Below are 67,921 nucleotides of genomic sequence, written 5' to 3' on the forward strand. Positions count from 1 at the left end.
GTGTCTAGCTGTGTCCCAGCTGTGTCCCGCTGTGTTCCCCACTGTGTCCCCCGCTATGTCCCCTGCTGTGTCCCCCGCTGTGTCTCCGCTGTGTCCCGCTGTGTCCTTCTGTGTCCCCTCTGTGTCCCCACTGTTCCCGCTGTGTCCCCGCTGTCCCATGCTTTGTCCCGCTGTGTGCCGCTGTGTTCTTCGCTGTGTCCGGCTGTATCCATGCTGTGTCCCGTTGTGTCCCCCCGCTGTGACCCCGCTGTGTCCCACTGTGTCCCCCACTGTGTCAAACTGTGTCCCGCTGTGTCCCCCTTGTGTCGCGCTATGTCCCGCAGTGTCCCGCTCTGTCCCCTCTGTGTCCCCTGCTGTGTCCCATTTTGTCCCCGCCGTGTCCCACTGTGTCCCCTGCTGTGTCCGGCTTTGTCCCCCGCTCTGTCCCGCTGTGTCCCACTGTGTCCTCGCTGTGTCCCCGCTGTGTCCCAGAGGTGTGCCCTCTGTGTCCTACTGTGTCCCCCGCTGTGTCCCGCTGTGTCCCCCGCTCTGTCCCCGCTCTGTCCCGCTGTGTCCCGCTCTTTCCCCGCTGTGTCCCCGCTGTGTCCCCCGCTATGTCCCCCGCTGTGTCCCGCGCTGTGTCACGCTGTGTCCCACTGTGTCCCCGCTGTGTCCCGCTGTGTCCCCGCTGTGTCCCGCTGGGTCCCGCTGGGTCCTTGCTGTGTCGCTGCTGTGTCCCTGCTGTGTCCCGCTGTGTCCTGCTATGTCCTCGCTGTGTCCCCGCAGTGACCCTCTGTGGCCCGCGCTGTGTCCCGCTGTGTCCCGCTGTGTCCTCGCTGTGTTCCCCGCTGTGTCACCGCTGTATCCCGCTCTTCCCTCTCTGTGTCTCCCCCTGTGTCCCGCTGTGTCCCCCGCTGTGTCCTGCTGTGTCCCCGTTGTATCCCCTCTGTGTCCCCCGTTGTGTCCTGCTGTGTCCCCGCTGTGTCCCGCTGTGTCCTCACTGTGTCCCTGCTGTGTCCCCGCTGTGTCCCGCTGTGTCCCCGCTGTGTCCCGCTGTGTCCCCCGCTGTGTCCCTCTGTGTCCTCGCTGTGCCCCACTGTGTCCCTTCTGTGTCCCCTGCTGTGTCCCGCTGTTTCCCCGCTGTGTCCCGCTGTGTCCCCCCGCTGTGTCCCTCTGTGTCCTCGCTGTGTCCCACAGTGTCCCGTCTGTGTCCCCCGATGTGTCCTGCTGTGTCCCCCGCTGTGTCCCTCTGTGTCCCTCTGTGTCCCGCTGTGTCCCCCATGTGTCCCCGCTGTGTCCCCCGCTTTGTCCCGCTTTGTACCCCTGTGTCCACGCTGTGTCCCCCACTGTGTCCCCGCTTTGTCCTGTTGTGTCCCGATGTGTCCCCGTTGTGTCCCCGCTGTGTCCCCGTGTGTCCCGGCTGTATCCCCCACTGTGTCGTCCACTGTGTCCCGCTGTGTCCCGCGCTGTGTCCCGCACTGTGTCCCCCGTTGTGTCCCGCAGTGTCCCCCGCTGTGTCCCCCGCTGTGTCTCCCCGTTTCCCCGCTGTGTCCTGCTGTGTCCCGCTGTGAACCGCTGTGTTCTTGCTGTGTCCCCCGCTGTGTCCCGGCTGTGTCGCCGCTGTGTCCTGCTGTGTCACCCACTGTGTCCCCGCTGTGTCCCCGCTGTGTCCCTACTGTGTCCCCCACTGTGTCCACCGCTGTGTCCCCCGCTGTGTCCCCCGTTGTGTCCCCCGCTGTGTCCCCCGCTGTGACCCGCAGTGTCCCCCGCTGTGTCCCCCGCTGTCTCCCCTGCTGTTTCCCTGCTGTTTCCCCACTGTGTCCCAGCTGTGTCCCTCTGTGTCCCCCGCTGTGTCCCCCGCTGTGTCCCCGCTGTGTCCCCGCTGTTTCCCCGCTGTGTCCCGCTGTGTCCCGCTGTGTCGCATGTGTCCTTGCCGTGTCCCCCGCTGTGTCCTCTCTGTCCCCCCCGTGTCACCGGCTGTGTCCCCGCTGTGTCCCCCGCTGTATCCCGCTGTGTCCCTGCTGTGTCACCGCTGTGTCCTGCTGTGTCCCGTGGTGTCCCACTTTGTCCCCCGCTGGGTCCCCCGCTGAGTTACCGCTGTGTCCCCGCAGTGTCCCCCACTGTTTCCTGCTGTCTCCCCCGCTGTGTCCCGCTGTGTCCCGCTGTGTCCCCGCTGTGTTCCCCGCTGTGTCCCCGCTGTGTACTGCTGTGTCCCGCTGTGTCCCCCTGTGTCCTCGCTGTGTCCCCTGATGTGTCGCTGCTGTGTACCCACTGTGTCCCGCTGTGTCCCAGATGTGTCCCCGCTGTGTCACCGCTGTGTCCCCCGCTGTATCCCGCTGTGTCCCCCGCTGTCTCCCCGCTGTGTCCCGGCTGTGTCAAGCTGTGTCCTTGCTGTGTACCGCTGTGTCACACGCTGTGTCCCGCTGTGTCACACGCTGTGTCCCGCTGTGTCCCGCTGTGTCCCCTGCTCTGTCCCCCGCTTTGTCCCGCTGTGCCCCGCTGTGCCCCGGTGTGTTCCCGCTGTGTCCCGCTGTGTCCCGCTGTGTCCTTGCTGTGTCCCGCTGTGTCCCCCGCTGTGTCCTGCTGTGTCCCCCGCTGTGTCCCTCTGTGTCCCGCTGTGTCCCGCTGTGTCCCCGATGTGTCCACGCTTTGTCCCTCTGTGTCCCATGCTGTGCCCCCGCTGTGTCCCGCTGTGTCCCGCTGTGTCCCCGCTGTGTTCCCGCTGTGTCCCCGCTGTGTCCCCACTGTGTCTCGGCTGTGTCCTCAGCTGTGTCGCCCGCTGTGTCCCGCTGTGTCCCCGTTGTGTTCCCGCTGTGTCCCACTGTGTCCCCGCTGTGTCCCCGCTGTGTCCCCGCTGTGTCCCTGCTGTGTCCCCCGCTGTCTCGCCCGCTGTGTCCCGCTGTGGCCCCCGCTGTGTCCCCCGCTGTGTCCCCCGCTGTGACCCACAGTGTCGCCTGCTGTGTCGCCCGCTGTCTCCCCACTGTTTCCCCGCTGTGTCCCGCTGTGTCCCGCTGTGTCCCGCATTTTCCTCGCTGTGTCCCCCTCTGTGTCCCGCTGTGTCCCCCACTGTGTCCCCCGCTGTGTCTCACTGTGTCCCCCGCTGTGTCCCGCTGTGTGCTGCTGTGTCCCTCTGTGTCCCCCGCTGTGTCCCCCGCTGTGTCCCTCTGTGTCCCCCGCTGTGTCCCGCCATGTCCCGCTGTGTCCCGCTGTGTCCCCCTTGTGTCGGGCTATGTCCCGCTGTGTCCCACTCTGTCCCCTCTGTGTCCCCTGCTGTGTCACGTTGTGTCCCCGCTGTGTCCCGGTGTGTCCCCCGCTGTGTCCTGCTTTGTCCCCCGCTCTGTCCCGCTGTGTCCCACTGTGTCCTCGCTGTGTCCCCGCTGTCCCAGATGTGTCCCCCCTGTGTCCCGCTGTATCCCCCGCTGTGTCCCGCTGTGTCCCCCGCTGTGTCCCCGCTCTGTCCCGCTGTGTCCCGCTCTTTCCCCGCTGTGTCCCCGCTGTGTCCCCCGCTATGTCCCCCGCTGTGTCCCGCGCTGTGTCACGCTGTGTCCCACTGTGTCCCCGCTGTGTCCCACTGTGTCCCCCCTGGGTCCCGCTGTGTCCCGCTGTGTCCCCGCTGGGTCCTGCTGGGTCCCGCTGGGTCCTTGCTGTGTCACTGCTGTGTCGCTGCTGTGTCCCGCTGTGTCCCGCTGTGTCCTCGCTGTGTCGCCGCAATGACCTCTGTGTCCCGCGCTGTGTCCCGCTGTGTCCTCGCTGTGTTCCCCGCTGTGTCACCGCTGTATCCCGCTCTGCCCTCTCTGTGTCTCCCCCTGTGTCCAGCTGTGTCCTCCGCTGTGTCCTGCTGTGTCCCTGTTGTATCCCCTCTGTGTCCCCCGTTGTGTACTGCTGTGTCCCCGCTGTGTCCCGCTGTGTCCCTGCTGTGTCCCGCTGTGTCCCCCGATGTGTCCTGCTGTGTCCCTCTGTGTCCCTCTCTGTCCCGCTGTGTCCCCACTGTGTCCCCGCTGTTTCCCCGCTGTGTCCCTCTGTGTCCCGCTGTGTCGCATGTGTCCTTGTCGTGTCCCCCGCTGTGTCCTCTCTGTCCCCGCTGTGTCACCGGCTGTGTCCCGCTGTGTCCCACGCTGTGTCCCGCTGTGTGCCACTGTGTCCCGCTGTGTCCCCCGCTGTGTACCTCTGTGTCCCCCGCTGTGTCCCGCTGTGTCCCCGTTGTATCCCCGCTGTGTCCCCCGTTGTGTCACACTGTGTCCCCGCTGTGTCCCGCTGTGTCCCCCGCTGTGTCCCGCTGTGTCCTCGCTGTGTCCCACAGTGTCCCGTCTGTGTCCCCCACTGTGTCCAGCTGTGTCCCCGCTGTGTCCCGCTGTGTCCCCCGATGTGTCCTGCTGTGTCCCCCGCTGTGTCCCTCTGTGTCCCTCTGTGTCCCGCTGTGTCCCCCATGTGTCCCCGCTGTGTCCCCCGCTTTGTCCCGCTTTGTACCCCTGTGTCCACGCTGTGTCCCCCACTGTGTCCCCGCTTTGTCCTGTTGTGTCCCGATGTGTCCCCGTTGTGTCCCCGCTGTGTCCCCGTGTGTCCCGGCTGTGTCCCCCACTGTGTCGTCCACTGTGTCCCGCTGTGTCCCGCGCTGTGTCCCGCACTGTGTCCCCCGTTGTGTCCCGCAGTGTCCCCCACTGTGTCCCCCGCTGTGTCTCCCCGTTTCCCCGCTGTGTCCCGCTGTGTCCCGCTGTGTCGCATGTGTCCTTGCCGTGTCCCCCGCTGTGTCCTCTCTGTCCCCCCCGTGTCACCGGCTGTGTCCCCGCTGTGTCCCCCGCTGTATCCCGCTGTGTCCCCTGCTGTGTCCCTGCTGTGTCACCACTGTGTCCTGCTGTGTCCCGTGGTGTCCCACTTTGTCCCCCGCTGGGTCCCCCGCTGAGTTACCGCTGTGTCCCCGCAGTGTCCCCCACTGTTTCCTGCTGTCTCCCCCGCTGTGTCCCGCTGTGTCCCGCTGTGTCCCCGCTGTGTTCCCCGCTGTGTCCCCGCTGTGTACCGCTGTGTCCCGCTGTGTCCCCCTGTGTCCTCGCTGTGTCCCCTGATGTGTCGCTGCTGTGTACCCACTGTGTCCCGCTGTGTCCCAGATGTGTCCCCGCTGTGTCACCGCTGTGTCCCCCGCTGTATCCCGCTGTGTCCCCCGCTGTCTCCCCGCTGTGTCCTGCTGTGAACCGCTGTGTTCTTGCTGTGTACCGCTGTGTCACACGCTGTGTCCCGCTGTGTCCCACTGTGTCCCCTGCTCTGTCCCCCACTTTGTCCCGCTGTGCCCTGCTGTGCCCCGGTGTGTTCCCGCTGTGTCCCGCTGTGTCCTTGCTGTGTCCCGCTGTGTCCCCCGCTGTATCCTGCTGTGTCCCCCCTGTGTCCCCCTCTGTGTCCCCCGCTGTGACCCACAGTGTCCCCCGCTGTTTCCCCCGCTGTCTCCCCCCTGTTTCCCCGCTGTGTCCCCGCTGTGTCCCAGCTGTGTCCCACTGTGTCCCCCGCTGTGTCCCCCGCTGTGTCCCCGCTGTGTCCCCGCTGTTTCCCCGCTGTGTTCCGCTGTGTCCCGCTGTGTCGCATGTGTCCTTGCTGTGTCCCCCGCTGTGTCCGCTCTGTCCTCCACTATGTCACCGGCTGTGTCCCGCTGTGTGCCACTGTGTCCCGCTGTGTGCCACTGTGTCCCGCTGTGTCCCCCGCTGTGTACCTCTGTGTCCCCCGCTGTGTCCCGCTGTGTCCCCGTTGTATCCCCGCTGTGTCCCCCGTTGTGTCACACTGTGTCCCCGCTGTGTCCCGCTGTGTCCCCCGCTGTGTCCCGCTGTGTCCCGCAGTGTCCCGCTGTGTCCCCCGCTGTGTCCCCCACTGTGTCCCTCTGCTTCCCCCTGTATCCCCGCTGTGTCCTGCTGTGTCCCCGTCTGTGTCCCGCTGTGTCCCCCGCTGTGTCCTGCTGTGTCCCCCGCTTGTCCCTCTGTGTCCCTCTGTGTCTCGCTGTGCCCCGATGTGTCCCCGCTGTGTCCCCCGCTTTGTCCCGCTTTGTACACCTGTGTCCTCGCTGTGTCCCCCATTGTGTCCCCGCTTTGTCCTGCTGTGTCCCGCTGTTTCCCCGCTGTGTTCCCGCTGTGTCCCACTGTGTCCCCGCTGTGTCCCGCTGTGTCCCCGCTGTGTTCTGGCTGTGTCCCCCTCTGTGTCGCCCGCTGTGTCCCCCGCTGTGTCGCCCCCTGTGTCCTCCGCTGTGACCCGCAGTGTCCCCCGCTGTGTCCCCCACTTTCTCACCCGCTGTTTCCCCGCTGTGTCCCGCTGTGTCCCCGCTGTGTCCCGCTATGTCCCCGCTGTGTCCCGCTGTTTCCCCGCTGTCCCCTGCTGTGTCCCGCTGTGTCCCGCTTTGTTCCCCGCTGTGTCCCGCTGTGTCCATGCTGTGTACCGCTGTGTCACCCGCTGTGGCTGTGTCCTCCGCTGTGTTCCGCTCTGTCCCTGCTGTGTCCCGCTGTGTCCCGCTGTGTCCCCGTTGTATCCCCGCTGTGTCCCCCATTTTGTCCTGCTGTGGCCCCGCTGTGTCCAGCTTGTCCCCGCTGTGTCCCCCGCTGTGTCCACGCTTTGTCCCGCAGTGTCCCCGCTGTGTCCCTCTGTCTCCCGCTGTGTCCCTCGCTGTGATCCACTGTGTCCCCGCTGTGTCCCCCCTATGTCCCCTCTGTGTCCCGCTGTGTCCTCGCTGTGTCCCCCCCGTGTCCCGTTGTGTCCCTCTGTGTCCCGATGTGTCCCTCTTTGTCCCTGCTGTGTCCCCCGCTGTTTCTGCGCTGTGTCCCGCTGTCCCCTGCTGTGTCCTCCTGGGTCTCGCTGTGTTCTTCGCTCTGTCCGGCTGTGTCCATGCTGTGTCCCCTTGTGTCTCCCGCTGTGACCCGCTATGTCCCGCTGTGTTCTGCTGTGTCCCCTCTGTGTCCCCCGCTGTGTCCCATTGTGTCCCCGCCGTGTCCCGCTGTGTCCCCCGCTGTGTCCCCCGCTGTGTCCCGCTATGTCCCCGCTGTGTCCCGCTGTGTCCCGCTGTTTCCCCGGTGTCCCCCACTGTGTCCCGCTGTGTCCACGCTGTGTCAACGCTGTATCCCGCTGTGTCCTCGCTATGTCCCCACCTGTGTCCCGCTGTGTCTCCCGCTGTGTCCCCCGCTGTGTCCTTCTGTGTCCCCCGGTGTGTCCCGCTGTGTCTCGTGTGTCCCCGTTGTATCCCCACTGTGACCCCCGTTGTGTCCAGCTGTGTCCCCGTAGTGTCCCGCTGTGTCCCGCTGTGTTCCCCGGTCTGTCCCCACTGTGTCCCGCTGTGTCCCCGCTGTGTCCCTCTGTGTCCCGCTGTGTCCCTCGCTGTGTCCCGCTGTGTCCCGCTGTGTCCCTCGCTGTGTCCCGCTGTGTCCCCTCTGTGTCCCCCCATATGTCCCTTCTGTGTCCCGCTGTGTCCTTGCTGTGTTCCCCCCTGTGTCCCGTTGTGTCCCGCTGTGTCCCGATTTGTCCCACTGTGTCCCCGCTGTGTCTCCCGCTGTTTCCCCGCTGTGTCCCGCAGTGTCCCGCTGTGTCGTTGCTGTGTCCCCCACTGTGTCACCGCTGTGTCCCACTGTGTCCTTGCTGTGTCCCCTGTGTCCTGCTGTGTCCCCTGCTGTGTCCCCCGCTGTGTCCCGCTGTGTCCCCAACTGTGTCCAGCTGTCTCCATGCTGTGTCCCCTGCTGTGTCCCCGCTGTGTCCCCCTGTGTCCCTTGCTGTGTCCCCGCTGTGTCCTGCCGTGTCCCCCGCTGTGTCCCGCTGTGTCCCCCGCTGTGTCCCGCTGTGTCCTGCTGTGTTCCCGCTGTGTCCCCCGTTCTGTCCCCGCTGTATCCCGCTGTGTCCAGTTGTGTCCTCCTGTGTCCTCGCTCTGTCCCCTGCTGTGTCCCCGCTGTGTACCCCGCTGTGTCCCGCTGTGTCCTGCTGGGTTCCCCGCTGGGTCCCGCTGTGTCCCCGCTATGTTCCCCGCTGTGTCCCGGTTGTGTCCCGCTGTGTTCCGCTGTGTCCCCCGCTGTGTCCACCGCTGTGTCCCCCGCTGTGTCCTGCTGTGTCCCCGGCTTTGTCCAGCTTTGTCCCCGCTGTGTCCCCGCTGTTTTCCCGCTGTATATCCTGTTGTATCCCGCTGTTTCCCCCGCTGTGTCCCCCGCTGTGACCCGCTCTGTCCCCGCTGTGTCCCCTGCTGTGTCCCCGCTATGTCCCGCTGTGTCCTCGCTATGTCCCCCGCTGTGTCCCGCTGTGTCCCCTGCTGTGTCCCCCTCTGCGTCCCACTGTGTCCCCCGGTGTGTCCTGCTGTGTCCCCTGCTGTGTCCCGCTGTGTCACCGCTGTGTCCCCCTCTGTGTCCTGCTGTGTACCCGCTGTCCCCCGCTGTGTCCTGCTGTGTCCCCCGCTGTGTCCCCCGCTGTGTCCCGCTGTGTCGCCCGATGTGTCCTGCTCTGTCCCACTGTGTCCTGGTTGTTTCCCTCACTGTCCCGCTGTTTATCGCTGTGTCCCGCTGTCTCCTCGCTGTGTTCCCGCTTTGTCCCTGCTGTGTCCCCCCTGTTTCCCGTTGTGTTTCGCACTGTGTCCCCCACTGTGTCCACTCTGTGTCCCGCTGTGTCCACCGCTGTGTCCCGCTGTATCCCCGCTGTGTCCCACTGTGTCCCCGCTCTGTCCCGCTGTGTCCCCCGCGGTGTCCCGCTGTGTCCCCACTGTGTCCCGCTGTGTCCCGCTGTGTCCCGCTGTGTCCACACTGTGTCCCCCGCTGTGTCCTCGCTGTGTCCCTGCTGTGACCCGCTGTGTCCCGCTGTGTCCTCGCTGTGTCCCCTGCTGTGTCCCGCTGTGTCCCCCTCTGCAACCCGCTGTGTCCCACTGTGTCCCCCGCTGTATCCGGTTCTGTCCAGCTGTGTCCACTTCTGTGTCCCCCGATGTGTCCCGATGTGTCCCCGCTGTGTCCAGCTGTGTCCCTCTGTGTCCCCCGATGTGTCCCCGCTGTGTCACGCTGTGTCCCTGCTGTGTCCCCCGCTGTGTCCCGCTGTGTCCCCACTGTGTCCCGCTCTGTCCCCGCTGTGTCCCGATGTGTCCCACGCAGTGTGCCGCTGTGTCCCCCTCTGTGTCCCACTGTGTCCCTGCTGTCCCCCGATGTGTCCCGCTGTGTCCCTCGCTGTGTACCCCAATGTGTCCCCCGCTGTGTCCCCCGCTGTGTAGCGCTGTGTCCCCGTTGTCCCCTGCTGTGTCCTGCTGTGTCCCCGCTGTGTCCCGCTGTGTCCCTCGCTGTGTCCCACTGTGTCCCCCACTGTGTCCCACTGTGTCCCTCTGTGTCCCGCTGTGTCCCTGATGTGTCCCCTATGTGTCCCTCGCTGTGTCCCACTTTGTCCCTCTGTGTCCTCGCTGTGTCCCGCTGTGTCCCGCTGTGTCCCCACTGTGTCCCCGCTGTGTCCCGCTTTGTCCCGCTGTGTCCTCGCTTTGTCCTGCTGTGTCCAACAGTGTCCCCGCTGTGTCCCCGCTGTGTTCCGCTGTTTGTCCCGCTGTGTCCCCGCTGTCCCCGCTTTGTCCACCTGTGTCCTGCTGTGTCCTCACTGTGTCCCCGCTGTGTACCCTGCTGTGTCCCCGCTGTGTCCCCGCTGTGTCCCGCTGTGTCCCCAATTTGTCCCCACTGTGTCCCCCACTGTGTCCCCGCTGTGTCCCATGCTGTGTCCCCCGCTGTGTCCGCTGTGTCCCCTCTCTGTCCCCCGCTGTTTCCTGCTGTGTCCCCCGCTGTGTCCCTCTGTGTTCTCCGCTGTGTCCCGCTGTGTTCCTCTGTGTCCCCCTGTGTTCCCGATATGTCCCCTGTTTCCCCCGCTGTGTCTCGCTTTGTCCCGCTGTGTCCTCGCTGTGTCCCGCTGTGTCCCCGCTGTGTCCCCGCTGTCTCCCGCTGTTTCTCCCGCTGTGTCCCCGCAGTGTCCCCGCTGTGTCCCGCTGTGTCCCCCGCTGTATACTCGCTGTTTCCCCCACTGTGTCCCTCTGTGTCCCCCGCAGTGTCACCCACTGTGTCCCGTTGTGTCCCGCTGTGTCCCCTGCTGTGTCCCCACTGTGTCCCCGCTGTGTCCACCTGTGTCCTGCTGTGTCCTCGCTGTGGCCCCGTTGTGTCCCGCTGTGTATCCCGCTGTGTCCAGCTGTGTCCCCGCTGTGCCCCGCTGTGTCCCCGCTTTGTCCCGCTGTGTCCTGCTGTTTCCCGCTGTGTCCCTCTGTGTCTCCCACTGTGTAACCCGCTGTGTCCTGCTGTGTCCCCGCTGTGTCCCTCTGTGTCCCCCGCTGTGTCCCCACTATGTCCCGCCGTGTCCTGCTGTGTCCTGCTGTGTCCTCCGCTGTGTCCCGCTATGTCACGCTGTGTCCCCGCTGTGTCCCCCGCTGTATCCCACTGTGTCCCCCGCTGTGTCCCTGCTGTGTCACCGCTGTGTCCTGCTGTGTCCCGTGGTGTCCCACTTTGTCCCCCGCTGTGTCCCCCGCTGAGTTACCGCTGTGTCCCCGCAGTGTCCCCCACTGTTTCCTGATGTGTCCCCTGCTATGTCCCGCTGTCTCCCCCGTTGTGTCCCGCTGTGTCCTGCTGTGTCCCCGCTGTGTCCCCTGCTGTGTCCCCGCTGTGTTCCGCTGTGTCCCGCTGTGTCCCCCTGTGTCCTCGCTGTGTCCCCTGATGTGTCGCCGCTCTGTACCCCGCTGTGTCCCGCGGTGTCCCCGATGTGTCCCCGCTATGTCACCGCTGTGTCCCCCGCTGTATCCCGCTGTGTCCCCCGCTGTCTCCCCGCTGTGTCCCCGCTGTGTCAAGCTGTGTCCCCCGCTGTGTACCGCTGTGTCACACGCTGTGTCCCGCTGTGTCCCGCTGTGTCCCCTACTCTGTCCCCCGCTTTGTCCCGCTGTGCCCCGCTGTTCCCCGGTGTGCTCCCGCTGTGTCCCGCTGTGTCCCGCTGTGTCCCCCTCTGTGTCCTGCTGTGTCCCCCGCTGTGTCCTGCTGTGTCCCCCGCTGTGTCCCTCTGTGTCCCTATGTGTCCCACTGTGTCCCCGATGTGTCCCGCTTTGTCCCTCTGTGTCCCATGCTGTGCCCCCACTGTGTTCCCGCTGTGTCCCACTGTGTCGCCCGCTGTGTCCCCGCTGTGTCCCCGCTGGGTCCCCCGCTGTGACCCGCAGTGTCCCCCGCTCTGTCCCCTGCTTTCTCACCCGCTGTTTCCCCGCGGTGTCCCGCTGTTTCCGCGCTGTCCCCTGCTGTGTCCCGCTGTGTCCCGCTTTGTTCCCCGTTGTGTCCCGCTGTGTCCATGCTGTGTACCGCTGTGTCACCCGCTGTGTCCTCCGCTGTGTTCTGCTGTGTCCCTGCTATGTCCCGCTGTGTCCCCGTTGTATCCCCGCTGTGTCCCTCATTGTGTCCTGCTGTGGCCCCGCTGTGTCCTGCTTGTCCCCGCTGTGTCCCGCTCTGTCCCTCTGTGTCCCCCCTGTGTCCCCGCTGTGTCCCGCTGTGTCCCCGCTGTGTCCATCTGTGTCCCGATGTGTCCCAATGTGTCCCCGCTGTGTCTCGCTGTGTCCCCGCTGTGTCCCACTGTGTCCCCCGCTGTGTCTCTGTTTCCTCGCTGTGTCCCACTGTGTCCCGTCTGTGTCCCCCGCTGTGTCCCGCTGTTTCCCCGCTGTGTCCCTCTGTGTACCCCGCTGTGTCCCTCTGTGTCCTCGCTGTGTCCCACTGTGTCCCGTCTGTGTCCCCCACTGTGTCCCGCTGTGTCCCCCACTGTGTCCTGCTTTGTCCGCCGCTGTGTCCCTCTGTGTCCCGCTGTGTCCCCGATGTGTCCCCGCTGTGTCCCCCGCTTTGTCCCGCTTTGTACTCCTGTGTCCTCGCTGTGTCCCCCACTGTGTCCCCGCTTTGTCCTGCTGTGTCCCGATGTGTCCCCGTTGTGTCCCCGCTGTGTCCCCTGTGTCCACGCTGTGTCCCCCACTGTGTCATCCGCTGTGTCGTCCGCTGTGTCCCCCGCTGTGTCCCCTGCTGTGTCCCCCCGTTTCCCCGCTGTGTCCCGCTGTGTCCTGCTGTGAACCGCTGTGTTCTTGCTGTGTCCCCCGCTGTGTCCCGGCTGTGTCGCCACTGTGTCCCGCTGTGTCGCGCTGTGTCCTCGCTGTGTCCCCCGCTGTGTCCCGCTGTGTCCCCGCTGTGTCACCCACTGTGTCCCCGCTGTGTCCCCGCTGTGTCCCTGCTGTGTGCCCCGCTGTGTCCCCCGCTGTGTCGCCCGCTGTGTCCCCCCTGTGTCCCCCTCTGTGTCCCCCGCTGTGACCCACAGTGTCCCCCGCTGTTTCCCCCGCTGTCTCCCCCCTGTTTCCCCGCTGTGTCCCCGCTGTGTCCCAGCTGTGTCCCACTGTGTCCCCCGCTGTGTCCCCCGCTGTGTCCCCGCTGTGTCCCCGCTGTTTCCCCGCTGTGTTCCGCTGTGTCCCGCTGTGTCGCATGTGTCCTTGCTGTGTCCCCCGCTGTGTCCGCTCTGTCCTCCACTGTGTCACCGGCTGTGTCCCGCTGTGTGCCACTGTGTCCCGCTGTGTGCCACTGTGTCCCGCTGTGTCCCCCGCTGTGTCCCTCTGTGTCCCCCGCTGTGTCCCGCTGTGTCCCGCTGTGTCCCCGTTGTATCCCCGCTGTGTCCCCCGTTGTGTAACACTGTGTCCCCGCTGTGTCCCGCTGTGTCCCCCGCTGTGTCCCGCTGTGTCCCGCTGTGTCCCCTGCTGTGTCCCCTGCTGTGTCCCTCTGTTTCCCCCTGTATCCCCGCTGTGTCCCGCTGTGTCCCCCTCTGTGTCCCGCTGTGTCCCCCGCTGTGTTCTGCTGTGTTCCCCGCTGTGTCCCTCTGTGTCCCTCTGTGTCCCGCTGTGTCCCCGATGTGTCCCCGCTGTGTCCCCCGCTTTGTCCCGCTTAGTACACCTGTGTCCTCGCTGTGTCCCCCATTGTGTCCCCGCTTTGTCCTGCTGTGTCCCACTGTGTCCCCGCTGTGTTCCCGCTGTGTCCCACTGTGTCCCCGCTGTGTCCCCGCTGTGTCCCCGCTGTGTCCCGGCTGTGTCCCCTTCTGTGTCGCCCGCTGTGTCCCCCGCTGTGTCCCCGCTGTGTCCCGCTATGTCCCCGCTGTGTCCCGCTGTGTCCCGCTGTTTCCCCGGTGTCCCCCACTGTGTCCTGTTGTGTCCACGCTGTGTCACCGCTGTATCCCGCTGTGTCCTCGCTATGTCCCCACCTGTGTCCCGCTGTGTCCCCCGCTGTATCCCCCACTGTGTCCTTCTGTGTCCCCCGCTGAGTCCCGCTGTGTCTCGTGTGTCCCCGTTGTATCCCCACTGTGACCCCCGTTGTGTCCAGTTGTCTCCTCATAGTGTCCTGCTGTGTCCCCCGCTCTGTCCCCGCTGTGTCCCGCTGTGTCCCCGCTGTGTCCTTGTATGTCCCGCTGTGTCCCTCACTGTGTCCCGCTGTCTCCCTGCTGTGTCCCCCCCTATGTCCCTTCTGTGTCCCGCTGTGTCCTCACTGTTTTTCCCCCTTGTGTCCCGTTGTGTCCCGCTGTGTCCCGATTTGTCCCACTGTGTCCCCGCTGTGTCCCCCGCTGTTTCCCCACTGTGTCCCGCTGTGTCCCGCTGTGTCGTCGCTGTGTCCCCCGCTGTGTCACCGCTCTGTCCCCCGCTGTGTCCCCCGCTGTGTCCCGCTGAGTCCCCCGCTGTGACCCGCAGTATCCCCCGCTGTGTCCCCTGCTTTCTCACCCGCTGTTTCCCCGCTGTGGCCCGCTGTGGCCCCGCTGTTTCCCACTATGTCCCCGCTGTGTCCCGCTGTGTCCCGCTGTTTCCGGGCTGTCCCCTGCTGTGTCCCGCTGTGTCCCGCTTTGTTCCCCGCTGTGTCCTGCTGTGTCCATGCTGTGTACCGCTGTGTCACCCGCTGTGTCCTCCGCTGTGTTCCGCTCTGTCCCTGCTGTGTCCCGCTGTGTCCCGCTGTGTCCCCGTTGTATCCCCGCTGTGTCCCCCATTGTGTCCTGCTGTGGCCCCGCTGTGTCTAGCTTGTCCCCGCTGTGACCCGCTATGTTCCGCTGTGTTCCACTGTGTCCCCTCTGTGTCCCCCGCTGTGTCCCGTTGTGTCCCCGCCGTGTCCCGCTGTGTCCCCCACTGTGTCCTGCTGTGTCCCGTTTTGTCCTCGCTGTGTCCCCCGCTGTGTCCCCGCTGTGTCCCGCTATGTCCCCGCTGTGTCCCGCTGTGTCCCGCTGTTTCCCCGGTGTCCCCCACTGTGTCCCGCTGTGTCCACGCTGTGTCACCGCTGTATCCCGCTGTGTCCTCGCTATGTCCCCACCTGTGTCCCGCTGTGTCTCCCGCTGTATCCCCCGCTGTGTCCTTCTGTGTCCCCCGCTGAGTCCCGCTGTGTCTCCTGTGTCCTCATTGTATCCCCACTGTGACCCCCGTTGTGTCCAGCTGTGTCCCCGTAGTGTCCCACTGTGTCCCGCTGTGTCCCCCGCTCTGTCCCCGCTGTGTCCCGCTGTGTCCCCGCTGTGTCCCTCTATGTCCCGCTGTGTCCCCCACTGTGTCCTGCTGAGTCCCCCGCTGTGACCCGCAGTGTCCCCCGCTGTGTCCCCTGCTTTCTCACCCGCTGTTTCCCCGCTGTGTCCCGCTGTGTCCCCGCTGTGTCCCACTATGTCCCCGCTGTGTCCCGCTGTGTCCCCCGCTGTTTCCCCGCTGTGTCCCGCTGTGTCCCGCTGTGTCGTCACTGTGTTCCCCGCTGTGTCACCGCTGTGTCCCACTGTGTCCTTGCTGTGTCCCCTGTGTCCCGCTGTGTCCCCCGCTGTGTCCCCCGCTGTGTCCTGCTGTGTCCCCCGTTGTGTCCCGCTGTGTTCTCCGCTGTGTCACGCTGTGTTCCTCTGTGCCCGCTGTGTCCCCGATATGTCCCCTGTCTCCCCCGCTGTGTCTCGCTTTGTCCCGCTGTGTCCTCGCTGTGTCCCGCTGTGTCTCCGCTGTGTCCCGCTGTGTCCCCCGCTGTTTCCTCACTGTTTCCCCCGCTGTGTCGCTCTGTGTCCCCCCCAGTGTCACCCACTGGGTCCTGCTGTGTCCTGCTGTGTCCCCTGCTGTGTCCCTGCTGTGTCCCCGCTGTGTCCACCTGTGTCCTGCTGTGTCCTCGCTGTGGCCCTTTTGTGTCCCGCTGTGTATCCCGCTGCGTCCAGCTGTGTCACCTGCTTTGTCCCCTGCTGTGGCCCCGCTGTGTCCCGCTGTGTCCCCGCTTTGTCCCGCTGTGTCCTGCTGTTTCCCGCTGTGTCCCTCTGTGTCTCCCACTGTGTAACCCGCTGTGTCCTGCTGTGTCCCCGCTGTGTCCCTCTGTGTCCCCCACTGTGTCCCCGCTATGTCCCGCCTTGTCCTGCTGTGTCCTGCTGTGTCCTCCGCTGTATCCCGCTATGTCACGCTGTGTCCCCGCTGTGTCCCCAGCTGTATCCAGCTGTGTCCCCCGCTGTGTCCCCCGCTGTGTCACTACTGTGTCCTGCTGTGTCCCGTGGTGTCCCGCTTTGTCCCCCGCTGTGTCCCCCACTGAGTTACCGCTGTGTCTCCGCAGTGTCCCCCACTGTTACCTGCTCTGTCCCCCGCTGTGTCCTGCTGTGTCCCCTGCTATGTCCCGCTGTGTCCCCCGCTGTGTCCCGCTGTGTCCTGCTGTGTCCCCGCTGTGTCCGCCGCTGTGTCCCCACTGTGTACCGCTGTGTCCTGCTGTGTCCCCCTGTGTCCTCGCTGTGTTCCCTGCTGTGTCGCCGCTGTGTACCACGCTGTGTCCCGCTGTGTCCCTCTTGGTCCTGCGCTGTGTCCCGCTGTGTCCCCCTGTGTCCCCCGCTGTGTCCCGCTGTGTCCCCTCTGTGTCCCCGCTGTTTCCCGCTGTTTCCCACTGTGTCCCCTGTTGTGTCCCTACTGTGTCCCCCGCTGTGTCCCGCTGTGTCCCGCTCTATCCCCCGCTGTGTTGCCCGCTGTGTCCCGCTGTGTCCCCTGCTGTGTCCCACTGTGTCCCCGATGTGTCCCCGCTGTGTCACCGCTGTGTCCCCCGCTGTATCCCGCTGTGTCCCCCCTCGTGTCCCTTCTGTGTCACCGCTATGTCAAGCTGTGTCTCCTGCTGTGTACCGCTGTGTCACACGCTGTGTCCCGCTGTGTCCCGCTGTGTCCCCTGCTCTGTCCCCCGCTTTGTCCTGCTGTGCCCCGCTGTTCCCCGGTGTGTCCCGCTGTGTCCCCCCTGTGTCCCCGCTGTGTCCTGCTATGTCCCCGCTGTGTCCCCTCTGTGTCCCCCTGTGTTCCGTGCTGTGTCCTTCTGTGTCCCCCGCAGTGTCCCGCTGTGTTCCCGCTGTGTCCCCCGCTTTGTCCCGCTCTGTCCCAGCTGTGTCCCCGCTGTGTACACGCGGTGTCCCACGCTGTGTCCCGCTGTGTCCCCCGCTGTCTCCCCGTATGCCAAACAACTGAGTTCTGGTTCTACAAACTTTCACAGACTGCCATAAGTAGAGGTTCAACTTAGTCCTTAGGTTGAGTAGAGTGTAGCCGTTAAAGCTGGAATTAGTAGCACTCAGGTGAGAAGTTCGGGAAGCAGAAAAACCCAGTCAGCTGGCAGTGTCTTACAGGGACAAGCATATCTAGCTGTCATGTCTAAATGTTTGCAACTATGGCAGAATTCTGCAGGCGCAATTGTGCAGCAATGCAAATTGCGTACCCTTGTCAAACTTCTAGGGAGTAGAAAAACGACGTAGGGTTTACAAGGATATGTTCACCCGGAACACCCGCAGGCCTGCCGGCAGCAAGATTCTAGAATTCTTCCTAAGAAGCCTTGAAAGCAGTGAAACGCTCGTATGTTGCAATGACTCAGAACCTCATTCTGAGTGTTCCCGGCAGAGGTCATTCGGCTGAACAAAACCGTGGACTAATTAGAGCCAGATATAGCCTGTGCCTTCCATAGTGCTGGAAGGACAGTGGTCGCATGCCAAACAACTGAGGTCTGGTTCTCCAAACTTTCACAGACTGCCATAAGCTGGAATCAGAATCACTCAGGTGAGAAGAACGGGAAGCAGATATACCCATTCAGCTGGCAGTGTCCTATGGGGACAAGCATATCTGGCTGCCACGTCTGAATGTTTGCACCAACGGCAGAGTCCTGCAGGCGCAATTGTGCAGCATTACAAAGTGTGTACCCATGCCAAACTTCACGGATGTAGATGGAACCACGGAGGATTTAAAAGGAGATGTTCACCCGGAACACCCGGAGGCCTGCCGGCAGCAAGATTCTGGAATTCCTCTTAAGAAGCCTTGAAAGCAGTGAAACGCTCCTGTATTGCAATGACTCAGAACCTCATTCTGAGTGGTCCCGGGAGAGGTCATTCGGTTGAATACAATTGTAGACTAATTAGAGCCAGATATAGGCAGTGCCGTCCATATTGCTTTATGGACACAGGTCGCCTGCCAAACAACTGAGGTCTGGTTCTAAACTTTCACAGAGTGCCATAGGTACAGGTTAAACTTACTTCTCAGGTTGAGTAGAGTGTACCCGTGAAAGCTGGAATCAGTAGCACTGAGGAGAGAAGATTGGGAAGCAGATATACCCAGTCGGCTGACAGTGTCCTATGGGGGCAAGCATATCTGGCAGTCCGGTCTGAATGTTTGGAACTATGGCAGAATTCTGCAGGCGCAATTTTGCAGCAATGCAAATTGCGTAGCCTGGGCAAACTTCGAGGGAGTAGAAAAACCACGAAGGATTTACAAGGAGATGTTCACCGGGAACACACTGAGGCCTGCTGGCAGCAAGATTCTAGAATTCTTCCTAAGAAGCCTTGAAAGCAGTGAAACGCTCCTATGTTGCAATGACTAAGAACCTTATTCTGAGTGTTCCCGGCAGAGGTCATTCAGCTGAAAACAACCATGGACTAATTAGAGCCAGAAATAGGCAGTGCCATCCATAGTGCTGGATCGACAGTGGTCGCAGGCAAAACAACTGATGTCTGGTTCTCCAAACTATGACCGACTGCCATATGTAGAGGTTCAACTTACTCCTCAGGTTGAGTAGAGTGTAGCCGTGAAAACTGGAATCAGTAGCACTCAGGTGAAAAGAACGGGAAGCAGATATACCTAGTCATCTGGCAGTGTCTTATGGGAGCAAGCATAACTGGCTGCCCCGTCTGAATATTTGCAAATATGGCAAAACTCTGCAGGCGCAATTGTGCAGCAACGCAAACTGCGTACCCTTGCCAAACTTCACGGGTGTAGAAGAAACCACGGAGGATTTACAAGGAGATGTTCACTCGGAATACCTGGAGGCCTGCCGGCAGCAAGATTCTGGAATTCTTCCTAAGAAGCCTTGAAAGCAGTGAAACACTCCTTTGTTGCAATGACTCAGAACCTCAATCTGAGTGTTCCCGGCAAAGGTGATTCGGCTGAACACCACCTTGTACTAATTAGAGCCAGATATAGGCAGTGCCGTCAACATTACTGGAAGGACAGTGGTCGCGTGCCAAACAACTGAAGTCTGGTTCTCCAAACTTTCACAGAGTGCCATAAGGAGAGGTCGAACTTACTCCTCAGGTTGAGTAGAGTATAGCCGTGAAACCTGGAATCATTAGCACTCAATTGGGAAGAACGTGAAGCAGATATACCCAGTCATCTGGCACTGTCCTACGGGGACAAGCATATCTGGCTGCCACGTCTGAATATTTGCAAATATGGCAGAATTTGACAGGCGCAATTATGCAGAAATGCAAATTGCGTACCCTGGTCAAACTTCACGGGATTAGAAGAAACCACGAAGGATTTACAAGGAGATGTTCACACGGAACACACGGAGGCCTGTCAGCAGCAAGATACTGGAATTCTTCTTAAGAAGCCTTGAAAGCAGTGAAACGCTCCTATGTTGCAATGACGCAGAACCTCATTCTGAGTGTTCCTGGCAGAGGTCATTCGGCTGAACACAACCGTGGACTAATTAGAGCCAGATATAGCCAGTGCCGTCAACAATGTTGGATAGACAGTGGTCAAATGCCAAACAACTGAGGTCTGGTTCTCCAAACTTTCACAGATTGCCATAAGTTGTGGTTCAACTTACTCCTCAGGTTGAGTAAAGTGTAGCCTCGAAAGCTGGAATCACTATCAGTCAGGTGAGAAGAACGGGAAGCAAATATACCCAGTCAGCTTCCAGTGTCCTATGGGGACAAGCTTATCTGGCTGCCAGGGATGAATGTTTGCAACTGGGGCAGAGCTCTATAGGCGCAATTGTACTGCAATTCAAACTGTGTACCCTTGCCAAACTTCACGGGTGTAGAAGAAGCCTCGGAGGATTTACAAGGTGACGTTCAACCGGAACACCCGGAAGCCTGCCCGCAGCAAGATTCTTGAATTCTTCCTAAGAAGCCTTGAAAGCAGTGAAACGATCCTATGTTGCAATGACTCAGAACCTCATTCTGAATGTTCCTCTAAGAGGTCATTCGGCTGAACACCACCGTGTACTAATTAGAGCTAGATATATCCAGTTCCGTCCACACTGCTGGATGGGCAGTGGTTGCGTGTGAAATAACTGAGGTCTGGTTCTCCAAACTTTCACAGACTGCCATAAGTAGAGGTTCAACTTACTACCCAGGTTGAGTAGAGTATAGCAGTGAAAGCTGGAAGAAGTATCACTGAGGTGAGAAGAACGTGAAGCAGATATACCCAGTCAGCTGGCAGTGTCTTACGGGGGCAAGCATAACTGGCTGGCCCGTCTGAATATTTGCAACTATGGCAGAACTCTGCAGGCGCAATTGTGCAGCAATGCCAACTGCGTAGCCTGGGCAAAAGTTACTGGTGTAGAAGAAACCAAGGAGGATTTACAAGGAGATCTTAACCTGGAACACACGGTGGATTGCAGGCAGTAAGAGTCTGGAATTCTCCCTAAGAAGCCTTGAAAGCAGTGAAACGCTTCTATGTTGCAATGACTCAGAACCTCATTCTGAGTGTTCCCGGCAGAGGTCATTGGTCTCAACACAACCGTGGACTAATTAGAGCCAGATATAGCCAGTTCTGTCCATAGTGCTGGATGGACAGTGGTCGCATATCAAACAACTGAGGTCTGGTTCTCCAAACTTTCACAGACTGCCATAAGTAGAGGTTCAACTTACTCCTCAGGTTGAGTAGAGTGTAGCCATGAAAGCTGGAATCACTATCACTCAGGTGAGAAGAACGGGAAACAGATATACCCAGGCAGCTTGCAGTCTCCTTCGGGGACCAGCATATCTGGCAGCAACGTCTGAATGTTTGCAACCGTGGCAGAGGTGTATAAGCGCAATTGTGCAGCATTGCAAACTGCGTGCACTTGCCAAACTTCACGGGTGTAGAAGAAACCATGGAGGATTTACAATGAGATGATCACCCGGAATACCCGGAGGTCTGCATGCAGCAAGATTCTGGAATTCTTCCTAAGAAGCCTTGAAAGCAGTGAAACACTCCTATGTTGCAATGACTCAGAACCTCAATCTGAGTGTTCCCGGCAAAGGTGGTGACGCTGAACACCACCCTGGACTAATTAGAGCCAGATATACGCAGTGCCGTCAACACTGCTGGATGGACAGTGGTCGCGTGCCAAACAACTGAGGTCTGGTTCTCCAAACTTTCACAGAGTGCATAACAAGAGATTGAACTTACTCCTCAGGTTGAGTAAAGTATAGCCGTGAAACCTGGAATCATTAGCACTCAAGTGAGAAGAACGTGAAGCAGTTATACCCAGTCCGCTGGCACTGTCCTACGGGGACAAGCATATCTGGCTGCCAAATCTGAATATTTGCAACTATGGCAGAATTTGACAGTCGCAATTGTGCAGCAATGCAAATTGCTTACCCTGGCCAAACTTCATGGGAGTAGAAGAAACCAAAGAGGATTTACAAGGAGATGTTCACCGGAACACCCGGAAGCCTGCCCGCAGCAAGATTCTGGAATTCTTCCTAAGAAGCCTTGAAAGCAGTGAAACACTCCTATGTTGCAATGACTTAGAACCTCAACCTGATTGTTCTCGGCAAAGGTGATTCGGCTGAACACTACCATTGACTAATTAGAGCCAGATATAGGCATTGCCGTCAGCATTGCTGGATGGACAGTGGTCGCGTGCCAAACCACTGAGTCTGGTTCTCCAAACTTTCACAGACTGCCGTAAGTAGAGGTTGAACTTACTACTCAGGTTGAGTAGAGTATAGCTGTGAAATCTGGAATCAGAATCACTCAGGTGAGAAGAACATGAAGCAGATATACCCAGTCATCTGGCAGTGTTCTACAGGGGCAAGAATATCAGGCTGCCCCATCTGAATATTTGCAACTATGGCAGAATTCTGCAGGCACAATTGTGCAGCAATGCAAACTGCGTACCCTTGCCAAACTTCACGGTTGGAGAAAGAAACACGAAGGATTTACAAGGAGATGTTCACCAGGAACACCCGGAAGCCTGCCCACAGCAAGATTCTGGAATTCTTCCTAAGAAGCCTTGAAAGCAGTGAAACGCTCCTCTGTTGCAATAATTCAAAACCTCATTCTGAGTGTTCCCGGCAGAGGTCATTCGGATGAACACAACCGTGGACTAATAAGTGGCAGATATATGCAGTGCTGTCCATAGTGCTGGATGGAACGTGGTCGCATGCGAAACAATTGAGGTCTGGTTCTCCAAAATTTCACAGACTGCCAAAAGTAGAGGTTCAACTTACTCCTCAGGTTGAGTAGTTTGTAGCCCTGAAAGATGGAATCAGTATCACTCAGGGGATAAGAAAGGGACTCAGATATACATAGTCAGCTAGCAGTCTCCTACACGGACAAGCATATCTGGCTGCCACGTCTGAATGTTAGTAACCGCGGCAGAGCTCTATGGGCGCAATTGTGCAGTAATGCAAACTGCGTACCCTGGGCAAACTTCACGGGTGTAGAAAAAACCACGGAGGATTTACAAGGAGATATTCACCCGGAACACCCGGAGGCCTGCCAGCAGCAAGATTCTCGAATTCGTCCTAAGCAGCCTTGTAAGCAGTGAAACGCTCCTATGTTGCAATAACTCAAAACCTCATTCTGAGTGTTCCCGGCAGAGGTCATTTGGCTGAACACAACCGTGGACTAATTAGAGCCAGATATAGACAATGATCCCCATAGTGCTGGATGGACAGTGGTCGCATGCCAAACAACTGAGGTCTGGTTCTCCAAACTTTCACAGAGTGCCATAAGTAAAGGTTCAACTTACTCCCCAGGTTGAGTAGAGTGTAGCCTTGAAAGCTGGAATCAGTAGCACTCAGGTGAGAAAAATGGGAAGCAGATATACCCAGTCAGCTGGCACTGTCCTACAGGGAGAAGCATATCTGGCTGCCAAGTCTGAAAATTTGCAAATATGGCAGAATTTGACAGGCGCAATTGTGCAGCAATGCAAATTGCTTACCATGGCCAAACTTCACGGGTATAGAAGAAACCACGGAGGATTTACAAGGAGATGTTCACCCGGAACACCCGGAAGCCTGCCCGCAGCAAGATTCTGGAATTCTTCCTAAGAAGCCTTGAAAGCAGTGAAACGCTCCTATGTTGCAATGACTCAGAACCTCATTCTGAGTGTTCCCGGCAGAGGTCATTCGGCTGAACACAACCGTGGAATAATTAGAGCCAGATATAAGCAGTGCCATCTATAGTGCTGGAAGGACAGTGGTCTCATGCCAAACAACTGAGGTCTGGTTCTCCAAACTTTCACATACTGCCATAAGTAGAGGTTCAACTTACTCCTCAGGTTGAGTAGAGTGTACCGTGAAAGCTGGAATCAGTATCACTCAGGTGATAAGAACAGGAAGCAGATATACATACTCAACTGGCAGTCTCCTACAGGGACAAGCATATCTGGCGGCCACGTCTGAATGTTTGCAACCGAGGCAGAGTTATATAGGCGCAATTGTGCAGCAATGCAAACTGCTTACCCTGGCCAAATTTCATGGATGTAGAAGAAACCTCGGAGGATTTACATTAGATGTTCACCCGGAACACCCGGAGGCCTGCCTGCAGCAAGATTATGGAATTCGTCCTAAGAAGCCTTGTAAGTAGTGAAACGCTCCTATGTTGCAATAACTCAGAACCTCATTCTGAGTGTTCCCGGCAGAGGTCATTCGGCTTAACACAACCGTGGACTAATTAGAGCCAGATATAGCCAGTGCCGTCCATAGTGCTGGATGGACAGTGGTCGCATGCCAAACAACTGAGGTCTGGTTTTCCAAACTTTCACAGACAGTCATAAGTAGAGGTTCAACTTACTCCTCAGGTTGAGTAGAGTGTAGCCGTGAAAGCTGGAATCAGTTTCACTCAGGTGAGAAGAACGGGAAGCAGATATACCCGTTCAGCTGGCAGTGTCCTAAGGGGACAAGCATATCTGGCTGCCATGTCTGAATGTTTGCACCCGCTGCAGAGTTCTGCAGGCGCAATTGTGCAGCATTGCAAAGTGCGTACCCTTGCCAGACTTCACGGATTTAGATGGAACCACGGAGGATTTAAAAGGAGATGTTCACCCGGAACACCCAGAGGCCTGCCGGCAGCAAGATTCTGGAGTTCTTCTTAAGAAGCCTTGAAAGCAGTGAAACGCTCCTATGTTGCAATGACTCAGAACCTCATTCTGAGTGGTCCCGGCAGAGGTCATTCGGCTGAATAAAAACGTGGACTAATTAGAGCCAGATATAGGCAGTGTCGTCCATAGCGCTTTATGGATAGAGGTCACCTGCCAAAAAACTGAGGTCTGGTTCTCCAAACTTTCACAGAGTGCCATAGGTAGAGGTTCTACTTACTCCTCAGGTTGAGTAGAGTGTAGCCGTGAAAGCTGGAATCCCTATCACTCAGGTGAGAAGAACGGGAAGCAGATATACCCAGTCAGCTTGCAGTCTTTTTCGTTGACCAGCATATCTGGTACTCACGTCTGAATATTTGCAACCGTGGCAGAGTTGTATAAGCGCAATTGTGCAGCAATGCAAACTTCGTACCCTTGCCAAACTTCATGGGTGTAGAAGAAACCACGGAGGATTTACAAGGAGATGTTCACCCGGAACAACCAGAGGCCTGCCGGCAGCAAGATTCTGGAATTCTTCCTAAGAAACCTTGAAAGCAGTGAAACACTCCTATGTTGCAATGACTCAGAAACTCAATCTGAGTGTTCCCGGCAAAGGTGATTCCGCTGAACTACTCGCTGGACTAATTAGAGCCAGATATATGCAGTGCCGTCAACAATGCTGGATGGAGAGTGGTCCCGTGACAAACAACTGAGGTCTGGTTCTCCAAACTTTCACAGAGTGCCATAAGGAGAGGTTGAACTTACTCCTCAGATTGAGTAGAGTATAGCCGTGAAACCTGGAATCAGTAGCACTCAAGTGAGAAGAATGGGAAGCAGATATACCCAGTCAGCTGGCACTGTCCTACGTGGACAAGCATATCTGGCTGCCACGTCTGAATATTTGCAAATATGGCAGAATTTGACAGGCGCAATTGTGCAGCAATGCAAATTGCTTACCATGGCCAAACTTCACGGATGTAGAAGGAAGCATGGAGGACTTACAAGGAGATGTTCACCCGGAACACCGGGAGTCCTGCCCCCAGCAAGATTCTGGAAATTTTAAGAAACCTTGAAAGCAGTGAAACGCTCCTATGTTGCAATGACTCAGAACCTCAATCTGAGTGTTCCCGGCAAAGGTGGTGACGCTGAACACCACCGTGGACAAATTAGAGCCAGATATAGGCAGTGCCGTCCATAGTGCTGGAAGAACAATGGTCGCCTGCCAAACAACTGAGGTCTGGTTCGCCAGACTTTCACAGACTGCCATAAGTAGAGGTTCAACTTACTCCTCAGGTTGAGTAGAGTGTACCCATGAAAGCTGTAATCAGTAGCACTCAGGTGAGAAAAACGGGAAGCAGATATGCCCATTCAGCGGGCAGTGTCCTACGGGGACAAGCATATCTGGCTCCCACGTCTGAATGTTTGCAACTGCGGCAGAGCTCTATAGGCACAATTGTGAAGCAATGCAAACTGCTTATCCTGGCCAAACTTCACGGGTGTAGAAGAAGCCTAGGAGGATTTACAAGGAGGTGTTCACTAGGAACCCCAGGTGGCCTGCCGGCAGCAAGATTCTGGAATTCTTCCTAAGAAGACTTGAAAGCAGTGAAACGGACCTATGTTGCAATAACTCAGAACCTCATTCTGAGTGTTCCAGGCAGAGGTCATTCGGCTGAACACAACCGTGGACTAATTAGAGCCAGATATAGGCAGTGCCGTCAATAGTGCTGGAAGGACAGTGGTCGCATGCCAAAGAACTGAGGTCTGGTTCTCCAAACTTTGACCCACTACCATAAGTAGAGGTCATTTTACTCCTCAGGTTGAGTAGAGTGTCGACATGAAAGCTGGAATCAGTTTCACTCAGGTGAGAAGAAGGGGAAGAAGATATACTTAGTCAGCTGGCAGTGTCCTACTGGGACAAGCATATCTGGCTGCCACGTCTGAATGTTTGCAACCGCGGCAGAACTCTATAGGGGCAATTGTGCAGCAATGCAAACTGCTTACCCTTGCGAAACTTCACGGGTGTAGAAACCTCATAGAATTTTCAAGGAGATGTTCACCCGGATGACCCAGAGGGCTGCCGGCAGCAAGATTCTGGAATACTTCCTAAGAAGCCTTGAAAGCAGTGAAATGCTCCTATGTTGAAATGACTCAGAACCTCATTCTGAGGGTTTCCGGCAAAGCTCATATGGCTGAACACAACCGTGGATTAATTAGAGCCAGATATAGGCAGTGCCGTCCACACTGCTGGATGGACAGAGTTCGCGTGCCAGAAAACTGAGATCTGGTTCTCCAAACTTTCACAGAGTGCCATAAATAGAGGTTCAACTTACTCCTCAGGTTGAGTAGAGTGTACCCGTGAAAGCTGGAATCAGTATCACTCAGGTGATAAGAACGGGAAGCAGATATACATAGTTAGCTGGCAGTGTCCTACGGGGACAAGCATATCTGGCTGCCACGGATGAATGTTTGCAACCATGGCAGAGCTCTGCAGGCGCAACTGTGCAGACATGCAAACTGCCTAGCCTTGCCAAACTTCACGGATGTAGAAGGAAGCACGGAGGATTTACAAGGAGATGTTCACACCGAACACCCAGAGGCCTGCCGGCAGCAAATTCTAGAATTCTTCCTAAGAAGCCTTGAATGCAGTGAAACGCTCCTATGTTGCAATGACTCAGAACCTCATTCTGAGTGTTCCTGGCAGAGGTCATTCGGCTGAACACAACCATGGACTAATTAGAGCCAGATATAGGCATTGACATCCATAGTGCTGGATCGACAGTGGTCGCATGACAAACAACTGACGTCTGGTTCTCCAAACTTTGAACGACTGCCATAAGTAGAGGTTCAACTTACTCCTCAGGTTGAGTAGAGTGTAGCCGTAAAAGCTGGAATCACTATCACTCAGGTGAGAAGAACGGGAAGCAGATATACCCAGTCAGCTTGCAGTCTCCTTCGGAGACCAGCAGCTCTGGCAGCCACGTCTGAATGTTTGCAACCGTGGCAGAGGTGTATAAGCGCAATTGTGCAGCATTGCAATCTGCGTACCCTTGCCAAACTTCATGGGTGTAGAAGAAACCACGGAGGATTTACAAGATGTTCACCCGGAATACTCGGAGGCCTGCCGGCAGCAAGATTCTGGAATTCTTCCTAAGAAGCCTTGAAAGCAGTGAAACACTCCTTTGTTGCAATGACTCAGAACCTCAATCTGAGTGTTCCCGGCAAAGGTGATTCGGCTGAACACCACCTTGTACTAATTAGAGCCAGATATAGGCATTGCCGTCAACACTGCTGGATGGACAGTGGTCGCGTGCCAAACAACTGAGGTCTGGTTCTCCAAACTTTCACAGAGTGCCATAAGGAGAGGTCGAACTTACTCCTCAGGTTGAGTAGAGTATAGCCGTGAAACCTGGAATCATTAGCATTCAAGTGAGAAGAACGTGAAGCAGATATACCCAGTCAGCTGGCACTGTCCTACGGGGACAATCATATCTGTCTGCCACGTCTGAATATTTGCAAATATGGCAGAATTTGACAGGCGCAATTATGCAGCAAAGCAAATTGTGCACCCTGGCCAAACTTCACGGGATTAGAAGAAACCACGAAGGATTTACAAGGAGATGTTCACCCGGAACACACGGAGGCCTGCCAGCAGCAAGATACTGGAATTCTTCCTAAGAAGCCTTGAAAGCAGTGAAACGCTCCTATGTTGCAATGACTCAGAACCTCATTCTGAGTGTTCCCGGCAGAGGTCATTCGGCTGAACACAACCGTGGACTAATTAGAGCCAGATATAGGCAGTGCCATCCATAGTGCTGGAAGGACAGTGGTCGCATGCCAAACAACTGAGGTCTGGTTCTCCAAACTTTCACATACTGCCATAAGTAGAGGTTCAACTTACTCTTCAGGTTGAGTAGAGTGTACCCGTGAAAGCTGGAATCAGTGTCACTCAGGTGAAAAGAACGGTAAACAGATATACCCAGTCAGTTGGCAGTGTCTTACGGGGGCAAGCATAACTTTCTGCCCCGTCTGAATATTTGCAACTATGGCAGTACTCCGCAGGTGCAATTGTCCAGCAATGCAAACTGCGTACCCTGGCCAAAGGTCACGGGTATAGAAGAAACCACGGAGGATTTACAAGGACATCTTCACATGGAACACACGGAGGCCTGCCGGAAGTAAGATTCGGGAATACTCCCTAAGAAGCCTTGAAAACAGTGAAACGCTCCTATGTTGAAATGACTCAGAACCTCATTATGAATGTTCCCGGCAGAGGTCATTCGGCTGAACACAACCTTGGACTAATTAGAGCCAGATATAGCCAGTGCCGTCAACAATGTTGGATAGACAGTGGTCAAATGCCAAACAACTGAGGTCTGGTTCTCCAAACTTTCACAGACTGCCATAAGTAGTGGTTCAACTTACTCCTCAGGTTGAGTAGAGTGTAGCCGCGAAAGCTGGAATCACTATCAGTCAGGTGAGAAGAACGGGAAGCAGATATACCCAGTCAGCTGCCAGTGTCCTACGGGGACAAGCATATCTGGCTGCCCCATCTGAATACTTGCAACTATGGTAGAATTCTGCAGTCATAATTGTGCAGCAATGCGAACTGCCTACCCTTGCCAAACTTCACGGGTGTAGAAGAAACCTCGGAGGATTTACAAGGAGATGTTCACACGGAACACCCGCAGGGTTGCCAGCAGCATGATTCTGGAATTCTTCCCAAGAAGCCTTGAAAGCAGTGAAACGATCCTATGTTGCAATGACTCAGAACCTCATTCTGAGTGTTCCCGGCAGAGGTCATTCGGCTGAACACAACCGTCGACTAATTAGAGCCAGATATAAGCAGTACCGTCCATAGTGCTGGATCGACAGTGGTCGAATGCCAAACAACTGAGGTCTGGTTCTCCAAACTTTGACCCGCTACCATAAGTAGAGGTTGAACTTACTCCTCAGGTTGAGTAGAGAGTAGCCATGAAAACTGGAATCAGTAGCACTGAGGTGAAAAGAACGGGAAGCAGATATACCCAGTCAGCTGGCAGTGTCTTACGGGGGCAAGCATAACTGGCTGGCCCGTCTGAATATTTGCAACTATGGCAGAACTCTGCAGGCGCAATTGTGCAGCAATGCCAACTGCGTAGCCTGGGCAAAAGTTACTGGTGTAGAAGAAACCAAGGAGGATTTACAAGGAGATCTTAACCTGGAACACACGGTGGCTTGCCGGCAGTAAGAGTCTGGAATTCTCCCTAAGCCTTGAAAGCAATGAAACGCTCCTATGTTGCAATGACTCAGAACCTCATTCTGAGTGTTCCCCACAGAGGTCATTGGTCTCAACACAACCGTGGACTAATTAGAGCCAGATATTGCCAGTTCTGTCCATAGTGCTGGATGGACAGTGGTCACATGCCAAACAACTGAGGTCTGGTTCTCCAAACTTTCACAGACTGCCTTAAGTAGAGGTTCAACTTACTCCTCAGGTTGAGTAGAGTGTAGCCATGAAAGCTGGAATCACTATCACTCAGGTGAGAAGAATGGGAAGCAGATATACCCAGTCAGCTTGCAGTCTCCTTCGGGGACCAGCATATCTGGCAGCAACGTCTGAATGTCTGCAACCGTGGCAGAGGTGTATAAGAGCAATTGTGCAGCATTGTAAACTGCGTACCCTTGCCAAATATCACGGGTGTAGAAGAAACCATGGAGGATTTACAATGAGATGATCACCCGGAACACCCGGAGGTCTGCATGCAGCAAGATTCTGGAATTCTTCCTAAGAAGCCTTGAAAGCAGTGAAACACTCCTATGTTGCAATGACTCAGAACCTCAATCTGAGTGTTCCCGGCAAAGGTGGTGACGCTGAACACCACCGTGGACAAATTAGAGCCAGATATAGGCAGTGCCGTCAAGACTGCTGGATGGAAAGTGGTCAGGTGCCAAACAACTGAGGTCTGGTTCTCCAAACTTTCACAGAGTGCCATAAGAAGAGGTTGAACTTACTCCTCAGGTTGAGTAGAGTATAGCTGTGAAACCTGGAATCATTAACACTCAAGTGAGAAGAACGTGAAGCAGTTATACCCAGTCCGCTGGCACTGTCCTACGGGGACAAGCATATCTGGCTGCCAAGTCTGAATATTTGCAACTATGGCAGAATTTGACAGTCGCTATTGTTCAGCAATGCAAATTGCGTACCCTGGCCAAACTTCATGGGAGTAGAAGAAACCAAAGAGGATTTACAAGGAGATGTTCACCTGGAACACCCGGAAGCCTGCCGGCAGCAAGATTCTGGAATTCTTCCTAAGAAGCCTTGAAAGCAGTGAAACGTTCCTATGTTGCAATGACTCAGAACCTCATTCTGACTGTTCCCGGCAGAGGTCATTCGGCTGAACACAACCGTGGACTAATTAGAGCCAGATATAGGCAGTGCCGTCCATAGTGCTGGATCGACAGTGGTCACATGCCAAACAACTGAGGTGTAGTTCTCCAAATTTCACATACTGCCATAAGTAGAGGTTCAAGTTACTCTTTATGTAGAGTAGAGTGTAGCCGTAAGAGCTGGAATCAGTAGCACTCAAGTGAAAAGAACGGGAAGCAGATATACCGAGTCAGCTGGCAGTGTCCTACAGGGACAAGCATATCTGGCAGCCACGTCTGAATCTTTCCAACCGCGGCAGAGTTGTATAGGTGCAATTATGCAGCAATGCAAACTGTGTACCCTTGCCAAACATCACGGGTGTAGAAGAAACCACGGGGGATTTACAAGGAGATGTTCCCCCGGAACTCCAGGAGGCCTGCCGGCAGCAAGATTCTGGAATTCTTCCTAAGAAGCCTTGAAAGCAGTGAAACACTCCTATGTTGCAATGACTTAGAACCTCAACCTGATTGTTCTCGGCAAAGGTGATTCGGCTGAACACTACCATTGACTAATTAGAGCCAGATATAGGCATTGCCGTCAGCATTGCTGGATGGACAGTGGTCGCGTGCCAAACCACTGAGTCTGGTTCTCCAAACTTTCACAGACTGCCGTAAGTAGAGGTTGAACTTACTACTCAGGTTGAGTAGAGTATAGCTGTGAAATCTGGAATCAGAATCACTCAGGTGAGAAGAACGTGAAGCAGATATACCCAGTCATCTGGCAGGGTCCTACAGGGGCAAGAATATCAGGCTGCCCCATCTGAATATTTGCAACTATGGCAGAATTCTGCAGACACAATTGTGCAGCAATGCAAACTGCGTACCCTTGCCAAACTTCACGGTTGGAGAAAGAAACACGAAGGATTTACAAGGAGATGTTCACCCGGAACACCCGGAAGCCTGCCCACAGCAAGATTCTGGAATTCTTCCTAAGAAGCCTTGAAAGCAGTGAAACGCTCCTCTGTTGCAATAATTCAAAACCTCATTCTGAGTGTTCCCGGCAGAGGTCATTCGGATGAACACAACCGTGGACTAATAAGTGGCAGATATATGCAGTGCTGTCCATAGTGCTGGATGGAACGTGGTCGCATTCGAAACAACTGAGGTCTGGTTCTCCAAAATTTCAGACTGCCATAAGTAGAGTTTCAACTTACTCCTCAGGTTGAGTAGTTTGTAGCCTGAAAGCTGGAATCAGTATCACTCAGGTGACAAGAACGGGTCTCAGATATACATAGTCAGCTGGCAATCTCCCACGGGGACAAGCATGTCTGGCTGCCACGTCTGAATGTTTGTAACCGCGGCAGAGCTCTATAGGCGCAATTGTGCAGTAATGCAAACTGCGTACCCTGGGCAAACTTCATGGGTGTAGAAAAAACCACGGAGGATTTACAAGGAGATATTCACCCGGAACACCCGGAGGCCTGCCAGCAGCAAGATTCTGGAATTCGTCCTAAGAAGCCTTGTAAGCAGTGAAACGCGCCTATGTTGCAATAACTCAAAACCTCATTCTGAGTGTTCCCGGCAGAGGTCATTTGGCTGAACACAACCGTGGACTAATTAGAGCCAGACATAGACAATGATCTCCATAGTGCTGGATGGACAGTGGTCGCATGCCAAACAACTGAGGTCTGGTTCTCCAAACTTTCACAGAGTGCCATAAGTAAAGGTTCAACTTACTCCCCAGGTTGAGTAGAGTGTAGCCTTGAAAGCTGGAATCAGTAGCACTCAGGTGAGAAGAATGGGAAGCCGATATACCCAGTCAGCTGGCAGTGTCCTACGGTGACAAGCATATCTGGCTGCCACATATGAATGTTTGCAACCGCAGCAGAGCTATATAGGCGCAATTGTGCAGCAATGCCAACTGCGTAACCTTGCCAAACTTCACGGGTGTAAAAGAAACCTCAGAAGATTTAAAAGGAGATGTTCACCTGAAACACCCGGAGGCCTGCGGGCAGCAAGATTCTGGAATTCTTCCAAAGAAGCCTTGAACGCAGTGAAACGCTCCTATGTTGCAATGACGCAGAACCTCATTCTGAGTGTTCCCAGCAGAGGTCATTTGGCTGAACACAACCGTGGACTAATTAGGGGCAGACATAGGCAGTGCCGTCCATAATGCTTTATGGACAGTGGTCCCCTGCCAAACAGCTGAAGTCGGGTTCTCTAAACTTTCACAGAGTGCCATAAGGAGAGGTTCAACTTACTCCCCGGGTTGAGTAGAGTGTAGCCGTGAAAGCTGGAATCAGTAGCTCTCAGGTGAGAAGAATGGGAAGCAGATATACCCAGTCAGCTGGCACTGTCCTACGAGGACAAGCATATCTGGATGTCACGGATGAATGTTTGCAACCGCGGCAGAGCTATATAGGCGCAATTGTGCAGCAATGCAAACTGTGTACCCTTGCCAAACTTCACGGGTGTAGAAGGAACCACGGAACACCAGGAGGTCTGCCCGCAGCAAGATTCTGGAATTCTTCCTAAGAAGCCTTGAAAGCAGTGAAACGCTCCTGTGTTGCGATAACTCAGAACCTCATTCTGAGTGTTCCCGGCAGAGGTCATTTGGATGAACACAACCGTGGAATAATTAGAGCCAGATATAGGCAGTCTGTCCATAGCGCTGGATTAGACATGGCTCATAAGACTGTCCACACGCCGGTCCAGGTAGTGCTGGCTTAGACAGGCCTCTGTGAGTCTGGTTCAGTCTGGTTCAGTTGACGCTGGCTTGGACAGGGCTCTGTGAACATGCCCCGGACGGGTCAAGGTGCAGCTGGCTTGGAAAAGACTCTGAGGCTGGCCCGGTCCTGTCTAGAGGAGCTGGCTTGGACACGGCTCTTTGAGGGTGGCCCCCATTGGTCCAGGTCGTGATGCCTTGAACAAGCTCGAAAGGCTGTCCCCAGGCTTGTCTAGGTGGCCCTGCCTTGGACAGGACTCTGTGACCTTGGCCCACGCCAGTCCAGGAGGACCAGGCTTAGAGAGGTTTCTGTGAGTCTGTCCGGCGAAGTTCCAGGGAGCCCTGGCTTGGTCAGGGCACTGTGAGGCTGGTGCAGTCTGGTCCAGTTGACACTGTCTTGGATAGGGCTCTGTGAGCCTGGCCCAGGCCGGTCAAGGAGCAGCTGGCTTGGACAAGACTCTGTGAGGTTGGCCCGGGCTAGTCCAGTAGGAGCTGGATTAGACAGGGTTCTGTGATGCTGGCCCGGGCCCATCCAGGTGGCCCTGTCTTGCACAGGGTTCGTGCAGCTGGCCCCAGGCTGGTCCAAGAGGAGCTGGCTTCGACAGGGCTCTGTGAGCCTGGCCTTGTCAGTTCGAGGAGCAGCTGGCTTGTACAAGACTATGTGAGGCTGTCCCGGCCCAGTCTAGGAGGAGCTGGCTTGGACTGGGCTCTTTGAGGCTGGCTCCCATCGGTCCAGGTGGCGCTGGCTTGGACATGGCTCAAAAGACTGTCCCAATGCCGGTCCAGGTAGTGCTGGTAGGGCTCTGTGAGCCTGGCCCATGCAGGTCCAGGTAGTGCTGGCATAGACAGGGCTCTGAGTCTGGTGCAGTCTGGTTCAGTTCACACTGGCTTGAACAGGGTTATTTGAGGCTAGCCCTCCTCAGTCCAGGCACTGCTAACTTAGACAGGGCTGGAAAAGCTGTCCCCAGGGTGGTCCAGGTGGCGCTGGCTTGGACAGGGCTCTGTGCCTGGCCCAGGCCAGTCAAGGAACGGAACAGCTGGCTTGGACAAGACTCTGTGAGGCTGGCCCGCAACAGATCAGGCGGCGCTGGTTTGGACAGGCCTCTGTGAGACTGGCCCGGGCCTATCCAGGGGGCGCTGGCTTGGACAGGACTCTCTGAGCCTGGCCTTGGCCACTTCAGGCGGTGCTGGCTTGGACAGGGATTCTGAGAGGCTGGTCCAGTCGGGTCCAGGGCAGCTGGCTTGCACAAGACTCTGTGAGGCTGGCCCGGCCCAGTCTAGGAGGAACTGGCTTGGACAGGGATCAAGAGGTTGTCCCTGGGCTGGTTTAGGCGACCCTGTCTTGGACAAAGCTCTGTGTGCCTGGCCCGCACCGGTCCCGGCGGTTCTGTCTTGGACAGGGTTCTGTAAACCTGGCCGGTGCCGATCCAAGTGGCGCTGGATTGGACAGGGCCCTGTGAGTCTGGTGCAGGCTGGTCCAGTCCAGGTGGTGCTGGCTTGGACAAGGCTCCGTGAAGCTTGCCCAATCAGGTCGCCGTGCAGCTGGATTGGACAAGCCTCTGTGAGGCTGGCCCGGCCCAGTCTAGGAGGATCTAGCTTGGACAGGGCTCTGTGAGGCTGGCCTGGTCAGGTTGAGGAGCAGCTGGCTTGGACAAGACTCTGTGAGGCTGTGCCGGCCCAGTCTGAGGACCTGGCTTGGACTGGGCTCCTTGAGGCTGTCCCCCATTGGTCCAGGCTGTGCTGACTTGGACATGGCTCGAAAGACTGCCCCACTCCGGTTCAGGTAGTGCTTTCTTAGACAGTCCTCTGTGAGCCTGGCCTATGCGGATCCAGGTAGTGCTGGCTTCGAAAAAGCTCTGTGAGTCTGTTGCAGTCTCGTTCAGTTGACGCTGTCTTGGACAGGGCTCTGTGAACCTGGCCCGGGCCGGTCAAGGAGCAGTTGGCTTAGACAAGACTCTGTGAGGTTGGCCCGGGCCAGTCGAGGAGTAGCTGGCATGGACAGGGCTCTGTGAGGCTGGCCTGGTCAGATCAAGGAGCAGCTGGCTTGGACAAGACTCTGTGAGGCTGGCCCGGCAGAGTCTAGGAAGGGCTGGCTTGTACTGGGGTCTTTGAGACTGGGCCCCATCGGTCCAGGCGGCGCTGGCTTGGATATGGCTCGAAAGACTGGCCCCTCGCCGGTCCAGTTAGTGCTGCCTTATACAGGCCTCTGTGAGCCTGGCCCATGCCCATCCAGGTAGTGCTGGCTTGGACAGGGTTCTGTGAACCTGGCCTGGGCCTGTCAAGGGACAGCTGGCTTAGACAAGATTCTGTGAGGTTGGCCCGGCCCAGTCTAGGAGGAGCTGGCTTGGACAGGGCTCTTTGAGGCTGGCCTGCATCAATCAGGTGGCACTGGCTTGGACACGACTCAAGAGGCTGTCCCCGGGCTGGTCCAGATGACCCTGGTTTGGACAGAGCTCTGTGAGCCTGGCCTGTTCCGGTTCAGGTGGTGCTGTCTTTGACAGGGTTCTGTAAAACTGGCCCGCGCCGGTCCAAGTGGCACTGGATTAGACAGGTCGCTTTGAGTCTGGTGCAGGCTGGTCCAGGTGGTGCTTGCTAGGACAAGGCTCAATGATGCTGGCCCAGTCAAATCGAGGTGCAGCTGGCTTGGACAAGACTCTGTGAGGCTGGCCCGGCCCAGTCTAGAAGGTGGCGGCTTGGACAGGGCTCTGTGAGGCTGGCCCAGGCCGGTGCAGGCGTGGCTGGCTTGGACAGGAGTTTAAGAGCCTTTCCCACGACAGTCCAGGCATTAGTGGCATGGACAGGGCTCTGTAGGTTGGCCCGGGCAGGTCCAGGTGTCCCTGTCTCACACAGGGCTTGTGCAGCTGCCCCAGGCTAGTCCAGGAGGATCTGGCTTCGACAGGGCTCTGTGAGGCTGGCCTGGTCAGGATGAGGATCAGCTGGCTTGGACAAGACTCTGTGAGGCTGGCCTGGCCCAGTCTAGGAAGAGCTGGCTTGGACTTGTCTCTTTGTGGCTGGCCCCCATCAGTCCAGGCGGCGCTGGCTTGGACATGGCTGGAAAGACTGTCCCCACGCCGGTCCAGGTAGTGCTGGCTTAGACAGGCCTCTGTGAGCCTGGCCCATGCCGATCCAGGTAGTGCTGGCTTGGACAGGGCTCTGTGAATCTGGCCCCGGCGTGTCAAGGAGCAGCTGGCCTGGAAAAGGCTCTGTGAGGCTGGTCCGGTCGGGTGCAGGGCAGCTTGCATGGATAAGACCCTGTGAGGCTGGCCCAACCCAGTGTAGTAGGAGCTGGCTTGGACAGGGCTCTGTGAGGCTGGCCTGCATCAGTCAGGTAGCACTGGCTTGGACAGGGCTAGGTGCAGGCCGATCCTGGTGGCGCTGGCTTGTACAGGGCTCTGTGAGGCTGGGCCGTTCCGGTCCAGGAAGAGCTGTCTTGGACAGGGCTCTCTGAGGCTGGCCTGGGCCGATCCACGTGGCCCTGACTTGAACAGGATTCTGTGAGCCTGGTCTGGGCTAGTCCAGCTGGGGCTGCCTTGGACAAGGCCCTGTTAGACTGGCCGGGTCCGGTCCAGTTGGAGCTGGCTTAGACAAGTCTTTGTGAGGCAGCTCCGTTCCAGACTAGGAAGACCTGGCTTGTACAGGGCTCTGTGATCGTGGCCCAGACCAGTCAAGGAGCAGCTGGTTAGACAAGACTCTGTGAGGTTGGCCCAGGCCATTCAAGGAGGAGCTGGTGTGGACAGGGCTCTGTGAGGCTGGCCCCGTCAGGTGCAGGGCAGCTGGCTTGGACAAGACTCTGTGAGGCTGGCCTGGCCCAGTCTAGGAGGAGCTGGCTTGGACAAGGCTCTGTGAGGCTGGCACCCATCGGTCCAGCCAGCCCAGGGCTCGAAAGGCTGTCCCCCGGCTGGTCTAGGTGGCCCTGATTGGACCGGGCTCTGTGAGCCTGGCCTGCACCGGTCCAGGCAGTGCTGGCTTGCAAAGGGCTCTGTGAGGCTGGTGCAGTCTGGTGCAGTTGAAGGTGGCATTGACAGGGCTTTGTGAGGCTGGCCCAGGCCGGTCAAGGAGCAGATGGCTTGGAGAAGTCTCTGTAAGGTTGGCCCGGGGCCAGTCTAGGAGGAGCTGGCTTGGACAGGGCTCTGGGAGGCTGGACCGGGCCAGTCTTGGAGGAGCTGTCTTGGACAGGGCTCTGTGAGGCTGGCCTGGTCCGGTCCAGGAGGAGATGGCTTAGACAAGGCTCTGTAATGCTCGTGCAGACCAGACTAGAAAGAGCTGGTCCTCATCGGTCTAGGCAGCCCTGGCTTGGACAGGGCTCTGTGAGCCCAGCCCGTGCTGGTCCAGGAGGAGCTGGCTTGGACAGGGCTGTGTGAGACTGGCCCCGTCTGCTCCAGGAGCAGCTGGCTAGGACAAGACTCTGTGACGTTGGCCCGGGCCAGTTTAGGAGGAGCTGGCTTGGACAGGGCTCTGTTAGGCTACCCCAGTCCGGTCGAGGAGGAGCTGGCTTGGACAGGGTTCTGTGAGGCTGGTGCAGGCTGGTCCAGGTGGCACTGGCTTAGACAATGCTTCTGATGCTGGCCTGGTCAGGTCGAGGAGCACCTGGCTTGGACAAGACTCTCTGAGGCTGGCCTGGCCCAGTCTAGGAGGAGCTGGTTTGGGCAGGGCTTTTTGAGGTTGGCCCTCATCAGTCCAGGCAGTGCTGGCTTGGACAGGGCTCAAAAAGCTGTCCCGGGCTGGTCCTGGCGGCCCTGGTTTGGACAGGGCTCTGTGAGCCTGGCCGTGGCCAGTCCAGGCATTGCTGGCTTGGACAGGGCTTTGTGAGGCTGGTGCAGGCTGGTCCTGGTGGCGCTGGCTTGGACAGGGCTCTGTGAGACTGGTCCGGTCCGGTCCAGGAGAAATTGGCTTGGACAGGGATCTCTGAGGCTGGCCTTGGCCGGTCCAGGTGGCCCTGGCTTGTACAGGATTCTGTGAGTCTGGCCCGGGCCAGTCCAGATGGGGCTGGCTTGTACAGGGCCCTGTTAGACTGGCCCAGTCGAGTCCAGGAGGAGCTGGCTTAGACAAGTCTCTGTGAGGCAGATCCATTCCAGTCTAGGAGGAGCTGGCTTAGACAGGAATCTCTGATGGTGGCCCAGCTGATCCAGGTGGTGCTGGCTTGGACCGGACTCTGTTAGGCTGGCCCAGGCAGTGCTGTCTTGGACAGGGTTCTGTGAACCTGGCCTGTGCTGGTCCAAATGGAGCTGGCATGGACAGGGCTCTGTGAGCCAGACCCGTGCCAGTCCAGGAGGAGCTGGCTTGGACAGTGCTCTGTGAGGCAAGCTCGGGCCAGTCTAAAAGGAGCTGTCTAGGACAAGACTCTGTGAGGATGGCCCGGGCCAATCACGGTGGTCATGGCTTGGACAGGATATTGTGAGCCTCTCCCCTGCCGGTCCAGGCAGTACTGGCTTGGACAGCGCACTGTGATCCTGGCCTGCATCAGTCCAGGCGGTGTTGGCTTAGACAGGGCTCTGTGAGCTGATCCGGGCTGATCCAGGCAGCACTGGCTTGGAGAGGGCTCTGTGAGGCTGTTGAAGGCCATTCCTGGTGGCACTGGCTTGGACATGGCTCTGTTAGGCTGCCCAGTTCTGGTCCAGGTGGTGCTGGCTTGGACAGGGATTTGTGAGGCTAGCCCGGGCCTGTCCAGGTGGTGCTGGCTTGTACAGGACTCTCTGAGCCTGGCCTGGGCCACTTCAGGCAGAGCTGACATGGACAGGGCTCTGTGAGGCTGGCCTGGGCTGGTCCAGGCGGCACTAGCTTGGACAGGACTTTGTGAGCTAGCAATGGGCCTGTCCAGGGGGCGTTGACTTGGACAGGACTCTATTAGCATGGGCCTGGCTGGTCCAGATCGTGCTGGCTTGGACAAGGCTCTGTGAGGCTGGACCTGGCCAGTCTAGGAGGAAGTAGCTTCGACAGGGTTCTGTGAGGCTGCCTGGGCCAGGTGGCTCTGGCTGAAACAGGACTCTTAGCCTGGCCCGGGCTGGACCAGGCGGTGCTGTCTTGGACAAGGTTCTGTGACCCTGGCCCGCCCCTGTCCAAGTGGTGCTGGCTTGGACAGGGCTTGTGATGCTGGCCCGGTCTGCTCCAGGACAAGCTGGCTTGGACAGAGCTCTGTGAGTCTGTCCACAGCCAGACCAGGAGGAGCTGGCTTGAACAGTGTTCTGTGAGGTTGGCCTGGTCCGGTCCAGGTGGCGCTGGCTTGGACAGGGCTCTGTGAGTCTGGTGCAGGCTGGTCCAGGTGGCACTGGCTTGGACAGGGCTCTGTGAGGCTGGCCCAGTCAGGTCGAGGAGCAGCTGGCTTGGAGAAGACTCTGTGAGGCTGGCCCAGCCCAGTCTAGGAGGAGCTGGCTTAGACAGGGCTCTTTGAGGCTGGCCCCATTGGTCCAGGTGGCACTGGCTTGGACAGGGTTCCAAAGGCTGTCCCCCGGCTGGTCCAGGCGGCCCTGGCTTGGACAGGGCTCTGTGAGCCTGACCCCCGTTGTTCCAGGCAGTGCTGGCTTGGACAGGGCACTGTGAGGCTGGCCCAGGCCAGTGCAGGTGTGTCTGGCTTGGACAGGACTTTGAGAGCCTGTCTCGCGCTGGTCCAGGCAGTACTGGCATGGACAGGACTTTGAGAGAGTGTCCCACACCGGTCCAGGCAGTACTGGCTTGGACAGGGCCCTGTGACCCTATCCCGGGTCTGTCCAAGTGGTGCTGGCTTGGACAGGGCTCCATGAGGCTGGTGCAGGCTGATCCTGGTGGTGCTGGTTTCGACAGGACTCTGTTACGCTGCTCCAGTGTGGACCAGGAGGAGCTGTTTTGGACAGGGCTCTGTGAGGCTGATCCAGGCCTGTCCAGGCGGCACTGACTTGGACAGGACTCTCTGAGCCTGGCCTGGGCCACTTCAGGAAGAGCTGGCTTGGACAGGGCTCTCTGAGGCGGGTGCAGTCTGGTCCACTTGGCGCTGGCTTGGACAGGGCTCTGTGAGGCTGGCCCAGTCCGGTCCAGGAGGAGTTGGCTTGGACAAAGCCCTGTGAGGCTGGCCCGGGCTGGTCCAGGAAGCTCTGGCTTAAACAAGTCTCTGTGAGGTTGGTCTGTTCCATCTGGGAAAAGTTGGCTTGGACAGAGCACTGTGAGTCTGCTGTAGGCTGGTCCAGGTGGCACTGGATTAGACAGGGCTTGTGAGGCTGGCCTGGTCAGATCGAGGAGCAGCTGGCTTGAACAAGACTCTCTGAGGCTGGCCTGGCCCAGTCTAGGAGGAGCTGGCTTGGACAAGGATCTTTGTCTGGCCCTCATCGTTCCAGGTGGCGCTGGCTTGGACTGGGCTCAAAAAGCTGTCGGCGGGCTGGTCCAGGCGGCCCTGGCTTAGACAGGGTTCTGTGAGCCTGGCCCACGCTAGTCTAGGCAGTGCTGGCTTGGACTGGGCTCGGTGAGTCTGGCCCAGTACAGTCCAGTTGACGCTGGCTTGGACAGGGCTTGGTAGCCTGGTCCGGGCCGGTCCAGGCGGTACTGGCTTGGACAGGGCTCTGTGAGCCTGGCCATTGCCAGTCCAGGAGGAGCTGGCTTGAGCAGGGCTCTGTGAGACTGGCCCGGTCCATTCCAGGAGCAGCTGGCTTGGACAGGTTTCTGTGAGGTTGGCCCAGGCTAGTTCAGATGGGGCTGGCTTGGACAGGGCCCTGTTAGACTGGCCAGGTCCGGTCCAGGAGGAGCTGGCTTAGACAACTCTCTGTGAGGCTGGTCCATTTCAGTATAGGAGGAGCTGGCTTGGACAGGGCTCTATGATTGTGGCCCTTGCCGATCCAGATGGCGCTGGCTTGTACAGGACTCTGTTAGCCTGGCCCGGTCCTGATCAAGTGGTGCTGTCTTGGACAGGGTTCTGTGAACCTGGCCCCCACCAGTCCAAGTGGCGCTTGCTTGGACAGGGCTTGCGCAGCTGTTCCCGGGCTGGTCCAGGAGGAGCTGGCTTGGACAGGGCTCTGTGAGACTGGCCCGGCCCAGTCTAGGAGGAACTGGCTTGGACAGGGCTCTTTGAGGCTGGCCCCCATCGGTCCAGAGCTCAAGAGGCTGTCCCCAGGCTGGTCCAGGTGACCATGGCTTGGACAATGCTCTGTGAGGCTGGTCCGGTCCAGTTAAGGAACAGTTGGCTTTGACAAGACTCGGTACCATTGGCCCGTTCTACTCTAGGAGGAGCTGACTTGCACAAGGCTCTGTGAGGCTGGACCAGGCCAGTCTAGGAAGAGCTGGCTTTGATAGGGATCTGTTAGGCTGGCCCGGCCCAGTCTAGGAGGAGCTGGCTTGGACAGGACTCTGTTAGGCTGGCCTGGGCCAGTCTAGGCAGTGCTGGCTTGGACAGGGCTCTGTGAGTCTGGTGCAGGCTGGTCCAGGTGGCGCTGGCTTAGACATAGCTCTGTGAGACTGGCCCGGTATGGTCCAGGTGATACTGGCTTGTACAGGGCTGCGTGAGACTGGCCCAGGACGGTCCAGGCGGCGCTGGCTTGAACAGGACTCTGGGAGCCAGGCCCGGTCCAGTCAAGGAGCAGCTGGCTTGGACAAGACTCTGTGAGGTTGGCACGGGCCAGTCTAGGAGCAACTGGGTTGGACAGGGCTCTGTGAGGTTCTCCCAGGCCGGTCCAGGCAGTGCTGGCTAGGACAGGATTTTGTGAGCCTGTCCCTCGTTGGTCCAGGTGGCGCTGGCTTGGACAGGACTCAGTTAGTCTGTCCTGGGCCAGTCCAGGGGGTGCAGGCTTGGACAGGACTCTCTGAGCCTGGCCTGGTCCGCTTCAGATGGTGCTGCCTTTGACAGGGCTCTGTGAGGCCGGCCATGGACTGGTCCAGGAGGAGCTTGATTGAACAAGGCTTTGTGAAGCTAGACTGGTCCAGTCTAGGAGGAGCTGGCTTCAAAAGAGATCTGTGAGGCTGGCCCGGGCCAGTCTAGGTGGCGCTGGCTTGGACAAGGCTCTGTGAGGCTGGACCAGGCGAGTCATGGAGGGTCTGGCTTGGACAGGGCTCTGTGAGCCTGGTACAGGCCAGTCCACGTTGCACTGGATTGGAAGAGGCTGTGTGAAGCTGTCCTGGGCAGGTCCAGGTGGCCCTGACTTGTACAGGACTCTGTTAGCCTGCCCTGGGCCGGTTCAGGTAGTGCTGTCTTGGACAGGGCTCGTGAGCTGGCCCCGGGCTGGTCCAGGAGGATCTGTCTTGGACAGGGCTCTGCGAACCTGGCCCAGGCCGGTCCAGGTGGTGCTGCTTGGACAGGGCTCTGTGAGGTTGGTGTAGGCTGGTCCAGGTGGCACTGGCTTGGACAAGGCTCTGTGAGGCTGTACCGGGACAGTCTAGGAGGAGCTGCCTTGGACAAGGCTCTGTGAGGCTGGACCGGGCCAGTCGTGGAGGAGCTGGCTTCGACAGGTATCTGTGAGGCTGGCCCAGGCTGGTCCAGGAGGAGTGGGCTTAGACAGGGCTCTGTGAGGTTGGTTTGGTCTGGTCCAGGGGGTGCTGGCTTGGACAGGACTTTGTGAGGCTGGCCCGAGCTGGACTAGGCGATGCTGGCATGGACAGGGCTCTGTGAGGCTGGTGCAGGCTGGTGCAGGTGGCAATGGCTTGGACAAGGCTCTGTGAGGCTGGCCCATGTTGGTTCAGGTGGTGTTGGCTTGGACAGGGCTCTGTGAGCCTGGCCTGCACCAGTCCAGGCAGTGCTGGATTGGACAGGGTTCTGTGAGGCTGGTGCAGGCCAGTCCAGGTGGCGTTGGCTTGGATGGGGCTCTGTTAGGCTGGCCAGGTCCAGTCTTGGAGTAGCTGGCTTGGAGAGGGCTCTGTGAGGCTGGCCTGGGATGGTCCAGGTGGTGCTGGCTTGGACAGGACTCTCTGAGCCTGGCCTGGGCCGGTCCAGGTTGAACCACATATCCAGCTCTGCTTTTTGCTGGCTATTTTGGAGTGCAAGCCCTGTAGAGTTTTCTGCCCCAGCTTGCTTTGAACTGTGATCTTCTGGATCTCAGGCTTTTGAGTAGTTAGGATTCCAAACTGGTTAGATTCAGTTTATTTTAAAGAAAGGGCTCAGCCGGGCGCCGGTGGCTCATGCCTGTAATCCTAGCTACTCAGGAGGCTGAGATCTGAGGATCACGGTTCAAAGCCAGCCCGGGCAGATAAGTCCATGAGACTCATCTCCAATAAACCACTAGAAAACCAGAAGTGGTGCTGTGGCTCAAGTGGTAGAGCACTGGCCTTGAGCTGAAGAGCACAGGGACAGCGCCCAAGCCCAGAGTTCAAGTGCCAGGACTGACCAAAAAAAAAGAAAGGATTCTACTTTTTAGTTTGAACATGGCCACAGTGAGTGTTGTAAACATGTGATGTTTGAGAATGATGGAGGCTGTCATTGCTCTAGGCTGCAAGTGTAAATCACAGATGTGACTTTGTGGTTAACAGCTTGAGTCCACGGAGACAGAAATACATAAACTTGTACAAATGAGAAAACTCAGAACTGTCAAATTTATAGCCCTACCTTTTTTTTTTTAACAAATATCAATCAATATTTACGGTGCATTGTATGCATAAAATATATATGATATTTTTATTTATAAATATAGTAAACATGCTGAGTTCAACAAACATTCTTGGTATGTGGGGCTTTTTTCCTCATGGGAATGAATTGTTCCTTGCTTCCTTTTAGAAAAAGATGTTACCATCTTTGAGATTTTTATGAGCTCTTTTCACATGGATAAAATAGCTTTGGGTGGTTGGAGACATGGATGCTTTTGTGTATTGCTATCATTTATCAGGGGGATGTAGGCTGAGAATGAGGGTGACTTTTAGGTTTAGGGTGAAGGTGAGAGTTAGGGTTAGTGTTAGGTTTAGGGTGAGGGTGTGGTTAAGGACTAGGGTGAGGGTAAGGGTGACGGTGTGAGTTAAGTTAGGGTTAGGGTTAGTGTGAGTGATAGGGTTAGGGTTAGGGTTAGGGTTAGGGTGAGGTTTAGGGTTAGGCTTAGAGATAGGGTGAGGATTAGGGTGAGGGTGTGGGTTAGGGTTAGTTTGAGAGTTAACGTTCGGGTGAGGGTTAGGGTGAGAATGAAGTATAGGGTTACCAAGAGTGTTAGGGTGAGGGTTAGGGTGAGGGTTAGTGTTATGGTTATGGTTAGGATTAGGATTAGGGTGAGGATTAGGGTTAGGGTGAGGGTAGGGGTTAAGGTTAGGATTAGGGTTAGGGTGAGGATTAGGGTTAGGGTTAGGGTTAGGGTTAGGCTGAAGGTTAGGGTTAGGCTGAGGTTTAGGTTTAGGATTAGGTTGAAGGTGAGTGTGTGGGTTAGGGTTCGGTTGAGGTTTATTGTTAGGGTTAGGGTGAGGATTAGGTTGAGGGGTAGGTTTAGGGGTAGGTTGAAGGTTAGGGTTAGGGTGATGTTTAGGGTTAGGGTTAGGGTTAGGGTTAGGTTGTGGGTGAGTGTTAAGGTTTGGGTTAGGGTTAGGGTGTGGATTAGGGTGAGAGTTAGGGTTAGTGTGAGCGTTAAGGTTAAGGTTAGAATGAGGGTTAGGTTTAGGGTGAGGGTGAGGTTTAGGGTGAGGGTGAGGGTTAGGGATAGGGTTAGGTTTAGGGTGAGGGTGAGGGTGAAGGTTAGGGATAGTGTTTGGTTTAGGGTTAGGGTGAGGGTTGGGGTGAGAGTAAGGTTTAGGGTGAGGGTTAGGGTTAGGGTGAGGGTGAGGGTTAGGGATAGGGTTAGGATTAGGGTTATGTTTAGGTTGAGGGTGAGGGTTAGAGTGAAGGTCAGGGGTAGGGTTAGGATTAGGTTGAGTGTGAGGGTATGTGTTAGGGGTAGGGTGAGGGTTATGGTTAGGGTTTGGGTGAGGATTAGGGTGAGGGATACGTTAAGGGTTAGGCTGAAGGTTAGTGTTAGGGTGATGTTTAGGGTGAGGGTGAGTATTAGGGTGAGGGTGAGGGTTCGATTGAGGGTAAGGATTAGGGTGTGAGTAAGGGGTAGGTTTATGGTGAGGGTTAGGATTACGGTGAGGTTTTGGGTTAGGGTGAGGTTTAGGGCTAGGTTTTGGTTTAGGGTGAGTGTTAGGCTTAGGGTGAGGGTTAGGGTTAGTGTGAGGGTTAGGGTTAGCGTTAGGGTTAAGGTGAGGGTTAGGTTGAGCGCGAGAGTTAGGGTTAGGGATAGGGTTAGGGTGAGGTCTAGATTGAAGGTGAGGGTTAGGGTTAGGGTGACGGTAAGGGTTAGGATGAGGGTTAGGGTGAGGGTGAGGGTAAAGATTAGGGTTAGGATTAGGTTGAGGTTGAGAGTGTGTGATAGGGTTAGGGTGAGGTTTATGGGTAGGGTTAGGGTGAGGATTTGGGTGAGGGGTAGGTTTTGGTTTAGGCTCTAAGTTAGGGTTAGGGTTATGTTTAGGGTGAGGGTGAGGGTTCGATTGAGGGTGAGGGTTAGGGTGTGGGAAATGGTTAGGTTTACGGTGAGAGTTAGGGTTACGGTGAGGTTTAGGGTGAGGGTGACATTTAGGGTTAGGCTTAGGATTAGGGTGATGATAAGGGTTAGGGTGAGGCGTAGGTTTAGGGTTAGGGTTAGGGTGAGGGTAAGGGTTAGAGTGAGGGTTAAGTTTAGGTTTAGGGTTAGGTTTAGGATTAGGGTAAGGGTTAGGGTTAGGCTAAGGGTGAGGGTGAGAGTGAAGGTCTGGGTTAGGGTTGGGTTTAGGGTGAGGGCTTGGTTGAGTGTTAGGGTTAGGGTGTGGGTGTGCGTTAGGGTTAAGATGATGGTTAGAGTTAGGGTTAGAATGAGAGTTAGTGTTAGCGTGATGTTTAGGGTTAGGGTGAGGGTTAGGTGTGCGTTCAGGTTCAGGTGAGCGTGAGAGTTAGGTTGTGGGTGAGGTTTAGGGTTAGGGTGAGGATAAGGGTGAGTGTGAGGGTTAGTGTGAGGGTGAGGCTTAGGGTTAGAGTTAGGGTGAAGGTTAGGGTAAATGTTAGGTTTAAGGTGAGGGTTAGGGTAAGGGGTAGGTTTAGGGTTAGGGTGAGGGTTAGGGTTAGTGCGATGGTTAGTGTTAGGGTTAGGGTGAGGGTGAGGGTAAGGGTTAGGGTGAGGGTTAGGGTGAGGGTGAGGGTTAGGGTTAGCATTAAGGTGAGGGTTAGGGTGAGGGTGAGGGTTAAGGTTAGAGTGAGGATTAGGGTTAGATTTAGGGTGAGGGTGAGGGTGAGGATTAGTGTTAGGATTAGTGTTAGGGTTCGAGTTAGGCTGAGGGTGAGGGTGAGGGTAAGGTTGAGGGTTAGGATTAGGGTGAGGTTAGGTTTAGTGTGAGGGTTAGGGTTAGGGTTAGGGTTAGGGTGAGGATAAGGATTAGGGTGGGGGTTAGGGTGAGGGTGAGGTTTAGGGTTTGGTTAGGGTGAGGGTGAGGGTTTGGGTCAGGGTTAGGGTTAGGGTGAGGGTGAGGTTAAGGGTGAGGGTTAGGGTTAGGATTAGGCTTCAGGTTAGGGTGAGGGTGAGGGAGAGGGTTAGGCTAAGGGTGAGGGTGAGAGTGAGGGTTAGGGTTAGTGTAAGGGTGAGTGCTAGGTTCAGGGTGAGTGATAGGGTGTGGGTAAAATTTACGTTTATGGTGAGGGTTAGGGTGAGGGTTAGGGTTAGTGTGAGGGTTAGGGTTAGGGTTAGGGTTAGAGTGAAGATAAGGGTTAGGATGAGGGGAGGGTTAGGGTTAGGGTGAGGGTGAGGGTAAGGTTTAGAGTGAGGTTTTAGATTAGGTTTAGGTATAGGTTTAGGATTAGAGTTATGGTGAGCATTAGGCTAAGGGTGAGGTTGAGAGTGAGGGTTTCGGTTAGGGTTAGGGTGAGGGTTATGTGGAGGGTGAGGGTTGGGTTAGGAATAGGGTTAGGTTGAGGGCTAGATTGAAGGTGAGGGTTAGGGTTAGGGTGACGGTAAGCGTTAGGGTGAGGGTTAGGGTGAAGGTGAGGGTTAGGGTTAGGGTTAGGATAAGGTTGAAGGTGAGGGTGTGTTAGGGTTAGGGTGAGGGTTATGGTTAGGGTGAGGATTAGGGTGAGGAGTAGGTTTAGGGTTAGGCTATAGTTTAGGGTTAGGGTGATGTTTAGGGTGAGGGTGATTATTAGGGTGAGGTTGAGTGTTAGTGTTACGTTTAAGGTTAGGGTGAGGGTTAGAGTTAGGGTGAGGGGTTAGGGTTAGTGTGAGGTTTAGGGTTAGGGTTAGGGTTAGGGTGAGGATAAGCGTTAGGTTGAGGGGTAGGTTTAGGGTTACGGTTAGGGTGAGGGTAAGGGTTAGAGTGAGGCTTAAGTTTAGGTTTAGGTTTAGGATTAGGGTTAGGGTTAGGGTTAGGCAAAGTGTGACCTTGAGAGTAAAGGTTAGGTTTAGGGTTGGGGTTAAGGTGAGGGCTAGGTTGAGGGTTAGGGTTAGGGTGATGTTTAGGGTTAGGGTGAGTGTTAGGGTGTGGGTTCGGGTTCAGGTGAGGGTGAGAGTTAGGTTGTGGGTGAGGGTTAGGTGAGGGTTAGGGTTAGTGTGAGGGTTAGGGTTAGGATGAGGGTGAGGCTTAGGGTTAGAGTTAGGGTGAAGGTTTGGGTTAATATTAGGTTTATGGTGAGGGTTAGGGTGAGGGGTAGGTTTAGGTTTAGGGTGAGGTTTAGGGTTAGTGTGAGGGTTAGGGTTAGGGTTAGGGTGAGGGTAAGGGTTAGGATGAGGGTTTGGGTGAGAGTTAGGGTTAGGATTAGGGTGAGGGTTAAGGTTAGGGTTAGGGTTAGGGTTAGGGATTAGTTGAGCTTTAGCGTGAGGGGTTCGGTTAGGTTTAGGCTGAGGGTTACGGTTAGGGTGATGTTTAGGATGAGGCTGAGTATTAGGGGGAGGGGAGGGTTCGGTTGAGCGTGAGGGTTGGGGTGTGGGTGAGGGTTAGGGTTAGGGTGAGGGTTAGGGTGACGGTGAGGGTTAGGATGAGGATCAGGGTTAGGGTTAGGTTTAGGGTTAGGGTGAGGGGAGGGTTAGGCGGAGGTTTAGAGTTATTGTGAGGGTTAGGGTTAGGGTGAGGGATAGGGGTAGGGGTAGGGTTAGGGTTAGGTTGAGGGTTAGGGTGAGGGTTAGGGTTAGGCTTAGATTTAGGGTGAGGGTTAGGGTAAGGGTGTGGGTTAGGGTGAGGGTGAGGGTTAGGTTTAGTGTGAGGGTTAAGGTGAGAATGAGTTTTAGGGTTACCATGAGTGTTAAGGTGAGGTTTACGGTGAGCGTGCGGGTTATGTTTAGGGTTAGGGTTAGGATTAGGGTTGAGGGTTAGCGTTAGGGTTAGTGTGGGGGTTAGGGTTAGGATTAGGTTGAGGGTGAGGGTGTGGGTTAGATTTAGGTTTAGGGTTAGGGTTAGCGTTAGGATGAGGGTTAGTGTTAGGGTGAGAGTGAGGGTTAGGGAAAGGGTTAGGTTTAGGGTGAGGGTAAGGGTTAGGGTGAGAGTAAGTTTTAGGGTGAGGGTTAGATTTAGTGTGAGGATGAGGGTTAGGGATAGGTTTAGGATTATGGTTAGGGTTAGGTTGAGGGTTAGGGTTAGGGTCAGGGTCAGGGTGAGGGTTAGTGTGAGGGTTAAGGTTAGGATTAGGGTTAGGGTTAGGGTTAGTGTGAGTGTTAGGGTTAGCATGAGGTTTAGGGCGTGGATTAAGGTGAGGTTATGGTTAGGGTTAGGGTTAGAATGAGGGTTAGGGTTAGGGTTAGGGTGAGGATTAGGGTGAGGGTGAGGGTTAGGGTTAGGGTGAGTGTGAGTTTCAGCGTTAGGCTGAGGGTGAGAGTGAGGGTTAGGCTTAGGGTTAGGGTTAGTGTGAGGGTGAGGGTGAGGATTAGGATTAGGGTTAGGTTACAGTTAGGTTGAGAGTGAGAGTGACAGTGAGGGTGACATTTAGGTTTAGGGTAAAGTTAAGGGTTAGGGATAGTGTGACGGTTAGGGTGAGGGTAAGGTTAAGGATTAGGGTGAGGGTTAGGGTGAGGGTGAGGGTTAGGTTAGGTTTAGGGTGAGGGTTAAGGTGAGGGTTAGGGTTAGGCTTAGAGTTAGGGTGAGGGTTAGGGTGAAGGTGGGGGTTAGGGTTAGGGGGAGGGTTAGGGTTATGGTGAGGGTTAGGGTGAGAGTGAGGTTTAGGGTTACCATGAGTGTTAGGTTGAAGGTTAGGGTGAGGGTGAGAGTTATGGTTAGGGTCGGGGTTAGAGTTAGGGTTAGGGTGAGGGTTAGAGTTAGGCTGAGGTTTAGGGTTAGGATTAGGTTAATGGTGAGGGTGTGGGTTAGGGTTAGGGTGAGGGTTATGGTTAGGGTTATGGTGAGTATTAGGGTGAGGGGTAGGTTTAGGGTTAGGCTGAAGTTTAGGGTTAGGGTGATGTTTAGGGTGAGAGTGAGTATTAGGGTGAGGTTTAGTGTTAGGGCTAGGTTAGGATTAAGGTTAGGATGAGGGTTAGGGTTAGTGTAAGGGTTAGGGTTAAACAGGATGAGGGTTAGGTTTAGGGTGAGGGTGAGAGTTAGGGTGAGAGTGAGGGTTAGGATAGGGTTAGGTTTAGGGTGAGGGTGAGGGTGAGGGTTAGGTATAGGGTTAGGTTTAGGGTGAGGTTTAGGTTTAGGGTGAGAGTAAGGTTTATGGTGAGAGTTAGGGTTATGGTGAGGGTGAGAGTTAGGGTGAGGTTTAGGGTTAGGGTTAGTGTGAGTGTTAGGGTTAGGATTAGGGTGAGGGTAAGTGTTAGTTTTAGGGTGAGGATTAGGTTGAGGGTAAGGTTGTGGGTTAGGGTTAGGGTGAGGTTTATGCTTAGGTTTAGGGTGAGGATTAGGGTGATGGGTAGGTTTAGGTTTAGGCTGAAGGTTAGGGTTAAGGTGATGTTTAGGGTGAGGGTGAGTATTAGGGTGAGGATGAGGGTTCGATTGAGGGTGAGGGTTAGGTTCTGTGTAAGGGTTAGGTTTAGGGTGAGGGTTAGGGTGAGGTTGAGGTTTAGGGTGAAGGTGAGTTTTAGGGTCAGGTCTAGGGTAGGGTGACGGTTAGGGTTAGGGTGAATGTTAGGTTTAGTTTGAGGGTTAGGTTTAGAGTTAGTGTTAGGGTGAGGATAAGGTTTAGGGTGAGGAATATGGTTAGGGTTTGGGTTAGGGTGAGGGTAAGCATTAGAGTGAGGGTTAAAGTTAGGTTTAGGGTTATGTTTAGGATTAGGTTTAGGGTTAGTGTTAGGCTAAGAGTGAGGGTGACAGTGAGGGTTAGGGTTAGGGTTAGGGTGAGGGCTAGGTTGAGGGTGAGGGTTAGGGTTAGGGTTAGGGTTAGGGTGAGGGCTAGGTTGAAGGTGAGGGTTAGGGTTAGGGTGAGGGTAAGGGTTAGGGTGAGGGTTAGTGTGAGGGTGAGGTTTAGGGTGAGGGTGAGGGTGAGGGTTAGGGTTAGGTTTAGGTTGAGGGTGAGGGTGTCTGTTAGGGTTAGGGTGAGGGTTTTGGTTAGGGTTAGGTTGAGTATTCACGTGAGGGGTAGGTTTAGGTTTAGGCTGAAGTTTAGGGTTAGGGTGATATTTAGGGTGAGGGTGAGTATTAGGGTGAGAGTGAGGGTTCGATTGAGGGTGAGGGTTAGGGTGTGGGTTAGGGTTAGGTTTAGGGTGAGGGTTAGGGTGACGGTGAGTTTTAGGGTGAGGGTGAGGGTTAGGGTTAGGTTTAGGGTTAGGGTGAGGGTTAGGGTTAGGGTGAGGGTTAGGGTTAGTGTGTGGGGTAGGGTTAAGGTTAGGGTTAGGGTGAGGGTAAGGGTTAGAGTGAGGGTTAAGTTTAGGTTTAGGGTTATGTTTAGGATTAAGGTTAGGGTTAGGGTTAGGCTATGGGTGAATGTGAGAGTGAGGGTTAGGTTTAGGGTTAGGGTTAGGGTGAGGGCTAGGTTAAGGGTGAGGGTTAGGGTTAGGGCTAGGTTTTGGGTGAGGATTAGGTTGAGGGTTTGCGTTAGGGTTAGTGTGAGGGTTGGGGTTAAGATGATGGTTAGGGTTAGAGTTAGGATGAGGGTTAGTGTTAGGGTGATATTTAGGGTTAGGGTGAGGGTTAGGGTGTGGGTTCGGGTTTAGGTGAGGGTGAGAGTTTGGTTTTTGGTGAGGGTTAGGGTTAGATTGAGGATGAGGGTGAATGTGAGTGTTAGGGTGAGGGTGAGGCTTAGTTAGGGTTAGAGTTAGGGTGAAGGTTAGGGTTAGGGGTAGGGTTAGGGTGAGGGTTAGGGTGAGGTGTAGGTTTAAGGTTAGGGTCAGGATTAGGGTTAGTGTGAGGATTAGGGTTAGAGTTAGGGTTAGGGTGAGGGTAAGGGTTAGGGTGAGGGTTAGGGATAGGGTGAGGGTTAGGGTTAGGATTAGGGTGAGGGTTAGGGTGAGGCTGAGGGTTAAGATTAATGTGAGGGTTACTGTTAGGTTTAGGGTGAGTGTGCGGGTTAGGTTAGGATTAGTGTTAGGGTTTGGGTTAGGCTGAGGGTGAGGTTGAGGTTGAGGGTGATGGTTAGGTTTAGGTTTTGGGCTAGGTTTTGGGTGAGGTTAGGTTTAGTGTCAGGTTAGGGTTAGGGTTACGTTGAGGATAAGTGTTTGGGTGGGGGTTAGGGTGAGGGTGAGATTTAGGGTTAGGGTTGGGGTGAGGGTTAGGGTTAGGGTGAGGGTTAGGATTAGGGTTAGGGTTAGATTGAGGGTGAGGGTGAGGGTTAGGGTTAGGCTTAGGGTGAGTGTAAGGGTGAGGGTGAGGTTTAGGGTGAGGGTTAGGGTTAAGGTGATGGTTAGGGTTAGTGTTAGGGTTAGGATGAGGGTGAGGTATAGGGTGAAGGGGACGGTTAGGGTTAGTCTGAGGGTTAGGGTTAGGGTGATGTTTAGAGTGAGGCTGAGTATTAGGTTTAGGGTGAGGGTTCAGTTGAGGGTGAGGGTTAGGTTGTGCGTGAGGGTTAGGGTTACGGTGAGGGTAAGGGTGACGGTGAGGGTTAGGGTGAGGGTGAGTGTTAGGGTTAGGTTTAGGGTGAGGGTGAGGGTGAGGGTTAGGCTGAGGTTTAGCGTTAGTGTGAGGGTTATGGTTAAGGTGAGGGATATGTTTAGGGTTAGGGTTAGGGTGAGGGTGAGGGTTTTGGTGAGGGTTAGGATGAGGGTTAGGGTTAGGGTTAGGGTGAGGGTTAGGGAAAGGGTTAGGATTAGGGTGAGTGTGAGGGTTAGGGATAGGGTTAGGATTAGGGTTTGGGTTAGGTTGAGGGTTAGGGTTAGGGTGAGCGTGAGGGTGAGGGTTAGTGTGAGGGTTAGGGTTAGGGTTACGTTAAGAGTGAGGGTAAGTTTTAGGGTGAGGATTAGGGTGAGGGTGAGAGGGTTAGCATGTGGGTTAGGGTGTAGATTAGGGTGAGGTAAGGGTTAGGTTTAGGGTTAGCCTGAGGGTTAGGGTAGGGGTTAGGGTGAGTATTAGGGTTAGGCTGAGGGTTAGGGTTAGGTTTAGGGTGAGGGTGAGTGTCAGGGTTAGGGTGAGGGTGAGACTGATGGTTAGGGTTAGTGTTAGGTTTAGGGTGAGGGTGAGGTTGAGGGTTAGGATTTGGGTTAGGGTTATAGTTAGGCTGAGAGTGAGGGTGACGGTGAGGGTGATGTTTAGGGTTAGGGTAAAGGTGAGGGTTAGGGTTAGTGTGAGGGTTAGGGTGAGGATGAGTTTAAGTATTAGGGTGAAGGATAGGGTGAGGGTGAGGGTTAGGTTAGGGTTAGGGTGAGGGTTAGGGTGAGGGTTAGGGTTAGGCTTAGAGTTAGGATGGGGGTTAGAGTGAGGGTGTGTGTTTGTTTTAGGGTGAGGTTTAGAGTTAGGGTGAGGGTTAGGGTGAGAGTGAGGTTTAGGGTTACCATGAGTGTTAGGTTGAGGTTTAGGGTGAGGGTGAGGGTTATGGTTAGGGTAGGGTTAGGATTAGGGTGAGGGTTAGGGTTAGGGTTAGGGTGGAGGTTAGGGTTAGGGTTAGGTTTAGGGTGAGGGTTAGAGTTAGGCTGACATTTAGGTTTAGGATTAGGTTTAGCGTGAGGGTGTGGGTTAGGGTTAGGATGAGCGTTATGGTTAGGGTGATGGTTAGGGTTAGGGTGAGGGTTAGGGTGTCGGTTCGGGTTCACTTTAGGTTGAGAGTTAGGTTGTGGATGAGGCTGAGGGTTAGGGTGAGGATAAGGGTGAGTGTGAGGGTTAGGGTGAGGGTGAGGCTTAGAGTTAGAGTTAGGGTGAAGGTTAGGGTTAGAGTCAGGGTGAAGGTTAGGGTTAGGTTTAGGGTAAGGATTAGGGTAAGAGGTAGGTTTAGGGTTAGGGTGAGTGTTCAGGCTAGGTTTAGGGTGGGGGTTAGGGTTAAGATTAGGGTTAGGGTGAGGGTGAGGGTGTGAGTTATGGTTAGGGTGAGGGTTAGGTTTAGGGTTAGTGTGAGGGTTAGGGTTAGGGTTAGGCTGAAGTTTAGGGTTAGGGTGATGTTTAGGGTGAGCGTGAGTATTAGGGTGAGGGTGAGGGTTAGGTTTAGGGTGAGGGTTAGGGTTAGGGTTAGTGTGAGGTTTAGGGTTAGGATAAGGGTTAGTTTTAGGGTGAGGGTTAAAGTTAGTGTGAGAGTTAGGATTAGGGTTAGGGTTAGGGTGAGGATAAGGGTTAGGGTGAGGATAATGGTTAGGGTTAGGGATAGGATTAGGGTTAGGGTGAGGGTGAGGGTGTGGGTTAGGGTTAGGGTGAGGGTGTGGGTTAGGTTTAGGGTTAGGTTAGGGTGAGGGTTATGGTGAGGGATAGGGTTAGGGTGAGGGTTAGGGTTAAGGTTAGGGTTAGGGTGAGGGTTAGGGTTAGGGTGAGTGTGAGGGTGAAGTTGAGGGTGAGGGTGAGGGTGAGGGTTAAGGTTAGTGTTAGGATTAGGGTTAGGATTAGCCTGAGGGTTAGGGGGATTATTAGGTATAGGGTGAGTGTTAGGGTTAGGGTGATGGTTAGGGTTAGTGTTAGGGTTAGGGTGATGGTGAGGGCGAGTGTGAGGTTGAAGGTTAGGGTTAGGATTAGTGTTAGGGTTAGCCTTTGGTTGAGGGTGAGGGTGAGAGTGAGGGTTAGGGTTAGGGTTAGGGTTAGGGTTAGGGTTAGGGTGAGGATTAGGGTTAGTGTGAGGGTTAGGATTAGGGTTAGGGTGAAGATAAGGGTTAGTGTGAGGGTTAAGGTGAGGGTGAGGGTTAGAGTAAGGTTAGGGTTAGAATTAGGGTGAGGGTGAAAGTGAGGATTGAGATTAGGGTGAGGGTTAGGGTTCGGGTGATGGTTAGGGTTAGTGTTATGGTTATTATGAGGGTGAGGGTGAGGTTTAGGGTTGGGTTAGAGTTAGGGTGAGGGCTAGGGTGAGGGTGAGGGTTAGGGTGAATGTGAGGGTGAGGGTGAGGGTTTCGGTTAGGTAAGCGTTAGGGTTAGGCTGAGGATTAGGGTGAGTTTGACCGATAGGTTGAGGGTTAGTGTTAAGGTGAGGGTTAGAGTTAAGTTTAGAGTTACGGTTAGGGTGAGGGTGAGGGTTAGGCGTAGGATTAGGTTTAGGGTTAGTTTTAGGCTGAGGGTGAGGTGAAGGTGAAGGTGAGAGTTAGGGTTAGGGTTAGGGTTAGGGTGAGGTCTAGGTTGAGGGTAAGGGTTAGGGTTAGGGTTAGTGTGAGGGCTAGGTTGAGGGTTCAGTTTAGGGTCAGGGTTAGGGATAGGGTGAAGTTTTGAGATAGGGTTAGGGTGCCGGTGAAGTTGAGGTTTAGGGTTAGGGTTAGGGTTTGGGTGAGGTCTAGGTTGAGGGTTAGGGTTAGGGTCAGGTTTAGGGATAGGTGAGGGTTAGTGTTAAGGTTAGGGTGAGGGTGAGGGTTAAGTTTAAGGTTAGGGTTTGGGTGAGAGCTAGGGTGAGGGTCAGGGTTAGGGTTAGGTTTTGGGTGTGAGTTAGGGTTAGGTTTAGGATGAGGGTTAGGGTGAGGGGTAGGTGTAGGGTTTGGGTAAGCATTAGGGTTAGGGTGACGGTTAGGGTGATGGTGAGTGTCAGGGTTAGGATTAGGGTTAGGGTTAGTGTTAGGCTGAGGGTGAGGGTGAGGGTTAGGGTGAGGGTTAGGTTTAGGATTATGGTTACGGTGAAGGCTAGGGTGAGGGTGAGATTTAGGGTGAGGGTTAGGGTGAGGGTGAGTGTTTGGGTTAGGTAAGGGTTAGGGTTAGGCTGAGGATTCGGGTGAGGGTGAGGGTTAGGTTTAGGGTTATGGTTTGGGTGAAGGCTAGGGTGAGGGTGAGGGTTAAGGTTAGGGTTACGGTGAGAGTTAGGTTTAGGTTTAGGGTGAGGGTTTGGGTGAGGGGTAGGGTTAGGTTTAGGGTGAGGTTTAAGTTTAGTGTGAGGGTTAGGGTTAGAGTTAGGATGAGGGTAAGGTTTAGAGTGAGGGTTAGGGTTAGGGTTAGACTGAAGTTGAGGTTGAGGGTGAGGGTTAGGGTTAGGTTTATGGTTAGTGTGAGGGTTAGGGTTAGTGTGAGTGTTAGGGTTAGGGTTAGGGTGAGGATAAGGGTTAGTGTGAGGGTTACAGTGAGAGTTAGGGTTATGGTTAGGGTTAGGGTTAGGATTAGGGTGAGGGTGAGGGTGAAGGTTAGGATTTGGGTGGTGGTTAGGGTATGGGAGATGGTTAGGGTTAGTGTTAGGGTTAAGGTGATGGTGAATGTGACGTTTAGGTTTAAGGTTAACGTTAGGGTGAGTGCTAGGTGGAGGTTGAGGGTTAGGGTTAGGGTCAGGGTTAGGGTGAGGGTTTGGGTTAGTTTTATTGTGAGGCTTAGGGTGAGGTGTTGTGTTAGGGTTAGTGTGAGCGTTAGGTTTAGTGTGAGTGTTAGACTTAGGGTTAGGTTTAGGGTGAAGGTAAGGGTTAGGTAGAGGGTTAGGTTTAGGGTGAGGGTTAGGGGTAGGATTAGGGTTACTGTTAGTTTTAGGCTGAGGGTGAAGGTGAGGGTGAAGGTGAGGTTTAGAGTTAGGGTTAGGGTTTGGGTGAGGGCTAGGGTGAGGGTGAGAGTTATGGTTAGGGTTAGTGTGAGAGTTAGGGTTAGGTTTAGGATGAAGGTTAGGGTGAGGGGTAGTGTTAGGGTGAGGGTGAGGATTAGGGTGAGGGTGAGGGTGAGGGTTTCGGTTAGGTAAGGGTTAGGGTTAGGATGAGTATTAGGGTGAGGGTGAGCTTTAGGGTGTGGGTTATGGTTAAGGTGAAAGTTAGGGTTAGGGTTAGGGTGACGATTAAGGTGAGGGTGAGGGTGAGGTTTAGAGTGAGTGTTATGGTTAAAATGAGGGTTACGGTTAGGGTTAGGCTTAGGGTTAAGGATAGTGTGAGGGTTAGAGTTGGGGTTAGGTTTAGGGTTAGGTTGAGGATAAGTGTTTGGGTGAGGATTATGGTGAGGGTGAGTGTTAGGATTAGATTGAGTGTTAGAGTTAGGGTGAGGGTTAGATTTACGGTTAGGGTTAGGGTGAGGGTAAGGGTGAGGGTTAGGGTAAGGGTTAGGCTTAGGGTTAGGTTGAGTGTGAGGGAGAGGGTTAGGTTTAGGATTAGTGTTAGTGTTAGAGTTAGGCTTAGGGTGAGTGTGCTGGTGAGGGTTAGTGTGAGGTTTAGTGTTAGGGTTAGGGTGAGGTTTAGGGTTAGGGTTGGGGTTAGGGTTAGGTTTAGGGTTATTGTTAGGGTTAGGGTTTGGGTGAGGGTGAGGGTGAGTGTTAGGGTTAGGGTTAGGTGTAGTGTGAGGGTGAGTGTTGGGATTAGTGTTAGGGTTAGGGTTAGGCTGAGGGTGAGGGTAAAGTTGAGGGTTAGGGTTAGGATTAGGGTGAGAGTTAGGGTTAGGGTGAGGTTTAGGGTTAGGTGAGGGTTAGGGTGAGGGTTAGAGTTAGGGTTATGTTTAGGTTTAGGGTGAGGTTTAGGGTGAGGGTAAGGGTTAGGATTAGGGTGAAGGTTAGGGTGAGGGTGAGGGGTAGTGTTAGGATTAGTGTTAGGGTTATGGTGAGTGTGAGGGTGAGGGTGAGGGTTAGGGTAAGGGTTAGGGTTAGGATTAGGGTGAGGGTGAAGGTGAGGGTTAGGATTAGGGTGATGGTTAGTATTAGTTTTAGGGTTAGTGTGAGGGTGAGGGTGCGGGTGATGTTTAGGGTTTTATGGTTAGAGTTAGGGTGAGGCCTAGGGTGAGGCGGAGTTTTAGGGTTAGGTTTAGGGTGAGGTGTAGGATGAGGTGTAGGGTTAGGGTTAGGGTAAGTGTTAGGTTTGGTGTGAGGGTTGAGGTAGGGTTACGGTTAGGGTTAGGGTTAGGGTGAGGGTAAGGGTTAGGTTGAGGGTTAGGGTGAGGGTGAGGTTTAGGCGTAGGATTAGGGTTAGGGTTAGTTTTAGGCTGAGGGTGAGGGTGAGGCTGAATGTTGAGGTGGACCGTGTTCTGTAGGGACGATGGAGGACACCTAGGGGAGGCACCTGGAATAGGATGGGGAAATGGCAAACAGACAACTCACACACATTAGGAGTGGATGCTGATTGCAATTTAATGCAGAGGATAACAAACTTTTATAGCAAAAGCCTTCATGAGAAAGGGCAAAAGGTTACCTTATCTCTAAGAAATACAATGGGTTTCGATGTTTGTCACCAATTAACCATTACCTTCTTGTATAGAGGCCTTAACTGTCTCATAAGATCTTTCCTGTTCCTTTTTTAATAGTAAACCTCAAGGAGACCTGGATCTAGCAAGTCTCTTAGTAAATAGCAGGAAATTCTTTCTCTTAAATAATTATCTCAGCAATTGCTACATTCTTTCTGTTCTAGCTGAGCCTACAGCTTCTTGTAAATCCCTTACAAACAATTCTTTCTGCTGAAGTGACTTTGTGAAACCCCCAATACTTTTATATTTACTTATAACTTGTCTACAAGCCTCCATAAGAGGGGTTTCAGGGTAGCACTTAACTTTGGTGAGTTAGTCATATTTTTGAGACACTCATCAGATATTGGAGTCTTCAACACTCTTAAGAAAGAGCTTTGAATAAGGGAATGTTGACAATGAGTAAGTACAAAGAGCAGTAGAAACAGAAAAAGATTAATAGGCACTCTTATGAGGAAAAGAAAGACAGAAACAAATCTTTCCCAGGGGTTTGCCAGACTTTCCAGGAGTAGGCCTCTTTGAAGCCCTATTCTCCGAGGTAGACTTCGGTAAAGTCCCAATACTCGGAGATAGGTCTCTGAAGCCCCATTCTCAGGTCTGAAAGCTGGTTTTTCCCATGCTAAGCAGACTCCACTGGAGTAGGCATGGCAGAAGGTAAGGGTTAGGATTAGGGTTAGGATTAGGGTGAGGGCTAGGTTGAGGGTTAGGGTTAGGGATAGGGTTAGGGTGAGGGCTAGGTTGAGGGTTAGGTTTAGGGTCAGGGTTAGGGATAGGGTGAGGTTTAGGGATAGGGTTAGGGTGAGGGTGAGGTTGAGGTTTAGGGTTAGGGTTAGGGTTTGGGTGAGGGCTAGGTTGAGGATTAGGGTTAGGGTCAGGTTTAGGGATAGGTGAGGGTTAGTGTTAAGGTTAAGGTGAGCGTGAGGGTTAGGGTTAGGGTTAGGGTTTGGGTGAGAGCTAGGGTGAGGGTGAGGGTTAAGGTAAGGTTTAGGGTAAGAGTTAGGGTTAGGTTTAGGGTGAGGGGTAGGGTGAGGGGTAGGCTTAGGGTTTGGGTGAGGGTAAGGGTTAGGGTGAGGGTCAGGGTGAGGGTGAGGTTTAGGGTTATTGTTAGAGTTAGGGTTAGTGTTAGGCTGAGGGTGAGGGTGAGGGTTAGGGTGAGGGTTAGGGTTAGGATTATGGTTCCAGTGAAGGCTAGGGTGAGGGTGAGATTTAGGGTGAGGGTGAGGGTGAGGGTTTCGGTTAGGTAAGGTTTAGGGTTAGGCTCAGGATTCAGGTGAGGGTGAGGGTTAGGGTTAGGGTTATGGTTTGGGTGAAGGCTAGGGTGAGGGTGAGGGTTATGGTTAGGGTTACGTTGAGAGTTAGGTTTAGGTTTAGGGTGAGAGTTTGGGTGGGGGGTAGGGGTAGTTTTAGGGTGAGAGTTAAGTTTAGTGCGAGGGTTAGGGTTAGGGTTAGGGTTAGGATGAGGGTAAGGTTTAGGGTGAGGGTTAGGGTTAGTTTTAGGGTGAGGGTTAGGGTGAGGTGTTGTGTTAAGGTTAGGGTGAGCGTTAGGTTTAGTGTGAGTGTTAGACTTAGGGTTAGGGTTAGGGTGATGGTAAGGGTTAGGTAGAGGGTTAGGGTTAGGATGAGGGTTAGGGGTAGGATTAGGGTTACGGTTAGTTTTAGGATGAGGGTGAAGGTGAAGGTGAAGGTGAGGTTTAGGGTTAGGGTGAGGGCTACGTTGAGGGTTAGGATTAGGGTTGGGGTTAGGGTTACGGTGAGGACTAGGTTGAGGGTTAGGGTTAGGGTCAGGTTAACGATAGATGGTTGTTAGGATTAGGGTTAGGGTGAGGGTGAGGGTGATGGTTAGGATTAGGGTTAGGGTTTGGGTGAGGGCTAGGGTTAGGGTTATGGTGAGGGTTAGGGTGTGGGTTAGGGTTAGGGTGAGTGTTAGGGTGAGGGTGAATGTTAGGGTTAGTGTGAGGGTTGGGGTTAGGGTGAGGGTTAGTGTTAGGGTTAGGGTTAGTGTGAGGGTGAGGTTGAGTGTGAGAGATAGGGTGAGGTTTAGGGTTAGGGTTAGGGCGAGAGTTAACCTCAGGGGTACGGTTAGGGTTAGGGTGAGCGTTTAGGGTTAGGGTGAGTTTTAGGGTTACTGTGAGGGTTAGGGTTAGGGTGATGTTGAGGGTGAGGGTAAGGGTTAGAGTGAGGGTGAGGGTTAGGGTTAGGGTTAGGGTTAGAATTAGGATGAGGTTGAGGGTTAGGGTTAGGATTAGGTTTAGGGTTAGGGTTAGGCTGAGGGTAAGGCTGAGTGTGAAGGTGAGGGTTAGGGTTAGGCTGAGGGTTATGTTTAAGGTTAGGGTTCTGGTGAGGGTTAGGGCTAGGGTTACAGTTAGAATGAGTGTTAGGGTGAGGGGCAGGTTTAGGGTTAGGGTTAGGGTTAGGGTTAGGGTTAGGGTGAGGTTTATTGTGACAGTGAGGGTTAGGGTGAGGGTGAGGGTTAGATTGAGGGATAAGGTTAGGGTTAAGGTGAGGGTTAGGGTTAGGGTTAGGGTTAAGGTGACGGCTAGGTTGCTGGTTAGGGATAGGGTGAGGATTAGAAATAGGGTGACGGTAAGGGTTAGGGTTACGGTTAATGTGAGGGTTAGGGTTAGAGTTAGGGTTAGGGTTAGGTTGAGGGTGAAGTTCGGGTGAGCATTAGGGTTAGGGTTAGGGTTAGGTTGAGGGTTAGGGTGACGGTTAAGGTTAGGGTTAGGGTTAGGGTGAGCTTTAGCGTTAGTTTTAGAGTTAGGGTTAGGTTTAGGTTTAATTTGAGGGTAAGGCTGAGGGTGAGGGTTAGGGTTAGGGTGAGGTTTAGGTTTAGGGTGAGGGTTAAGGTTAGGATTAGGGTTAGAGTGAAGGCTAGGTTGAGGGTGAGGGTTACCGTTACGGTTAGGGTGAGGGTTAGGGTTAGGGTTAGGGTGAGGGTTAGGGTGAGGGGTAGGGTTAGGCTTAAGGTTAGGGTTAGGGTTATGGTTGGGTTTAGGTTGAGGGTGAAGGTGAGGGTGAGTTGAGGGTGAGGGTGAGTGTGAGGTTTAGGGTTACCTTTAGTGTGAGGGTTAGTGTGAGGGTTAGGGTGAGGATTAGGGTTAGGGTTAGGGTGAGGATTAGGGTTAGTGTGAGGGTTGGGGTTAGGATTAGGGTTAGGGTTAGGGTGAGGGGGAGGGTAAGGGTTAGGGTAAGGGTTAGGGTGAGGTTGAGGGTTAGGGTTAGGATTAGCATTAGGGTTAGGGTTAGGCTGAGGTTAAGGGTGAGTTTGAGGGTCAGGATTAGGGTAAGGGTTACTGTGAAGTCTAGGTTTTGGGTGAGGTTTAGGCTGAGGGTGAGGTTTTCGGTTAGGTATGTGTTAGGGTTAGGCTGAGGATTAGACTGAGGGTGAGGGTTAGGGTGAGGGTTATCGTTAAGGTCATGGTTAGGGGTTAGGGTTAGGGTGAGAGTTAGGGTGAGAGTTAGGGTGAGGGTGAGGTTTAGGGTTATTGCTAGAGTTAGGGTTAGATTTAGGGTTAAGGTGAAGGTTAGAGTGAGAGTAAGGGTTATGTTTAGTGTGAGGGTTAGGGTTAGGATGAGGGTTAGGGTTAGGATTAGAGTTAGGGTCAGGGCTAGGGTGAGGGTGAGGGTTACAGTTAGGTTTAGGGTGAAGGTTAGGGTTAGGGTGAGGTTTAGGGTGCGGGGTTGGGTTAGGGTTAGGGTTATTTTTAAGTTTAGGGTGAGGGTGAGGGTGAGGGTGAGGGTGAGGGTTAGGGTTAGGTTTAGTGTGAGGGTGAGGGTGAGGGTTAAGGTTAGGATTAGGGTTTGGGTTAGAGTGAGGGTTAGGTTTAGGGTGAGGGTTAGGGTTAGGGTTAGGCTGAGGGTGAGGGTTAGGGTTAGGGTTAGGGTGAGGATGAGGGTTAGGGTGAGGGTTAGTTTTAGTGTTGGGGTTAGGGTTATTGTTAGGGTTAGCGTTAGTTTTAGGTTGAGGTTTAGGGTAAGGGTTAGGGTGAGGGTTAGGGTTAGGGTTAGGCTGAGGGGAGGGTTAGGGTTAGGGTTAGGGTGAGGATGAGGGTTAGGGTGAGGGTTAGTTTTAGTGTTGGGGTTAGGGTTATTGTTAGGGTTAGCGTTAGTTTTAGGTTGAGGTTTAGGGTAAGGGTTAGGGTGAGGGTTACGGTTAGGGTTAGGGTTAGGTTTAGGGTGAGGATTAGGGTTAGTGTTAGGGTTAGGTTTTGGGTTAGGGTTATTGTTAGGGTTAGGTTTAGTGTTAGGTTGAGGTTAAGGGTGAGGATGAGGATTATGACGAGGTTTAAGTTTAGGGTTAATGTTAGGGTGAGGATGAGGTTTAGGGTTAGGATTAGGTTTAGGGTTAGTCTGAGGGTGCGGGTGAGGGTGAGTGTGAGGCTTAGGGTTAGGGTTAGGGTTAGGATTAGGGTTATGGTGAGGTTTAGGGTAAGGGTGAGCGTTAGGGTTAGGTTTAAGTTTAGGGTTATTTTTAGGGTTAGGGATAGGGTTAGGGTGAGGGTAAGGGTGAGGGTGAGGGTTAGGGTGAGGTTTAGGGTAAGGGTTATGGTGAGGATGAGGGTTAGGGTTAGCATTAGGGTTAGGTTTAGGGTTAGGCTGAGGGTTAGGGTGAGGGTGAGGGTGAGGGTTAGGGTTGGGTTAGGATTAGGGTTATGGTAAGGGTTCATGTAAGGGTGAGGTTTAGCATTAGGGTGCAGTTTAGGGTGAGGGTTATTGTTAAGGTTAGGGTTAGTGTTAGGGTGAGCATTAGGGTTAGGTTTAGGGTTAGATTGAGGGTGAGTGTTAGTGTTAGTGTTAGGGTGAGAGTGAAGTTTAGGGTTAGGGTGAGGGTTAGGGTTAGGGTTAGGGTTAGGGTGAGGGAGATGTTTAGGGTTAGATTTAGGCTTTGGGTTAGAGTTAGGCTGAGGGTGAGGTTGAGGGTGAGGGTTAGGTTTAGGTTTCGTGTGATGATTAGGGTAAGTGTGAGGGTTAGGATGAGGGTGAGAGTAAGGGTTAGGGTGAGTGTTAGGGTGAGGGTTAGGGTTATTGTTAGGGTTAGGTTGAGGGTGAGGGTTAGGGTGAAGGTGAGGGTTAGGGTTAGGGTGAGGGTTAGGGTTAGGGTTAGGCTGAGGGTTAGGTTTAGGGTGATGTTTAGGGTGAGGATAAGGGTTCAGTTGAGGGTGAGGGTTAGGTTGTGGTTGAAGGTTAGGGTTAAAGTGAGGGTTACATTGACGTTGAGGGTTAGGGTGAGGGTGAGGTTTAGGGTTAGGGTTAGGGTTAGGGTTAAGGTGAGGGTTATCTTGAGGGGTAGGGTTAAGTTTGGTGTGAGGGTTAGGGTTAGGGAGAGGGGTGGGTTTAGTGTCAGTGTTAGGGTTAGGTTGAGGGTAAGCATTAGGGTGAGGGTTGTGTGAGGGTGAGGTTTAGGTTTAGGGTTAGGGTGAGCTTTAGGGTGAGGGTTAGTGTTAGGTTGAGGGTTAGGGTGAGGGTTAGGTTGAGGGTTAGGGTGAGCGTTAGGGTGAGAGTGAGGGTTAGAATTAGGGTTGGGGTTATGGTGAGGATGAGGGTTAGGTTGAGGGTGAGGATTAGGGTTAATGTGAGGGTTAGGGTTAGGATTAGGGTTAGGGTGAAGACTAGGGTGAGTGTGAGGTTTAGGGTAAGTGGTAGGGTTAGGGATAGGGTGAGGGTTAGGTTTAATGTGAGAGTTAGGGTTAGGGTTAGGGTTAGGGTGAGGGTTAGGGTGAGAATGAGGGTTAGGGTTAGCGTGAGTATTATGGTGAGGGTTAGGGTAAGGGTTAGGGTTAGGGTTAGTTTTAGGGTGAGTGTGAGGATGAGGGTGAGGGTTAGGTTTAGGGTAAGGGTGAAGATTAGGGTTAGGGTTAGGAATAGTGTTAGGATTAGGGTTAGGCTGAGGGTGAGGGTGGGTGTGAGGGTTAGGGTCAGGGTTATGGATATGGTGAGGGTTATGGTGAGGGTAAAGTTTATGGTGAGGATTAGGGTGAGGGTGAGTGTGAGGGTTAGGGTTAGAGTTAGGGTTAGGGTGAGGGTGAGGGTGAGGGTAAAGTTTATGGTGAGGGTTAGGGTGAGGGTGAGTGTGAGGGTTAGGGTTAGAGTTAGGGTTAGGGTGAGGGTGAGGGTGAGGGTTATGGTTAGTGTTATGGTTAGGGTTAAGGTGAGGATTAGGGTGAGGGTGAGGATTAGGGTTAGGGTTAGGGTGAGTGTGAGGGTTAGTGTTATGGTGAGGGTGAGAATTAGTGTTAGGGTGGGGTTAGGTTGAGGGTTAGGGTTGGTGTGATGTTTAGGGCAAGGTTTAGGGATAGGGTTAGGGTTAGGGAGATGTTTAGGGTTTGATTTAGGCTGAGGGTTAGGGTTATGCTGAGGGTGAGGGTGAGGTTTAGTGATAGGGTTAGGGTGCAATGTAGGGTTAGTGTGAGGGTTAAGGTGAGGGTGAGGGTAAGGGATAGGGTGAGGGTTAGGGTGAGGGTGAGGGTTAGGGTTAGGGTTAGGGTGAGGGTGAGGGTTAGGGTGAGGGTTAGGGTTAGGGTGAATGTTTCGGTTATGGTCAGGGTTTAGGTTACTGTTAGGGTTAGGGTGAGGGTTAATGTGAGGGTGAGGGTTAGGGTTTGGATTAGTGTTAGGGTGAGGTTCAGGGTTAGGGTGAGGGTGAGGGTTAGGGTTAGCATTAGGGTTAGGGTGAGGGTTAGGGTGAGGATTAGGGTTAGGGTGAGGGTGACAGTGAGGATTAGGGTGAGGATTAGTATTAGGGTTAGGGTTAGGCTGAGGGTGATGTAAGGGTGAGGGTGAGAGTTAGGTTTAGGGTTAGACTGAGGCTTAGGGTTAGTGTGAGGGTTAGCATGAGGTGGAGGGTAAGGTTTAGGGTGAGGGTTAGAGTGAGGGTGAGGGTTACGGTTAGGGTTAGGGTTAGGGGTAGGGTAAGGGTTAGGGTGAGGGTCAGGTTTAGCGTTAGGGTGAGGCTTAGGGTGAGGGTTAGGTTTAGGGTTAGGTTTAGGGTTAGAGTGAGAGTCAGGGTGAGGGTGAGTGTTAGTGTTAGTGTTAAAATGAGGGTGTCGGTGAGGTTTACGGTTTGGGTGAGAGTTAGGGTGTGGGTTATGGTGAGGGTTTGGGTTAGCTTGAGGGAGATGTTTAGGGTTAGATTTAGGCTTGGGGTTACAGTTTGGCTAAGAGTGAGGGTTAGGGTTAGGGTTAGGGTGAGGGTTGGGGTAAGTGTGAGGATTAGGGTAAGGGTGAGGGTAAGGGTTAGGTTGAGGGTTAGGGTCAGGGTGAGGGTTAGGATTACTGTTAGGTTTATGGTGAGGTTTAGGGTTAGGGTTAGGGTTAGCGTGAGAGTTAGGGTGAGGGTGAGGGTTAGGGTGAGTGGTTGGGTTAGGGTTAGGGTTAGGGTGAGGGTTAGGTTTAAGTTGAGGGTTACTGGAAGGGTGATGTTTAGGATGAGGGTGAGTCTTAGGGAGAGGGTAAGGGTTCAGTTTCGAGTGAGGGTTAGTGTTAGGATTAGGGTGAGGCTGAGGGTTACGGATAGGGTTAGGATGAGGGTGAGGGTGAGGGTGAGGGTTAAGTTTAGTGTGAGGATTAGAGTTAGGTTTAGGGTGAGGGTGAGGGTTAGGGTTAGGTTTATGGTTATGGTTAGGGTTAGGCTGAGGGTAAGTTTGAGGGTTATGTTAGGGTGAGGTTTAGTCTTAGCTTTAGGGTGAGGGTTAGGTTTAGGCTGATGTGTAGGGTGAGGGTGAGGGATAGGGTGAGGGTTAAGGCGAGGCTGAGAGTGAGGGTTAGTTTGTGGGTGAGGGTTAGGTTTAGGGTTATGTTTAAGGTCACGGAGAGGTTTAGGGTGCGGGTGAGGTTTAGAGAAAGTTTTAGGGTTAGGGTGAGGGTTAGGGTGACGGTGAGGGTTAGAGTGAAGTTTAGAGTTAGTGTGAGGGTTAGGGTTAGGGTTAGGGTGAGAGTTAGGCTTAGGGTGATGTTTAGGGTGAGGGTGAGGGTTAGGGTGAGGATGAGAGTTAGGGTGTGTGTGAGGGTTAGGATTAGGGTGAGAGTTAGGTTGACGTTGAGGGTTAGGGTGAGGGTGAGGGTTAGTGTTATGGTTAGGGTGAGGATTAGGGTTAGGGTTAGGGTGAGGATTAGAGTGAGGGGTAGGATTAGGATTAGGGTGTGGGTTAGGTGTCGTGTGAGGGTTAGGGTTAGGGTTAGGGTTAGGGTAAGGTTAAGTGTTAGGGTGAGGGTTATGGTGAGGGTGAGGGTTAGGATTCGCGTTAGGGTTAGGGTGAGCGTGACGGTGAGGGTTAGGGTTATTGTTAGTGTTAGGGTGAGGGTGAGGTTTAGGGTGAAGGTGAGGTTTAGGGTTCAGTTGAGGGTGATGTTTAGGGTGAGGGTGAGGGTTAGGGTTAGGGTGAGGGTTAGGGTTAGGGTTAGGCTGAGGGTTAGGTTTGTGTGAGGGTTAGCTTTAGGGTGAGTGTGAAGGTGAGGTTTAGGTTGAGAGCGAGGGTTAGGGTTAGCGTCAGGGTTAGGGTGAGGTTTAGGGTGACAGTTAGGTTTAGGGTTAGGGTTAGTGTTAGGGTGAGGGTGAGAGTTGGGGTTAGGATTAGGTTTATGGTTAGGGTTAGGCTGAGATTACGGGTGACGTGTGGGTTAGGGTGAGGGTGAGGGTAAGGGTTTGGGTTCGGGTTAGGGTTAGCGTTAGGTTTAGGGTGAGGGTGAGGGTGAGGGTAAGGTTTAGGGTTAGGGTTATTGTTAGGGTTAGGGTGAGGGTGAGGGTTAGCGTTAGGGTGAGGTTTAGGCTGAGTTTTAGGTTTAGGATGATGTTTAAAGTGAGGGTGAGTATTAGGGTGAGGGTGAGGGTTCGGTTGAGGGTGAGGGTTAGGTTGTGGGTATGGGTTAGGGTTAGAGTGAGGGTTAGGGTGACGTTGAGTGTTAGGGTGAGGGTGAGGTTTAGGGTTAGGATTAGGGTCAGGGTGACGGTTAGGTTTGGGGTGAGTTTTAGTTTGAGGGTTAGGGTTAATGTTTGGGTGAGGGGTAAGGTTAGGGTTAGGCTGAGGGTTACGTTTTGTGTGAGGGTTAGGATTAGGGTGAGGGTTAGGGTGAGAGGGAGGGTTAGGGTTAGCGTGAGGGTTAGGGTGAGCTTTAGGGTGGGGGTTAGGTTTAGGGATAGGGTTAGGGTGAGGGTGAGGGTGAGGGTTGGGGTTAGGATTAGGGTTAGGGTTAGGGTTAGGCTGCGAGTGAGGGTGACATGTGGGTTAGGGTTAGGGTGAGGGTAAGGGTTAGGGTGAGTGTTAGGGTGAGGGTGAGGGTTAGGGTTAGCTTTAGGGTTAGGGTGAGGGTTAGGGGGAGGGTTAGGTTTAGGGTTAGGGTTATTGCAAGGGTTAGGGTGAGGGTGTGTATTAGGGTTAGGGTGAGGGTTTGGGTTAGGGTGAGGGTTGGTTAAGGTTAGTGTGAGGGTTAGGGTGAGGGTGAGGGTTAGGTTTAGGGTTATGGTTAGGGTGAGTTTAACGGTTAGGGTGAGGGTTAAGGTATGGGTGAGGGTTAGAGTTAGCATTAGGTTTAGGGTGAGGGTTAGGGTTAGGTTTAGGGTTAGCTGAGGGTTAGGGTTATGGTGAGGGTTAGGTTTAGGGTTAGGTTTATGGTGAGGGAGAGGGTGAGGGTTAGGCTGATGGTGAGGGGGAGGGGGAGGATTAGGATTAGGGTTAGGGTTAGGATGAGTGTGAGGTAAGGTTGATGGTGAGGTTTAGAGTGAGGCTTATATTTAGCATGAGGATTAGGCTGAGGGTGAGGTTAAGTGTTAGGGTGAGGGTTAGGGTGATGGTGAGGGTTACGGTTAGGGTGAGGGTGAGGGTTCAGTTGAAGTTGAGGGTTAGGGTGTGGTTGAGGGTTAGGGTTAGAGTGAGGGTTAGGGTGACGTTGAGAGTTAGGGTGAGGGTGAAGTTTAGGGTTAGGGTTAGGGTTAGGGTGAGGGTTAGGGTTAGGTTGAGTGTTAGTTTGAGGGTTAGGGATAGGGTTAGTGTTAGGTTGAGGAGTAGGGTTAGGGTTCGGCTGAGGGTGAGCTTTTGTGTGAGGGTTAGGGTGAGGGTGAGGGTTATGGTGAGAGGGAGATTTAGGGTTAGCAGGAGGGTTAGGGTGAGTTTTGGGGTGAGAGTTAGGTTTAGGGTTAGGGTTAGGGTTAGGGTAAGGGTGAGGGTTGGGGTTAGGATTAGGGTTAGGGTTAGGGTTAGGCTGAGAGTGGGGGTGACGTATGGGTTAGGGTTAGGGTGAGGGTAAGGGTTAGGGTGAGGGTTAGGGTGAGGGTGAGGGTTAGGCTTAGCGTTAGCATTAGGGTGAGGGTGAGGGTGAGGGTTAGGTTTAGGGTTAGGGTTATTGTTAGGGTTAGGGTGAGGGTGAGTTTTAGGTTTAGGGTGAGGGTGTGGGTTAGGGTGAGCGTTAAGGTTAGGATTAGGATGAGAGTGAGGGTTAGGTTTAGGGTGAGGGTTAGGGTGAGTGTTAGGGTTAGGGTTAGGGTGAGGGTAAGGGTGAGGGTGGGGGTTAGGGTGAGGTTTAGGTTTAGGGTTTGGGTGAGGATGAGGGTTAGGGTTAGGATTAGGGTTAGGGTTAGGGTTAGGCTGAGGGTGAGGGTGTGGGTGAGGGTTAGTGTTAGGGTGAGGGTTAGGGTGAGGGTTAGGGTTAGGGTTAGGATTAGGGTTAGGGCGAGGTCTAGGGTGAGGTTGAGGGTTAGGGTTATGTTTAGGGGTAGGGTGAGGGTTAGGTTTAGGTTTAGGGTGAGGGTTAGTGTGAAGGGCAGATTTAGGGTTAGGGTGAGGGTTAAATTTTGTATGAGTGTTAGGGTTAGAATTAGGGTGAGGGTGAGGGTTAGGGTGAGAGTGAGGGTTAGGGTTAG

The sequence above is a fragment of the Dipodomys merriami genome, unplaced genomic scaffold, assembly GCF_024711535.1.
Source record: "Dipodomys merriami isolate MVZ:Mamm:240054 unplaced genomic scaffold, mDipMer1.0.p SCAF_10, whole genome shotgun sequence".
Classification (NCBI taxonomy): Eukaryota; Metazoa; Chordata; class Mammalia; order Rodentia; family Heteromyidae; genus Dipodomys; species Dipodomys merriami.